Raw genomic sequence first — 72089 nt, forward strand, 5'->3', positions numbered from 1 at the left:
TTTTCCTGTGACTAGGAATTTCTGGGGGTAAAAACTGCTCTAGAGCTATTCATATTCATGGTAGTTTTCCTGAGAGCCTCAAAAACTCCAACTCATCATCCTGCTTTGGGTTTTATGTCTTTCTCTGTTTTACCTCATCTCTCTCTCTCTCTCTCTCTCTCTCTCTCCTTTCCTCCTTCCCTCCCTCCCTCTCTCTCTTTATAGTGGATTTCTTCTACCCACTATCAGTAGAAAATCTACCTTCCAGACCTCCATTTTCCAATGGTAGGTCACCAGCAGGGAGAGAAACTAGCTATTCTCTCTAGCCAGGCTCATCTAGGCTATTGATGGACTTCAGAATCAGGGTATGTACAGATGATCCTGCGTAACAGAGATGGGGCTTTATTTCCTGCAGTCACCACCACTACTTCTAGGGTTTGCTTGTGAATCAGGCCAGAGAATGTGGATGACTCTGCAAAGTCATCAACCTTACTGCAAAACTACTTGAATAGCTGTTCTGTTGTTGTGTGAGTCTGCACACTTAATAATAGCAATAATGATAATAATAATTATTCATTCATTCAATAGTATTTATTGAGTGCTTACTATGTGCATAGCACTGTACTAAGTGCTTGGAATGTACAAGTTGGCAACAGATAGAGACAGTCCCTGCCCTTTGATGGGCTTACAGTCTAATCGACGGGCTTACAGTCTAATCGATAATAATTACTATTTTGGTATTTATTAAGTGCTTAATATGTGCCAGGCACTGAACTAAGCACTAGGGTGGATAGAAGCAAAGGAGGTTGGAAACAATCCCTGCCCCAAATGGGACTCACAGTCTTAATTCCCATTCTACAGATGAAGTAACTGAGGACCAGAGAACTGAAGTGACTTGCCCAGGGTCAAACAACAGACAAGTGGCAGAGCTAGGATTAGAACCCAGGCCCTTCTGACTCCCAGGGCCATGCTCTGTCCACTAGGCCACCCTGCTTCTCTTGACTACTAGTGCCTGAGCAACCTGGACCAGAAGAGGGGCCAGACTATATTTTTGAAGGCCAAGGAGGCATCTCTGCTTTTCCTTTCAGAATCCTGAGGCAAGAGAGAATCTTCCCATCTGCGTGGGTGTTTAAGCAGCTTGCTTTTGTCTCTGATGCTTCCAGAGGCTAACACGTGGTTCACCTTGCTAGAAAATAGCAACAGAATGAATAGCCAGGGTAAATAACCTGGTAACACTATTTGGAAATTCATCACCCATTTCCCCGCACAGGCTCAAACTCCAAACTCTTAAGAAACCCAGTCGAGATCTGAGCTTGGAAAGAAAACAACACCCTAAAAGCCGGGTCCTGGCCCAGGAGCACCCGTGCTGAGGTGGTGAACATTCCAAGACAAACAGCCTGCGTTATCACGCTGGACTTTCTTGGCATGGAGGAACATTTAACAGCCTAAAAACATATTTTTATGGGGATAATGGACAAATAGTTACAAAATCAACCCAAGACATGTTTGCAGGTGCTACGTTCCATTGTGTTAGCCAACCAGATGGTCTGTTTTGGGATTTGCTCTTGGCTCTGGGGTCGGTGTGAGCTAAACTGAAATGTCACTGGTTTTATGAAATAAAGTGATGCTCTGTTGGGATAACTCCTAAAGCGAGCTGTAGTTTTTCATTTGCAGACTATTAATCTATTTGTATCTTTTTTTTTTTTGGATCAGGCAAGCTCCCAGTTAAAATAAACATGTAAATCTTGACCTTTTAAAAATGAAATACTGCAGCAGGGCCATAAAAACTGGGACATGCAAGTTGTGCTATAAAACACACACACACACACACACACACACACACACACACACGTCATACCCGGAGGCAGTTGGTGTATGCTGTGCATACACTAGTTCAAACCCACAGGAATTACATAGACTTAGTGTATTCAGCTCGACCTGGGAAATGCTCAAAGCATTTCCACAGTCCTGTTCAAGTTCAATGTCCTGAGTTGCTTGGTGCTGTTTTGACAGCGTTCCCTGGTCTGACAGCCAAAGAAGTTGCAATTCTCAACGGGTAAGATTAAAGAGCTGTGAGGGTTGCTAGAAAACATGGCAGATTGGGAGACCGACTCAGGAGAGAGGAAAACAGTCTTGGGTTTAGAAATCACGGCTATTTGAATAACTTGCTCATGTTCAGTCCTTCCTTCTTCTGAATGAAATATTTGAGATTTGTTTGCTTATATACCAATAGCCAAGAAAATGATTGAAGTAGTTCTCATTAAATGGGTTCCTCCTGAAATATTTCTTCCAGATTTTTCCTTAAAAGCAGCTATTGATGTCAGTGAATTTCTCCAGATACTGTCATTTTCAGCTTCTGTGCCTTGAGATTTGGACTACAATCCTTGGAGTTATTCCCCTCTAGACTGTAAGCTCACTGTGGATAGGGAATGTTTCCATCGACTGTGTTACATTATATTCTCCAAAGTGCTTAATAATAATAATAATAATAATGTTGGTATTGGTTAAGTGCTTACTATGTGCAGAGCACTGTTCTCAGTGCTGGGGTAGATACAGGGTAATCAGGTTGTCCCACGTGAGGCTCACAGTCTTAATCCCCATTTTACAGATGAGGGAACTGAGGCCCAGAGAAGTGAAGTGACTTGCCCATAGTCACACAGCTGACAAGTGGCAGAGCTGGGATTCGAACCCATGACCTCTGACTCCCAAGCCCGGGCTCTTTCCACTGAGCTATGCTGTGTTCTCCCCACAGTAAGCACTCAATAAATATGATTCATTGATTGGAGTTGATTCTGGCCTCAAATGTCCTAAAAAGTGAAAAGGTAGGTCAAGGAAGACACAGACAAATGGAGAAATAATATAAAAAGCCACAATAGGGAGAGGACAGGAGGGAACTTTTTAAAGAAGACTTGAAGACTTGGGGTATAAGGAAAGGTTGGGGAGGGGTAGAGGAGAAGAGGAAGTCAGTTTACAAACTGGCCATCAGTGTAACAACAAGCTTCAACAATATAGGGTGTCTACCAACACTATTGTATTCTTGTCTTTCAGGCATTTAGAACAGTCCTCTTCACACAGTTAGCCCTCAATAACTGGTACTGATTACAGCCACTTGTTCTTAAAAGCTTACCAAACAAATGGAAAAGTCAGAACACCTAAATTGACAAATATATTCCTAAAGCTGTTCTATAAATAGCCTACCTAATTATTATTTGGCTGAAAGTATCATATTGCTTAGATTGGGAGCCCAGTGCAAGACAGGGATTGTGTCCAACTCGAAATCTAGAGAAGCAGCATGGACTAGTGGATAGAGAATGAGCCTGGGAGTCCAAAGGACCTGGGTTCTAATCCCTGCTTCACCACGTGTCTGCTGTATGATCTTGGGCAAGTCACTTCACTTCTCTGTACCTCCGTTACTCACTTCACTTCTCTGTACCTCAGTTACCTCATCTAATAATAGTAATAGTAATATTGGTATTTGTTAAGCGCTTACTATGTGCAGAGCACTGTTCTAAGCGCTGGGGTAGATACAGGGTAATCCGGTTGTCCCACGTGAGGCTCACAGTTAATCCCCATTTTACAGATGAGGTAACTGAGGCACAGAGAAGTTAAGTGACTTGCCCACAGTCACACAGCGGACAAGTGGCAGAGCTGGGAGTCGAACCCATGACCCCTGACTCCCAAGCCCAGGCTCTTTGCACTGAGCCACACTGCTTCCAAATGCCAAATGGAGATTAAGACTGAAAGCCAAGTGGGACAGGGACTGTGTCCAGTAGTTTATATCTATCCCGGTGCTTAGCTCAGTTCCTGGCACAAAGTAAACACTTAAATGGCATTTTATAAAAAAAGCAATACCAGCAGTTAGAACAGTGCTTGACACAGAGTAAGCACTTAAATAAAATAATACTAATTCCTATCAATTTGGGTATTATTTTGTTTTAACATTATAAAAAATAATGTGCTCAAAAACCTATATGATTATATGGGGTGTGTCTTTGGCAACAGGTCAGGAAATCAGGATTTTCTCTTTAGTTTTGTCATTGATTTACTAACTTGAATTTGAGTAAATCATATGATTTCTTTGTGATTCAGTTTTGCTATTTCCAGAGAGAATGATATCTGCCTTGGGATACCTTAGGATGTGGCTGAGATTAAATGGGAAAACTAAGGATGGATTTTAAACTTCCTGCTCAAATGGTGCTATTTGATGTCCAGTGATTATTTCTAAACATGTCTTTGGATTGCTGACATGCTAGATGCTCCAAAATAGATTAGATTGTAAAGCTCCTCTTTACTCTTCCTTTCATTGCTTTTGCTTACTTCCCTTTGCTTAGGACAGGCAAAGAATCAATTCTCACAGTCAGTTTCCCTTTCAGTTGTACCTACTCTAATTTCACACTTAAAGCTGTCAATTAAAAAAAAAAATCCAATACCATGTGCCTTGTTGATATGAGAGATACTATAAAAAACCTTTTTAAAGAAAAAAAGTAAAATTTGTGAGGTCTAAGCCCCACGACTGTGTCTTTCACACAAGGGAAATGAAAATCCCTGCTGATACATATCACCTGGATTAAAAATTTGGGGTTAAACATTCAGCCAGACAAGCAGTCTGCCCTACCATATATGTAAGATTTAGGGCCCCTTTTGGTATTAACCTTAATAGCCTCATCTCTAGGAAAAAATGTTCTCGTTTTCAACTGATCCTTCTAGAAAGAGTCCGAGCTCCGGGGAGCCAAGTCAAAGATAAGCATCTGGGCAGGAGGGTATTTTCATCAGGTTTTAATCCTGGCAGCCTAGGCTGTCTTCAGGTATCTCTCCTCTCTTGAGCCTGACATTCCTCCAGCTCCCAGCAGGCTGTATAGTCTTGTTAAAATGATGAAAACGTTGATGGGCTCTTTAATTGATTGAAGGATTTCAGGGTGAGGAAACAAGCCTCAGAGAGCCGCCCTTTGCTTTGAAAGGTGCCATTGCTGAGGAGGTGAGAGCTAACCCCCATGTGAAGACGATCTTGAGTGTTTGACATGCTGGAAAAGTACAAGCTTTCAATTTCTCCATGTAACCATATCTGCAATCAATACTACACAGTGCAAAACAATGCAGAGACACTTAGTCCTCACTGTGACCTGCAGTCTCCCTCTAGACATCTTAGTCTTCAGCTTGCATGTAATTGCCCGATTCAAACAAAATGACATTGGAGAAGGAAAACCCTTCTCTACAGCTGGTCCCCATCTACAGTTGTGAGAGGTGGGAGGAGGCAGAAGCTTTGAGATTTAAACTTTGAGATAGAGCTCCCTCTAGACTGTAAGCTCGTTATTATTATTATTATTATTGAGATATTATTAAGGTATTTGTTAAGTGCTTACTATGTGCCAGGCACTCTACTAAATGCTGGGATAGATACAAAATAATCGGGTAAGACACAGTCCCCGTCTCACATAGGGCTCACAGTCTTAATCCCTATTTTATGGATGGGGTAACTGAGGCACAGAGAAGTGAAGTATCATGCCCAAGACCACACAGCAGACAAGTGGCAGAGTCAGGATTAGAACCCATAACCTTCAGACTCCCTACCGTGTGCTCTACCCGCTATATGATACTGCTTAATAGTGGGCAGGGAACGTGTCTACCAACTCTGTTACATTGTACTCTTCCAAGTGCTTAGTACAGTGCTCTGCACAGTAAGCACTCAGTAAATATAATTGATTGATCCTGGCTTTCAAGCCAAAATTTCCAGTGAAGGACTTCACAAAGCAGTCCATGACTTTGATCCAATGCCAGGATTTACTGGGAGGTGCTGTATTCATTTATTCAAGTTTTAGGTTGACAGAGATTCCGCTGGGCAGGTAAAGAGACAGAAAATCTCATGGATCATCAGTTAGTTGTTTTCTACAGCCTGATGAGAAAGTAGGGGTGATGTCTACTGGAAAGAAATAAATGATGCATTTAAAAATTACAAATAGTTAATGAAATTAAGTACATATGGATTGCCAAGTGGCTTTAATAAGATAACCTCAGCAGTCATCCTCTGCAGAAGAGAAATAAGCTCATTTTGGAGAATATAGTCATCTTCAGTGGGCCCATCAGACTCATTTATTTCATCAAGAGGTTCTTCTCTCTCATCAGCATGGAGATGAGTTTAGTCATGGGGCATATGCACATTGGAGGATAGGCACATTTGAGAGCCTGCTAATTTGATGCTGCTGAGAAATTAGTAATGAGAAATATCTATTGTGTTCTCATTGCTGGCATTGAGCATACCCTGAGCATCGATAAAGAGTTGGGCCTGTGTCAGGGTGACACAAATGTGACCTTAGTGAATCCATTCAAACTCTGGCCAGGCACAGTGGAAATTCTTGGGTATGACCATCTGTGGAAAGCACACATGATCATTTGGAACTTGGAAGTTCTGTGTCATCCCACATAGTATATAGATTTAGCAATTAGAATTTAGCAATGGAGTAACTTTAGAAATTGAACCCAAATAAAATAACCTTGCACACATTCCTTGTTTTAGTTTTGCAGTCAGTATTTCAGTTCCTGAAAGGCTCTGGAGAACCACTATCGTAGTGTCATAACCACAGGAATTAAGCCTGAGGTGGTTCTGACAGATTTTTCTATATCCAGAGAGACTTTCTTTTAATGGTACTTGTTAAGAGCTTACCATGTAACAAGCACCATACTAAGTTCTGGGGTCTCTACAAGATAATCAGGTGGGATAGAGCCCTTGTCTCACATGGGGCTCACCGTCTAAGTAGGAAGGAGAACAGCAGCATGGCTTAGTGGAAAGAGCACGGGCTTGGGAGTCACAGGTCATGGGTTCTAATTCCTGCTCCACCTCTAATCAGCTGTGTGACTTTGGGCAAGTCATTTAACTTCTCTGTGCCTCAGTTACCTCATCTAGAAAAGGGGGATTAAGACTGTGAGCCCCACCTGGGCCAACCTGATTACCTTGTATCCATCCCAGTGATTAGAACAGTGCTTGGCACATAGTAGGTGCTTAACAAATACCATCATCATTATTATTAAGAGGAATTGAATCTCCACTTTACAGGGGAGGAAACTGAGGCACATAGAAGTGACTTGTCTAAGGTCACACAGCAGAAAAGTGGTGGAACCAGAATTAGAACCCAGGTCCTTTGACTCCCAGGCCCTCTGTTGTTTCCACTAAGCCATGTTGCATTAAATATGCCTCCAATCAGGCCAATGAGTCCTTGACTCCTTGGATATCACAGAAGTCAGACATTTTAGGTCAAAAGTGACTGCAGACAGCTTGGCCTAGTGAAAAGAGCATGGGATTGGGACTCAGGAGTTGTGGATTCTAATCTAGCTCCACCACTTTCCTCCTCTATAACCTTGGGCAAGCCACTCAACTCAAAATTAATGAAGTGCTTTAATTTTCTCATCTGTAAGATGGGAATGAAATACCCATTTTTCCCTCCCTTTTTAAACAGTGAGACCCAAGTGAAACAGGGACTATTTCTGATCTGATTGAATTGCTTCTACTCCAGTGCATAGTAAACACTTAACTCACACCATACTGAACTAGCCCAATAATGACTATTCTAGAATGGTAGTGGCCAAAACTCTCCTATGAATCGATGTGTTATCATGCCAGGAGAGTTTGCATACGCTAATGAAGGTTAGAGCTGTGCCACCTAGGGCTACCCATAATGGAGAGGTCCAAGCCAAAGCATCAGACAAAGTCAGTTTGCCTGTTCTGGGCAGCAGTGGCATGGGAAAGAGTCAATGGTGGATGATCAAATGATCAAAACATTGATCAAAGTCAACTCATAGACTCTTGCGCCGAAGGCAGCACTGGTAAACCACTTCTGTATCTCTACCAAGAAAACTCTTTGGATACACATACCAGAACGACTTTATGACAAAGATGGGGTTTTCTAAAGAGGGTGTGTCCATGGAGTCGCTATGGTTTGGAAACTATTCGATGGCATTTGAATAAGAAGTGGCTGAAAAAGTTCCCGATCAGGGATTTTCAGTGGTTACAACTTCAGCTTGGGAGTTAAATTTGAACTAGAAGCATTACAGCAGAATTACTACAGAACACATGCCCTGACTCAACTTCTCCGACTCCCACCTCTACTGTAGGCGTGCCATCCACCAGGGTCTGTCGGCCCAGAAATTTTCAGTCAGTGGGTAGCGTTCCCAAAAGCTCCTTATGTGAAGTTACATTTTTCTTTCTCCTCTTCCCAGTGCTTTTCCATTTCAGGGGAGAAATCAAACTTAATAGCTTAATAATATGACATTTCAGTATTATCTCTTTGTATCCTTCCACCCAATAAACAGGATTACAGGAGGAATCCAGCCTGGATGCATCTCTGACCACATACAGAATTAATAGGTTTGGACTTTGAGGGTCTTTCCCTGGTTTTGTTCTGATTCGAAAACCTGATGTGTTGAATCAGTGCCGCACATCATTTCCTTGTTGGGTTATCGACTATCTCTCTATCTCTGATTCCAAAAGTCATGGTCCTGGGCAAGGCTAGAGGAATGATGAAGAGAGGCCTGATAACTATCTCCCATCACTTTTAAAAATATCTTTTATTAGCCATACAGTCTGGAAAAAGATATCACCCGATAAACTCAACTTAACACTAAGTCAATGAAGAGAACCAAGAGATAGGAGTAGAAGATTTTACTGGTATTGTCAGGACAATAGTAGTCTTTTTATGAAAAGAGAATTATTTATTTGTGTAATAGATTGATTCCTCCTCGTGTCATTTTGAAAAATGATGGTTACATTCAAAAGGCCCAGAACATTGGATTAATTAACAGTTGGCTTTTACTATTCCAAATCCCCATTTATTCTTGCATGATCAGAATTCAGGACTACGTAAGTAGCCTTCAAATAATTGATGTGTGATAACTTTAGGCCCAATTTTGCTCCTCTTCATCCAAACATTCTCCTGTTTTCATTTACTGGACTCCCAGGACTACTAAATAGCAGTTGTTGCTTTTAGAAAAGAGAAGTTAGGAATAATAAAATACGTGGGGTTTTTTTCCCCTTTAAAAACACTTCTTTCTCCAGACTGACATGAAAATTCTGTATACCGAACAGGAAAGGTAGACATTTGAAAGGCAGCATGTCCTGGTGGAACAAGCATGGGCCTGGGAGTCAGGAAACCAGGGCTCCAAACCCAGCTCAGTCACTTGCTTCTTGGATAACCTCTGGCAAGTCACTTAACTTCTCTGTCTCAGTTTCCTCATCTGTAAAATTGGAATTTAATACCTGTTTCCCTTCCTTCTTAGACTGTGAATACCTTAGGGACAGGGACTGTGTCCAATCTGCTTCTAATATCTATCCCAGTACTTAGTTCAGTGCTTGGCACACAGTAAGTGCTTAATGAATACCACAATTATTATGTTTTGAGCACCGTTTTTCTGAAAAGAGCACTATTGAACATTTCTCCTTAGACTAAGCTAAGATCCCTATTCATCGTTACATTCCCAGCTCACAAGTTCATTCATTGGATCGTATTTATTGAGCGCGTACTGTGTGCAGAGCACTGTACTAAGTGCTTGGGAGAGTACACTACACAATAAGCAGACCCAGTAGAACATAGTTTTAACCAAGTTCATACCAAGGTGTCTCATCTTTAATCAAATCCAGGTATGGATAGAACTACCTTTGTTTCCATTAATAATTTTTTTAAGAAATGTTCCTACATGCTGAGCTAGCATATTTAGGGGTTTAGTGTTTGGCTGTAGCTTATGTAAATCCTGAAAAAGACAGGAAACTGCAAAAGGACTGAGTTTCCTGTGAGATTTACTACTTCTGAGCTCAGCTAGAAATACTGCCAAGCCTGCCTTTCTCATTCAATCTCAGCTCTGCTAGTGTTCAAAAACGCTAGAAAACTTAGCTCCACCTGTCTGGCCCCTGGAAGGGGTTGAATTCTGGAAGAGAGCTGACAATTTCAAATGCTTTTGGTATTCCTGGTGCTATCTGCACTGCTTATTTATCTCAATCATGTGACCCAGGTGTATGGAAGGCGAATTCACAGGCAGTAGATTATATAGCAGGGTGAATCTTGAGATAATCGGTGGTTTGGATTCCTGAATCTACCCCTCAAATCCACAGGTTGATTCATAAAAGGGAAAGGTCTGAAGACTTCATTTGAAATAGCAGTAATAATGGTATTTGTTAAGTGCTTACTATGTGCCAATCACTGTTCTCAGGACTGGGTTAGATACAGTAGAAGAAAATTGGAAACAGTCCCTGGCCCAGATAGGGCTCAAAATCTAAGATGGAGGGAGAACAGGTATTTCAACCCCATTTTCCAGATGTAGAAACTGAGGCACAGGGAAAGAAAATGACTTGCTCAAAGTCACACAGAATGAAATGGTGGAGCCAGATTTGATACATTCAGATCTCCTGACTCCCAAGCCTGTGCTATCTCCAATAGGCCACTGTGCTTCTCTTGGACAACAAATGTAAAGCTGATTTCTTCCTGTTGACATTTTGACCCACATGTATTGAAAGACCAGTTTTATTATGCGCTTGACTACTTTCTTTCTGAATTTTGTATAGAAGCTTTTAGACTGGGAGAAGACGTTTTTATGCCTCTCATCTTTTGGAGTGTGGGATCCATTTGAAAATGGATGATATAGGATCGATGTGCCTGCTGAAAAGTGGCAGAATGGTCATCCCTCATTCCTTCCCTAGGTTAACATCTCCATTTCCAAGAATTATTCCTAGGCTCATGATAGTCATTAACATGTAAATACAAGGCATAAAGCACAGAAATGAATCTTTGATTATTGCCTTTTAGCCCTTAACATGGGCCTTGGTTACATTTGATTAGGGAACTGACTTCTGGCATTAATTGGTAATTCAGATCAATGACTGTCTTATTTCAGTGTATCTGCTGGGACCAACTCATACTTATAGTAGATAGTATTAGCAAACCTTTATTGTTTTAATGAATTAAATAGATAGTTAAAATAATTTTCCCTTTCCTTAAAAGGAAGATAGTGTTGGATGTGGGTAGCACTCAATCACCTTGACCCCTTCTACTTCACCTAGCTACTCTCGTCCTACAACCAAGGCCACACACTTTGCTCCTCTAATGCCAACCTACTCATAGTAGTTCGATCTCATCTCTTTCACTGCTGACCTATTGCCCACGTCCCACCTCTGGCTAGGAATGCCCTCCCTTTTTATAATCTGACAAACAATTTCAATCTCCATCTTCAAAGCCTTATTGAAGGTACTTCTCTTTCAAGAGGCTTCCCTGACTAAGGCCTCATTTCCTCTTTTCCTACTCCCTTCTGCATCGCCCAGCCCCACAACCCTTATGTATATATCCTTAATGTATTTATTTTATATTAATGTCTGTCCCTCTCTCTAGACTGTGAGCTTGTTGTGGGCAGGGAATGTGTCTGGTGTATGTTGGGTTGTACTCTCCCAAATGCTTAGTACAGTGCCCTGCACCCAGTAAGCGCTCAATAAATAGGATTGATTGCTAAAAAGCAGACATTCCTTTCAGTGGCACACATGTGCTTAAGATCAGATTTATCAAACCTGGAAAAGTGTGCCTGGCTGTTAGCCCCATTAGACAGCAACTCAAATTTGATGGGTAGATGTCTGCATTTCAGTAGCAGACATAGTATTGTTTTTCAAATCCTAGAGAGCGAATTGCAGAAATTAATTTGACTTAGATGACAGTTGGTTCCTTTCAAAAATTCAAATGCTCATTTCCAGGAATTGTCCTTCATTTTGGACATCAGAGTCTCCCAACTGTATGTACTGGTGTTCATATGAAGAAGGGAGAAATTTTTTCACCACTGTTCACTTCCGTTTCTGGCTAATATCAACACTAATGATGTCATCAACATTGCCTGCAGCTTGGAGATATCTTCTTTGGTGACAGACCCAAAGACTTGGTTAATAGAAACACATATGAGGTGGTTTCTTTCAAGGATTTATAATTTCATGTCTTCAGTAGAAAATAATGGGGGACGGGTGTTACTTAATGGGCTTGATGTAGAAAATAATGGAGTTTTATTGTATTTTAAAGGTAAAGAGAAATGACAAGGAATGATGAATAATGATCACTATGCATCAGGTTGGAAAATCATCCTCAAACTGAAGGTAATTACTCAGTGGCCCTTGTTAGAATATTGTTTTCTTGACAGAATAAGAGTTTATTCATTTTATTTCAGGGACCCTCCTGTAGAAGCCATGGTAGAAAACTTTTGTCTATTGGAGGGGAATGTAGACTACTTCTGCTTGACCTGTATTTTGAGACAGGTACTTTTCTTTATTTAGGTACAGTACAGACATAAGAGTAGATTTGACCGTTGAGCAATCAGCCTGGGAGTGGGTTTGGTGGTGCTGTCAATGGTGGTATTGATCCATACCAACAGTGATGGATAGATTGAGGATAATGCTGAAAAAGAGCATACTTCAAAAAAAGCTAAAGCTTGCATATTTAAAAAATGAAAAAAGGAGGATTCCTAAGTGAATTTAGCATTTCCTAAACTTCTAACTTACAATCCAGACTATTAGAACCATTGATCTCTCTTTCTGTCTCTCCACTCCTCCCAAATGAATTTCAGAATCTCCCATCTATCAGAAATGCCAATATTCTACCCAGACTCGAGGAAAAATGGTTTAAATTTTCATTTTCATTAAAATAAGATCATTATCTCTGTTCTTTCTCTCCCTATGAACCTTTCTCTTTGCTTTTTCTTTCTCATCCTCTCCACTTTTCTTTCATGTACAACTGGAAATGGCATCTAAAAATGCTACATGGATTTATTTCAACCCAGACCTCTTGTGGGGCTGCAGTCTCACAAAATTTGGGCTATAATATGAGACTTAAATTATACACAAGACAGTCCATACACAATGTGGGGACAGCCACTTTGAAGAATGTTCTTCTTTTTTGGGAAGGGGCTGTTAAGTTTCCAGGTATCTTTGCTCATCGCATCTTGTGTCATTATCCTCTTCTGGCCTGGACATTTAATGTTTTTTTTATGGTATTTTTTAAGTGCTTACTATGTGTCCAGCATAGCTCTAAGCCCTGGGGTAAATGAAAGGTAATCAGGCCTGTTAAAGTCCCTGCCCCACATGGGATTTGCAGTCTAAGCAGGAGGGAGAACTGAGATTGAATTCCCATTTTGCAGTTGAAACTGAAGCACAGAGAAGTTAAATGACTTGCCCAAGGTCACTCAGCAGTCAAGTGATGGAGTCAGGATTAGAACCCAGGTCCTCTGATTCTAAGGCCTGTGCTTTATCCCCTAGACCATGCTGCTTCCCATTTGCTTTGGAAACAGCCAGGTGGTTTTAACACCCATTGTCTAGTGACAACAAAGACCCAACCTACAGAGAGGTGATAATCCAGGTGATGTGGCTCCCTTTTGTCTAGGCACATGTGGAAAGGTGTCTTTGCCCCAGTGATGGAGAGGTTTTCCCAACCAAACTTCATCAGGACAATGCAAAGGACTTTGACTTTGAAGCCCAGGTGATTATCACCAGGGCAGGACATAATCCAGTTTTCTTTTTGTTTTTCTGAAAATCAAAGAAAATCCCTCAATTATGTATTAATTCATTCATTTATTGATTCATTCAATAATATTTATTAGGCACCTACCATGTGCAAAGCACTGTACCAGTTTTTGAGGAAAATTACAGAATGAGAAATAGTTGTGGTATCTGTCCCTCAAGGGGCTCACACTCTAAGAATGAGTGCTTCTGACCCTTGAGGAAATCAATCAGTGGTATTTAATGAGCACTTACTATGAGCAGAGCACTGTACTAAATAAGCATTTGGGAAAGTACAATATGATAGAATTGGTAGGCATGATCCCTGCCCACAGAGAGCTTACAGTCTACAGGGAAGAATGAAATAACAAAAGAAGAAAGAGTAACATAAAAACGCAAGGACAACCAAAAATCCACTTACAGCTGCAGAACATTTCAAATTAAGGAGGAAAGTTTAAGGGTCCTCAGCACACAGACAGAGTGGCTCAGAAGTCATCAATCGTAACAGCCACAACAGTCCCTGCCATGGTTATAGCCACAGCTACAGTCATCCCAATATTTTAAAATTTGAGGAGGCCTCATGCTGCTGCTTTAGCTTTACTCTTCCCTGTTGCAAGAGTGCAGAATGAAACCCCCAGATGGAGAGGAAAGTGGGCTCCTCTGGCATTTATGCAAAGCAGCGAGCTTTGGGACTCCTACCTTTCTACAGGCACCATCTTTCGAATTATATGCCCTAAAGCTATCATCCTCCAGCTGCTTCTAAGGTAGAAAATCTAAAAATCAATCATTGGAGCTCATTGACATACAGAATTTGAATACAATTTTCAAGTCCCTTCAGGATAGCAGTTACCAGATTTAGATATTCCCTATGAAACTCCCACCGCCTTCACAGCCGAAAGACTACCACTCTCCCTGTCATCTGAAATCACATCTCCTCCAGAAGGCTTTTCCCAGTTTATTTGTATTCTCCTCACCTTTCATCCGCCATATTGCCACTTCAATCTCTCTGTGCGACCTAAGCACTTGGTTACCCCCCGACCCCTGTAGGTGGGAAGCAGCGTGGCTCAGTGGAAAGAGCAAGGGCTTTGGAGTCAGAGGTCATGGGTTCAAATCCTGGCTCGGCCATTTGTCAGCTGTGTGACTTTGGGCAAGTCACTTAACTTCTCGGTGCCTCAGTTACCTCATCTGTAAAATGGGGATTAAGACTGTGAGCCCCACGTGGGGACAACCTGATTCCCTTGTGTCTACCCCAGCGCTTAGAACAGTGCTCGGCACATAGTAAGCGCTTAACAAATACCAACATTATTATTATTATTATTATATATCTTTCTGTTCTATTACTTCCTCTATCTGTAACTTTTTTTAAGGTCTTTCTTGTAAACTCCTGAAGTCAGGAATAGTGTCTATGGTTCTGGACATTGTTGTAACCATAGCTGGGATGGTTGTGGCTGTTGCAACTGATGAACTCTGAGCAATAATAATAATGATGATGATTGGGATATTTTTAAGGGCTTACTCTATGTCAGGCACTATACTAAGCATTGGGGGTGGATACAGAAAATCGAATTGACATAGTCCCTTACCCACATAGAGCTCACAGTCTTAATCCCCATTTTACAGTTGAGGGAATTGAGGCACAAAGAACTGAAGTGACTTGCAGTAGGACATACAGCAGACAAGTGGCAGAGCCGGGTTTAGAACCCATGACCCTCTGACTTCCATGCCCAAGCTCTATCCACCGTGCCAGGGTGCTTCTGCTGCCCGAGGGCTAGGGACCCAGAAACTTTGCTCCTTTATTTGAAATGTTCTGCAGCGATAATTGGATTTTTGATTGCCCTCGCATTTTTTATGTTACTTTTTCTGCCCTTTGTAGGCAAGGATCACATCTATCCATTCTTTTGGTACAAATTCTATCACAACCTCCTAATTCTTTTGTAGGCTATTGTATTCTGTACTCACTCTATGGTACAGTGCTCCACGGACAGTAGATGCTCAATAAAAACTGAGTATCTTTGTTGGATCAATCGACAGTCAGCATTTCAGTTTAGTCCAATAGTTAACACTGTTAGTTTCCTCATATATCCACTTTCCTCACATATCCACTTCTTAAGATATGCCTTGAGGGAGGAAAGAGTGATGAATTTGTAGAGGAATGATTTATTTATTTATTTATTTTAATTTTAAGAAGATTCTCTCATGAGTTCATGGAAAGACTGTGATCCTCTCTGAGGCCAAGGGAAATGCAGGATTGCCAAATCTGCCACTGAATACATTGTAACAACCTTAGAGATGGATATGTTCCCACCTCCTGCCTCTGTTTCCCAGTGGAGTTTGCAGGCAAGTAAGCTCTCCTCTCACAGTCTTCCTTTGGGGACCTGTAATACAGACAGACATTGCCTCAGCGAAAATTTTTTGGCTGTCCCGGCCATATGCCTTGTCATCCCTGGCACTTTGATGGCTTTCTGTAATATATGTGGTGTTTCTTTTATTATGCAAAGTAGAGATCATGCAGGATTGGGTCATGGGAGAAAACACCCGTGCATCTTTGAGACTCCCTGTAAGCTTGTATCAGGTTCCCCAGATACTCTATTCCACCCTCATTGTCCAGAACTAATTCTCCTCTGACTTCAGCATCCAGGAACTGGGAAAAGAATCACACGGTTTCTCTGTCTTGGCCTTTGGAAGGGTGCCTGGCTCTTTAAGACCCAGTCAGAAAGGTTTTATGATTCATCCTCTGTCCTTTAACCCAGTTCCATTTGCTCATGGCCATTTCCTGCCAAAGTAACTAGTTCACCAAAAGGGGTGGAGAGGGGGAATTAGATCCAGAATGTTTCATTAATTTCTGCACGTGGAATGACTGAAGAATAGATAGCAGGGTCCAGTGAGAATTAGTCCAGAGAATCAGGGACCTAAATGCAAATTATCTCAACTAACAATTATAATAAAATTGAACCCAGTAACATTATATGTCTAAATCAATCAACCCAAGCCTAAGGATTTTCGATGGTCAAGGGAAAAGGTCAGTTTGTTAAAATAGAATACTATTTTCCAGTTAAATTATTCACCCCTTCCTGATGTTGGAGAGAATGCAGGTTTAGGGACTCACCTCTGTCCTGGTTACAAGTACCATGTGAACAGTCTAGAAATATATTGTATCAAGGGTTTTCAACCTTTTGAAAGAAATTGTATCCTCCACCTCTACCCCCAACCACAATCCCCAAATCCTCTCACATATCCCTTGCTCAAATAATATCTCCCTCACACTGGGGAGAAGATTTACTGGGGCTGGGACTGAGGGAACAGAGCTGCTGTAGCTGGAACAGGTGAGAAGAGAAACTGCTCCTTTGACTAACATCCCTGCTGGCTCCTTGGGCTTTATATCTTTATGACTGTTAGCCTGCTTCTTGCTGTGCCTTTGCAGAAGCTTAAATGGTGAGGAAGTGGTGGAGTCTGCTCCGTGGGAGCAGATTCTTTTCTCTCCAGCAGCTCTTGCTCTTCTTGCTGGACTTCCTGGAGTCAAAAATAGTATGTCTGTTAAATGTGTACTCTGTGCCAAGCACTGTACTAGGAGATGAAGTAGATAGAAGGTAATCGGGATGGATACAGTCTCTGTCCCACGTGGGGCTCACAGTTTAAATAGGAGGGAGAATGGATGTTGAATCCCCATTTTCAGGTGAAGGACCTGAGGCAAAGAGAGGTTAGGTGACTTATCCAAGATCACAAAGCGGAAAAGCAGAGGGGCTGGGATTGAAAGAGAAGAACAGAGAGAAGAAGAAGAGAGAAGCAGCGTGGCTCAGTGGAAAGAACTGGGCTTGGGAGTCAGAGGTCATGGGTTCAAATCCCGACTCTGCCACTTGTCAGCTATGTGACTGTGGGCAAATCACTTAACTTCTCTGTGCCTCAGTGACCTCATCTGTAAAATGGGGATTAAGACTGTGAGCCCCACGTGGGACAACCTGATTCCCCTGTGTCTACCCCAGCACTTAGAACAGTGCTCTGCACATAGTAAGCGCTTAAATACCAACATTATTATTAGTAAGCACTTAACAAATACAACATTATTATTATTAAAACCCCGGTCTTCTGGCTCCCAGGTCCATGCTCTTTCCACTGAGCCATGCTCCTTTTTAAGGAGTTATCCCCTCAGAAATAAAACAAACAACAAGAAGCTGATCAGGAGTGGTAAGAACCACTGTTGTTGCCAGTACCCAGCTGGCCATACTTTCTAATTTAAGGCACTCTAGTGGCTACCTGTACCCTCTGGCTGAAAACCCGTCAATTACCATGACAATATATCTGCCTTTAGATTCCTTGTCTCCCTCTCTAAGCCACAAAATCAGTTCCTAGTTTGGGATTGTGTCTACATGAGACAAGTGTATCCAAACATCAATCTATGTTATGTGCCCCAAGATGATTTTTCCAAATTGATCATCTTCAGAACACCTTGCCATGTAACAGAAGGAGAAAGGAAAAACAAATAGTGAGGCAAGTCTGCAAAGCTGCTAGAGAAGGTTGGAAGAAGGGCTGTCACTGCAAATGGAAAAGTGGTGTGGTCTAGCAGCTAGAGCACAGGCCTGGGAATCAGAGGGACCTGGGTTCTAATGCCAGATCTACCACTTGTCTACTATGTGACCTTGGGCAAGTCACTTCACTTACCTCATCTGTCAAATGGGGATTAAGACTGTGAGCCCCTTGTGGGATGTGAACTGTATCCAACCTGATTAGCTGTCATCTACTCCATTGCTTAATACAGTGCCTGGAACATAGTAAGCGCTAAATAAATACCATGAAAAAAGTTGGAATTTTATCATCTTGGACTCTAAACATTAGGAAAAGTAAGAGGATTAAAGGATTTGGGAAATAGTACCTGGCATAGGACAGGGAACAAACCTGGATCCAGTGGGGTAGCTAAAATAATCTGATTTGTGTTTTGGATAGTTTCCCCACAACCCTATAAATTCTCCCCATTCCTTTTCTCTGCACTTTTCTCTCGCTATGTATTTCCAAGCCACACTGCTGCTGACAATGGGCTATTGTGTCTATCTTGATTGATGAGATTGTTTGAGGGGAGTCTTTGGGGAAAAAAAAAATGGTTTTCTGAAAACCAGTCACATGAAAGAAAGAAAAGCCTTCTCCGATTATCCAGCCATCTGCCCCCGTCAATGGAAGACTACCTTTGTCAGGCTGACTGTGACAAACCAGAGTACTGTGTTCTAAAAAGATCATCAATGAGCTATCTATTTTTCCTGTTTTTAAAATAGTTGCTGATTTTGTAGTTCTGGTGGGGAATTTTTCACCTGGTAAGGAAGAGAAAGCCTAGAAAGTATTCTTGCTGGCTATTTTTCTACTTCTTCCTTGACTGAACTCAAAGTCTGAGGTGCTCTAGGTGCTCTCTGCCTGGTAACAAATTGTCTCAAACTATTCATTCATTCATTCAATAGTATTTATTGAGCGCTTACTATGTGCAGAGCACTGTACTAAGCGCTTGGAATGTACAAATCGGCAACAGATAGAGACAGTCCCTGCCCATTGAAGGCTTACAGTCTAAACGGGGGAGACAGACAGACAAAAACAATAGCAATAAATAGAGTCAAGGGGATGAACATCTCATTAAAACAATAGCAATAAATAGAATCAAGGTAATGTACATCTCATTAACAAAACTACATGGCTGTTAGTTGGCAACAATGAATACATTTCATCAACTCTATCGGCAATTGAATTTCCATCATGGATAAGACTCAATCCTTGGGAAATTGCTGCTTGACTAGGACAAGCTTCATATCCCATCCCCACACCTCAAAGACTTTACTACAGAAATTAAAATTTCAACTCAGGTCCAGGTCAATAGGAAGTTAGTAGGAAGAGATAATGAGGTTTGTGAAGAGGAGATAAGTAGAATCCTAGGAAATTAAACCAAAAGGTCTCTTCTGTTCAGGGTAAACATAATGGCAAGTGGAAAACATTTCACAGAATTCGCCTTCTTTTTAATGACCCAGATGATATCTCAAATGGTCTTGAGCTTACATTAGGAGGATTTAATATGAGCACTCTTTGTTGCAATTAGTTGATGCTGCTGTACTTCGGGTCTGTACCCTTCAAGCACTTGGTAGTCACCACAGTGTCAGCCCTACAGCACTTGTGTACACATCTGTAATTTACTTTAATGTCTGTCTCGGCCTCTAAACTGTAAGCCCCTTGTGGGAAGGAAACTTATCTACCAACTTTATTGTATTGCACTCTCCCAAGTGCTTAGTACTGTGCTCTACATACAGTAAGCCCTCATTAAGTACCATTGATTGATACCTAAGTCATTTTCCTGGGTGAGGGCATCTTGCACATGGTTCTTCCTGGAGTCTGTGAGATTGACAGCTGAGACCTGAGGGTACTGGAAATTCTGGGATCTCCCAACTCCACACCTTATTATTAGCTGGTCTGAATTTTGGGGATAGCTACGAAGGGAACACTGGAGTAGAGAGAACAAAAATGGTGGTGAAATAATTGAAATCCTCCCTGCTAATCAGGTGGACATACTAATGGAGGGTTCCCAGGGTATGTCAGAAGGTGGGACTAGTGGTAAAAGGAACTGCAAAATTGTCAGTTCAACCTGCATAGTGCACTTCCCAACAACATTAAGATTGGCATCTTGATGACCCCTGTGAGATTTAGGGCACAGGTGGAATTTTTGTAAGAAATATGCCCATCAATCATTGGGAGTCCATTTCCAAATGCATGTTTACTTGCTAGCTAGTTATCAAATTGATCAGAAAAAATGACGAAAAACAGATGTGCAGAAAATACTTTTTCAGCTGGGCACATAGTACATTGGGAATGTTTTCCCAGTAGGAAAGATCCTCTAGAAATATATTGAAAATCAGAAGCATGCAACAACTCTCTCCTAACAGGGGGGAAAAGAAAGCAACAAAACAAAGCATAATGAATAGTTGAGTGAATGTTTACAGTCATAAAACACTGTAACCCTATAATCTGACTGGCAGAGACCACAGCACCACATTCTTCTCTTAAACAGAAGCTGTGGGTCAATTAGCTCGTTTGGCTTTCTCCTCCTTATTGAGAGGGAGTCTGTGCCAATTCTGAACGAAAGAAAGGGTTTCCCTCTCTGGCACGAGCTAGCTACAATTATGGAGTCATATCATTCTGGTGCTGAAAACAGTATCCCTGAGGGAATTCACAAAAGGAGCCTGCATAGCTGCTATTCTACCCACACATGGCAGTACGTTTCCTGAGACCATTCACTTTTTAGAAATCGTGTCATGTAGCAACACAGAGGACTGAAGACCTTAGGAGGCTTTGTATTTTTTCACCTACATTTGCTCCTAGGGGGATATCCTCTGCCCACATGATGCTGACATATGTGGGGGAACACACAAATATGCACTTCCTCTCCTGTTTTCTCTCCCTCCCTCCAGGCTCATATCTCCTCCTGCCTTCAGGACATCTCCACCTGGATGGCCGCCTGCCACCTAAAACTCAACATGTCTAAGACTGAGCTCCTTATCTTCCTCCCAAACCCTGTCCTCTCCCTGACTTTCCTGTCACTGTGGATGGCACTACCATTCTTCCTGTCTCACAGTCTGCAAACTTGGTGTCATCCTTGACTCTGCTCTTTCATTCACCTCACACATCCAATCCATCACCAAAACCTACTGGTCTCACTTTCACAACATCGCCAAGATCCTCAGATTGATGCAGATGGATTGAACCATTGTTTGATGGGTTGATGAGTTGCAGTCCATGGAATAGCTGCAGTGTAGGGAAATGTTTTTTGACCCCCTCACTTCCTGCTCAAGGTCCTGCTTTCACTTTTTTTCCAGACTTTCAGGACAGAAAAAAGCCTTCTTTCCGTTTACCCTCTCCACTTCCTTCCCATAGTAGTAATAGTAGTAGAAGAAGAATTGATTGACTACCCACCTCGTGCAGTACACTGTACTAAATGCTTGGGGAAGTACAAAATAAGGGACGTGACATTTAAATAGTTTAAAATAGCTTCAATGAACAATTAAAATGAATGTTTATGTAGAATGCTGAAGATGGAACTGGATAAATTCAAAAGGACAAAATTCAGTTAAGCCAAGCAATCATCGGTATTTTTTGAGTGCTTAAAATGTGCAGAGCACTGTACTAAGCTCTTGGGAGAGTACAATATAACAGAGATGGTAGATACATTCTCTGCCCATAACAAGCTATTCCCAGTTCAGTGATGCAAGGGAGAGCCTATATTCTTTCTCTGTGCCTTCATTAAGCCACAACTTCTGATCATTCTAAACATTGATGAAAAATAGATAAATGGCATATGTTTACTTATGTTGGGGTGTAAAGTCCTCGAGGGCAGGGAGTGTGTGTTTCATACATCCTGTACAACCTGCCTCATGTCTCACATTAGAAACAGATTCCACAAACAGACCCGGGGCTGAGATAGGAAACTAAGGAGTTAATGCTAAGGGGAATTGGAATCAGGATTGGAAACACTCCCAAGTTGATTTTGGAATTTAGGATTTGTAATCTGGGTGCTGAGGTTTTTCCTAGCAATGACCACCGTTGCACCATCTCATGGTTTCAAGATAAAATAACTTGAGCAGAGATTTCTTTTCCAGAGGGAAGAAGCTAGTTTCATTTGATCCCCTTAAGTTAGAAACAACTTCCCCAAAAGCAAAACTGAATGATAAACTTGGATTTTGTGCCATCTCTGCCATAGGAGAATCAATGGCTGGTTCCTTTGAGCCACTGCTGCTATGATTTCAAAGACAATATTGATTTGATTTTAAGTGCAGACAACGCCCTTCTTTGGCTGCAAATTAGGGAAGCGGACTGACCTAATGGAAAAAGCATGGACTTGGAAGTCAGAAGACCTGGGTTTTAGTCTCAGCTCTGCCACTTGCTTGCTTTGTGATCTTGGCTAAATCACTTGACTTCTTTGTGCCTCGGTTATTTCATGTGTAAAATGGAGATTAAGATTGCAAGCTCCATGCAGGACGTGCACTGTTTCCAACCTGATTAGCGTATATCTACCCCACTGCTTAGTTCAGTGACTGGCACTTTGTAAGTGCTTAAGAAATACCATCAAAAGGGAGGCTTTATGAGCAAGACAAGGGACTTTTGCAGAGAAAATTATCATAAATAATCGGTCAGATTATGCGAGGGATTAATTTAAATCTACTAAGAAAATACATGTATGCTAACTGAAAAAAGCCATTCTCTGCTCACTGAAGATGGTGAACAAGACGACTCATCTTTTGTATTCATTTCTTGGGCACACAGACTTATAATTCTCTAAGGACTGGTACTTCACAAGGATAGGGAAGAGAGCTTAACTTCTAAATCAGTCACTTTTGACACAGAACTGAAGGAGTAGAGTGTTGTGTCTGTGTTTTCTGTCACCTATCTCTTCCCTGATTGGACATAGGACAGGAGTGGTAGCTGGACTCTTCCTATCTGCTGGAGAGGTTGCTTCAACTTGGCCACCAGGATGGAGTGGAGAAGAGAAATTTCTAGCCTTATCCTGAACCTTCCTCCCAGAAATCTCGTCAAAAGCATCAAATGAACACTTACGGCAGATGAAACTAACACACCTCCTGCTGTTGTGGTGGTTACAATCTCATAGTAAACTGTAAACTCATTGTGGGCAGGAATGTGTCTGCTTATTGTTATTTTGTAATAATAATAATAATGATGATGGTATTTGTTAAGTCCTTACTATATGCCAAACACTGTTCTAAGCACTGGGGTACATACAGGTAATCAGTTTGTCCCACGTAGGGCTCACAATCTTAATCCCCATTTTACAGATTAGGTAACTGAGGCACAGAGAAGTTAAGTGGCTTGCCCAAGGTCACACAACAGACAAGTGGAGGAGCTGGGATTAGAACCCATGTCCTCTGACTCCCAAGCCTGTGCTCTTTCCACTGTCATGCTGCTTCCCCCCAGCACTTAGTAGAGTGCTCTGCACACAGTACACGCTCAATAAATACAGTTGAATGAATGAATGAATGAATAGTAGGGAAAAGTGGATAAAAATCACCAAATATACAATAAGTAAAAAGAGTAAGGGTGATGATCAAATTATTCAAAACAGAGTAGTTAGACATCTGGATAATGTATAGATAAACTGAATTGAGTGATGAATAGAAATGAAAAGGGTTCCTTCTCTACATAGCAATGGATTAGAAGGAAATTAATTTCTTCATTTTGCAGCTCCTTTTCTGGGTTTTTATGCCTTCATGTTCACAAAGCACTTTTCAGTCCTCTCATGAAAGGTTGATAAAGTTACCTAAGTGCCAAGAACTATAATTAGAGGTAGGTTAGCACTGGAGCTAATTGCCCACATATCAAAATCAACCTTAAACGAAGGAACATTTTTAGGATAGGGTGAATGCATGCTAAGACCCAACACCATCTGGGTTGAAACAGCATTGGCTTGTCAATACTGTACACTGCTTCCTCATGCTCTCAGAGCATCAGAGAGATTTACTAGTGATTCAACCTGGAATGTCAACAAAGAGAAAGCACTGTGGATAACTCAATATCTTTCTTTTTATGGTATTTGTTGATATTTATAATAATAACTGGTGTTCATTAAGTGCCTAGTATGTGCCAGGAGCTGTACTAAGTGCTAGGGTAGATACAAGCTAATCAGTTTGGACGCAGTCCATATCCCACAGGGGCCCTCCCCCCATTTTACTTTGGAGTTAACCGAAGCATAGAAAAGTTAAGTGACTTGACCAAAGCCACACAGCAAATAAGTGGCAGGAAGCCAGTTCCTCCTAACTCCTAGATCTCTGTTGCTATGCCATGCTGCTTCTCTGGACCAAAATCCAGATAAATAATAAAAGTGACACATTGCAGGTGTTTGGATTTGAAGATGAGCACAGGTAGAGGATATCTCCAGGCAGTGTGGTCTAGTGGGAAGGGAGTGGGACCTCAGGACAAAGGACTTGGATATTACTTTCAGAGCTGCCACTTGCCGGTTCTCTGACTTTTGGTAAACCACTTAGCCTTGCTGGGCCTCAGATTGCTCAGTGGTAAGATGGGGCTTTTCCTACTGTACAAGGATTTTTTGAGAGTTTGTATCTATCTCCTCAATGCACAACAGAGCTGTTCACTGAAGCCTATTTGAGAAGGAGAGTAAATTTTTTACCTGGGATTACTGGAGATAAGAAAATGTTGCTTTAATTCGAAAATGGTGCAGCAATCGATGGTAAGATTAATCTTGATATGTTTCCAATTGAAGAGAAAAGCCTCGGGCCTGAGGTATATATTTCTTATTGCAAAAAGTCTGACACACCTCTCTATGGGCCTCTTCTTTGATCCTTCAGTGGTCTCTCATTTTAAAGTGCTTCCTTTTGATTTCACAGAATTTTGCTTACATATTTCATTTCAAATTCCCCCTCTCCCCCACCTGTTGGCAGCATTCTCTAATCTCAAGGGATAGGTTCTTCTTGAAACCTTCGGCTATAGTTGGTTCTTCAGGATTTGCCATTGAGGCAGAACTCCTGGCATTTCAGATAACATTTGAACCTTGGCCCGAAATAAAGAACACTGACTTCTGATTTTTGTTTCTTTCTCTGATTCTCATGTCAGACTAGGCCAGATCACTGTGAGAGACCCTGTTCTCCCAGCATGCATCATCTGGCCAAAGTACAGATATGATGAAAATCCCAGTGGGAAACAAGTTCTTGTAAGAAATTCAACTCACTTTTTGGAGCCGGGAGTACAGATTATTGGTATAAACAAATGAACCTTGAGTTGCTCTCAGAAATAAACTGAACCATCTGTGCTTTGGAGTGTCTCCCCTAACTAGGGAATGAGTCGGGCCAATTAAGATGGCCATTTAATGTTGTAAAGTAACAAAGCATATAGTAGATAATTCCCTAGGGTGGTCTTGTCTGGGAATGAAAGTCAGAGAGGTAATAAAAGGGGTGTATTGCAGGGTTTTAAGATTGGTATTGAAAATGAGTTTGATTAGAGGATTTCAACACAGAATATACGTACACTTTCCTATAGCACTATAGGAAATTTCTGGATGAGTTGTGTTGGGTATATGTGGGACATCCAGGTAGCTGGGGTTACCGCAGGCTGCAGAAATGGTGGCCTTATTTGGTCCTAGTGGCACCAAATAGGTCCTTCAGTCCCTTGGTCCTTCAGTACTATTGGAGTGCTGAAGTTCACTGATAGAGTAATTATCATAGTAATTATGGTTCTTGTTAAATGCTTACTCTGTGCCAAGCACTCTACTAAGTGCTGGGGTAAATACAAGACAATGAGGTCCGACATGAGGCTTACAGTCTAGTAGGAGGGGGAATAGGTATTTTGCAGAGGAGGGAACTGAGGCCCAGAGAAATGGAGAGACTTGCCCAGGTCATGCATTCAGTCATATTTATTGAGTGCTTACTGTGTGCAGAACACCGTACTCAGTGCTTACACAGCAGGAAATTGGACAAGCTGGGATTAGAACCCAGGTCCTCTGACTCCCAGGTACATGCTCTTTCCACTAGGCCTCCCTGTTTCAGAAGAGGAAGAAAGGTGGCCTTCCTCTACTCCAGGGTGTCCTGATTGGTCCTTGTAATGAGAGAAGCAGATGACTGTTTTAGCTGTTGGGCTCTGATCTGTCTGGGGGGAAAAGCCTCAGAAGGGTTCTGTGTGCGGTCATGTACTAATACTTTTATTCTTCAAGCTTTATTCTTGTCCTTGCTTGCTTTTCTTGCTTTGTTGTTTTTATTACTGTACTCTTTCCCTGGTTGCTTATCACCATGATCCCATCCCCCATTCTTAGGTGTTGAATTTCCATGAAGATTGGGATCCTGGACAAATTAGCTCCTCTGTACTACTCAGCCCTTTGGTAGAGTCCTTTTCACACGGTAATAATAATGAATAATAATAATAATGGTAATACTATTTATTAAGTGCTCACTCCCCTCTCAGGGTTGCACCTGGAGAGCTTCCAGTACTCCACCAGTCTCGACTACAGGAGGAAGAGTCAAGCAGAGGCATATCCATTCCATTCTTAACTTGGGCAGTGGCTAGCGAGTGGAGGGCAATCTGCTACAAGTCAAAACTCACCTGTGACAGGCAGCAGTGGTCCGAGAGGGAGTTGAGGGTGGAGACTCAAGTTTACTGTGTGGAAGAAGGCAATGGTAAACCATTTTGTATTTTTACCAAGAAAACTCTATGGATACACTACCAGAACAATTGCAGTTGGAGGTGGGGGGTTCTGGGAGAGATGTGTCCATGGTTTCACTGTGATTTAGAGGCAACTCAACGGCATAAGACAAGTGCTCACTGTGTGCCAAGCAAAAACACCTTGGCCTAGTGGAAAGAGCATGGGCCTGGGAGTCAGAGAATCTGGGTTCTATTCCCAGCTCCACCACTTATCTGCTGTGTGACTTTGGGCAAATCACTTAACTTCTCAATACTTTGGCTTCCTTATCTGTAAAAATGGGGGATTAAATTCTACTCCCTTCTACCTAGACCATGAGCCCCATGTGGGACCTCCAAACTGATAACTTTGCATCTACCCCAGTGCTTAGAACACTGCTTGGCACATAATAAGTGCTTAACAAATACCATTATTATAGTACCCTGTCCCACAAGGACTCGCATTCTAAGAGAAAGGGAGAACAGGGATTTTATCCCCATTTTACCAAGGAGGAAACTGAGGCAGAGAGAAGTTATGAGACCTGCCCAAGGTCCTAAAGCAGGGAAGTATCAAGCTTGGACTATAATCCAGGTGTCTGGACTATCAGATTCCTTCTCTGTACAGTAGGCCATGATGCTTTTGAATAGGTACTCAGTTAAATACTATTACATGACAGAATGAATAAACAACTATTAGAATACAGGGTTCTGCAAATAAGAACACAGCCACCCCTACAAGTGGTCAAATTCCAACACTGATTTCTGACCACTGCCCAGGCTTGCTGGCAGTCTGGGTAGATTCAGAGAAGAATATGCTCTAGCCTTGCTAACAAATCCAAAACATATTTAAGTCCCAAAGCTAGCGTCAAGCAGACAAGAGAGGAAATTCAATCAGGTCATGTTTTAAAATCAGTCCCTTAATGTGAGTACAGACTGACTGCTATTCCTTCCAAAGTGTAGGGTTAGCATCCAGATCCCACTCAGTGCATCCAGAGCTTAGTACAGTGCTCAAACAGTACAGTGCTCAGAATACAGTAAGTGCTCAGTAAATACCATTGTTGATGAGGATCAGGAAAAACAGCCAATGGGTTTTTTCAGGTGATACATTCTGCTGATATTGGTGATGAACCTCTTGGTTGAGCTCTGATGTAGGTGATCACAGTATGTTACCCTGATTAATCGATCAATGGTTTTCTTGAACAGCTACTCTGTGCACAGCACCTTTCTAAGTGCTTGGGAAGCAATGTGGCTTAGTGAAAAGAGCATGGGCCTGAGAGTTAGAGGACCTGGTTTCTTATGCCAGCTCTGCCACTGGTTTGCTGTTTGACTTTGTTCAAGTCACTTCACTTCTCTGTGTCTCAGTTCCTTCATCTGTAAAATTTGGATTAAATCCCACTCTCCCCTATTTAGACTGTGAGCCCTGTGTGGGACAGAGACTATTTCCAACCTGATTATCACCTCAGAGAGTGATTTATGCTTTATGGGCATGGGAGAGTAGAATTTTGTGTGTTTTTTATCTCTGATTTCCAATCTCTTCCTATTATCTAGTTGGGACTTGTGGTTGAACAGTATTTTATCTTCCCAGGCTGAGCCTTATACAATTCCAGCCTTCTGTTAAGAAAGCCAGTATTTGGGAGTAAAATGTTCCTTTAACTCTATTTCTCTGAAATTATATCTTGGCCACTGAAGTAATAATGACCTTCAAGGGATAGTTTAGATTCTGATGAACACTTATAAACCTGAAAACTAACTCTCAGGGGTATAGAATTTCCAGATGGACATATTTACAAGTCTGATTCCTGGCATGTTGTACAAATGTCCCTTCCGGGGAAATAAAAATACCTTGAATTTGTGTTTTGTTTATTTTCCAAAGTGCTTTCACTTCCATTCATATTTTTTTCCTTAAAATACTCCAGTGGCCAAGGCAGAGGGAAACCTTCATCCCCATTTTACATATAGAGAAACTGAGGCATGGAGAGGCTAAGTGCTTGCTGAAGCAAGTGGTAGAACTGGAACTGAAACTCAAAACTGGTTCTTCTGATTTCTTGACCCATTACTCTAAACTCCTTTTAGGCAGTGAATGTGTCCCCCAACTCTGTTGTACTTTCCCAAGCACTTAGTACAGTGCTCTGCCTACACTGATGATGATAATTACTCTTTCTATTAAGCTACACTATCTTTCATGAAAAAGTATGTTGTTTGGGGGATGAAGGGAAGAGAAAAGCGCCCTTTTAATTTACTATCAATGCAGCAATACCCAAGACAGTTGTAGTTTTTAATGGCAAATTCAATGCATTCTCATTATCATCATGTTCATCAAAATGCAATTACTAAGTACTGACCTGGGTCTGAGGTTCTCTACAGTGAAAAGCAAGTAAAGTAGGTATGATTCCTGCCAGTCAGTAGTTTACTGTCTGAGATACACAACAAAGATGAAAGAATTATGTATTTGAAAGGTCACACAAAAGCACAGACCATTGTAAAAATAAAAAATATTGACTATGTAACCTAAGTCAAGTCCAAGGTTGATAGTTCATGTTGGACAGAATTTAGTAATATTAATGAGACTTCCTTGTTTTGATGGAGCATAGTTGGGACACCAGAAAGATCTGTTATGGTTTAAAATAGTCCCTGAGGTAGGTGTATAGCTGATGAAATGAAATCACTTACCACTTCTTTTCTCCATCATTTATGAAGAAATCATTTCTAAAAGTGCTCAGAATGAGAAATGGGAAGAGGCAGAAATGAAGGACGGGCAGAAAAAGGAAGAATAAAAATATAAGTGCCTTCTATTGACAAGGCAAATGGATCTTTAATTTTTCATAAATCAAGAATGATGTTTGCAATAAAGATTGTAGTTTTAATTTATATGTAAGGTGATAGTGGATGAGAGGATTGGAAGAAATTTATAGGGCAAGTCTGATGAATGAACCAAAAGGACTGATCCTGGAAAGATCACCAGGACCTGGAAAGTCAAAATCATCAGGCATTAATGGATTCAGTTTCAAGTTTCAGATATGCATCCATGAGTAGAGATGTGAATTTTTTTCCTTAAATGAAGATCCAGTGATGTCACAATTGAGTGACTGCACCAATTAGAGGCTTAGGTTTCTTTTTATTTTCCAAACTTCTATGGATTCATCCCAACTACTCACCACTAAATGCCAACTAACTTTCTCAAGGAACTGAAAATCCATTGGAACATCAATTTCATTAAAGCCCAGTGTGGGCAGGGATTGTCTGTCTTTATTGTTGAATTGTACTTTCCAAGAACTTAGTACAGTGCTCTGCACACAGGAAGCACTCAATAAATATGATTGAATGAATGAACTCTGTTACCTTGGAAGCCTTACTGAAGGCTCATTTTCTCCAAGAGGCCTTACATGATTAAGCCTATTCATTTCCCCTTTTCCCACTCCCTTCTGCATCACCCTGATATTCTCCCTTAATTTACCCCTCCCTCAGCCCATCACCTTTGTCCATATCTGTAATTAGTTTATATTAATATCTGTCTCACTGAATTGACTGTGAGCTTGTTTTGGGCAGAGAATAATTCTACCAACCCTGTTAGGTTATACGCTCCCAAGCATTGAATTCAGTGCTCTGCACAAAGTAAGCACTCAATAAATATGATTGATTTATTGGTTAATTGAACTATAGTTCAAGGCCCAGCAGGAGACTGTGCTTTGCACACAGTAAGCACTCAGTAAATGTGATTGAATGTATGAATGAATATGCACAGTTGAAACTATGGAATCTAGTTCTAGGAATGTCTACTTTTGTGTAAGTCATTTCGTTAATTTTAGTCATGTCTGAATCTTCTCTTTCATTACAAACCCAGTTCTCTCTAATCACCTGGTAGTCTTAGATCTCTTCCTTGTCATATTTTTCTTCGATTAAATGGTTATTGCAAATTCGTATTATTCTGCTCTTGTTTAGGTCTTGTATCACTGTCACTTATGTAGCTTTCCAGGTTTATGTTGTAACTTATCTTAATCAAGTGAGAAGAAACCAGAGTGATCAGCCAAAGAGATTGATATCAGCTTTGTAATTAAATGAGAAAGACAGAATAGATGGGACATACTTCCTTGAGATGCTGTTGTAGACTGTCCTAGGGACCTGAAAAGAATAAGGATGACTATTTCCCTTAGCCTAGTAATGTACTACACTGACAAAGCTTTCCAATTAAAGAAAGCTATTCCAAAGCAACAATTAAGAACTGTTAGTAATGCTCTCCTGGAACAAGCTAAATATCAAGGATTAGAAGAAATACCTGGCATGTCCTTGCTTCTACCCTGCCTCTGACCTCTCTCCCCGTCTCACTACCTCTCGGTAAGCGATTCAGCTCCTGCAGGAGATAGTAGCCCTGCACTCTCCATAGTTAGACTCCTTCCCAATGGTCAAGTCTGACACTATTAATAATGTTGGTATTTGTTAAGCGCTTACTATGTGCAGAGCACTGTTCTATGTGCTGGGGTAGATACAGGGTAATCAGGTCATCCCACGTGAGGCTCACAGTTAATCCCCATTTTACAGATGAGGTAACTGAGGCACAGAGAAGTGAAGTGACTTGCCCACAGTCACACAGCTGACAAGCGGCAGAGCTGGGAGTCGAACCCATGACCTCTGACTCCCAAGCCCAGACTTTTTCCACTGAGCCACGCTGCTTCTCTATCAGCTGACTATAAGTCTCTGACCCCTCAGCTTCAGCTTTCCAACCTATTTGTCTCTCTCTACATCTTCCCTAATGTTTTTCCTCCTTCCTTCCTTCTCTCTCTCCTTTTGTCTTTCCCTTCCTGCCTTACTTTCTCCCTCCTCTGTTCCTCCCTTCACCCTTTGCTTCTTGTTCAGAAAGAGCATGGGTTTTGGAGTCAGAGGTCATGGGTTTGAATCCCGGTTCAGTCACTTGTCAGCTGTGTGACTTTGGGCAAGTCACTTAACTTCTCGGTGCCTCAGTTACCTCATCTGTAAAATGGGGATGAAGACTGTGAGCCCCATGTGGGACAACCTGATTCCCCTATGTCTACCCCAGCGCTTAGAACAGTGGTTGGCACATAGTAAGCGCTTAACAAATACCAACATTATTATTATTATTATTATTCTCTCCAGGGTCCAACACCCCTGACCAATCCCCACCTGCAAGCATCCTTGAGCAAATCAGAGTGCTCAGTAAGAAAAAGACAACTTCAATTTTAGACATAGCTATTGGCAAATCAAGCAGTGTTTTCTAATAGACTGTCCATTATCCATCTCTCTTTCATCCCCTTACAAGGAAAGAGTGAGCTCAGCTAAAAAGCTTGTTGTGGACAGGGAATGTGTTAGTATATTTTACTCTCCCTAGCTTTCAGTACAGTGCTCTGCACACAATAAACATTCAATAAATATGATTGATTGATTGGTCTAAAATACTCCCTAACCCCCACACAAAGCAACCAGGGAAAAATACCAAATTAACAAATATAGAAAAATTACCCTAAAAAAATAGACTGTAAAAGCAAGTGCTTGGCATTTATGTTGAGTTCAACAGGATATGTGCAGCCTCAAAATATTTTTTTTTGGACAGAATTATCCAATTTGGTTCCTTGTGTGGGGCAAATTAAACCAATAATTTACCTGATTCTTCTACACATGGAACTGTGTAGACCCAGTTAGGATGCCTCCTTATACAACCCATTTAATGACCTAGTATAAACAGTGTGGCCTAGGAGAAGCAGCATGGCCTAGTGGTTAGAGCATGGGCCTAGGAGTCAGAGGACCTGGGTTCTAATCTTGGCTCTGCCACTTGTCTGCTGTGTGACCTTGGCAAATCACTTAACTTCTCTGTGCCTCAATTACCTCATCTGTAAAATGGGAATTAATACTGTGAGCCCCATAGATGTTAGGGATTGCATCCAACCTGATTAGCTTATATCTACCCCAGTGCTTAGTACAGTGCCTGGCACATAGTAAGTGCCCAACAATTAAACAAGAAAAAAATGGAGGATTCAGTCTCAATTATGCATAAACCCTAATGGGTTATAGAAAACTTTGATGGAATGAGAGAGCAAGATTTTTGTGATGCTGCCAATAGTACAAAATCTTGACAGTCCAAATCCCTTGCTCCCAGACTTTAATTAATTGGTTATTTTATAATCCACACTGAGGTCATTTACCAGTTGTGGAACAGGGAGGGCCCAAAAGGCTTAAGCCAGTTGTGTCCAGAGTGAATTACTGGAAGTAAGATTTCTCCAGGGAAATGTACTGCGACCTTGAATAATTTTCCACATTGGTACATGTTGCAATATATTTTAGGGATTTTTCAGGTGCCAAAGACCCTGGTTTTAACTGTTATTGGCAATAAGAGATAGCTTAGGTAGTTCCCAAGTTAGCTTCAGTATGCTGTTTAATTTGTCTTTCACATTAGAACTGGCGGAATACATTTGTTCCTGAGTATAAGAAAAAAAGGAAATTTGAAATATTTCTTACACCTCCCACCATCAGTAACTATTCTGATGGACATTTTCCCAGTGTACGTGGTACCGCCTATAGAGAAGAATGTTCTCTAACAATGCCAGCTAAGGGTACAATACTTCAGTTGTGGAAAATAGCACCCTAAGTCAACTGCTGGTTTTGGCATCAGTCCAGGTGTTAGCTGTCCCTCGGGTCACCTTAATTGACAGTGAGGAGACCACAAACCAATCAGAAGGCCTACAGAGGGTCCTCTCAACTAGACAGAAATCCTTGCCTATAAGGGAGAGTGATCCTGAGTGATTGTAACACTGTGCACTATTTTCTATTCTCACTGATTTGAGTCAGTCATAATTATTAAGCATAAGTGTTTAGTACAAGTGCTTGAGTGCAAGTGAAGCATAATCCAGTTGCAACATTAAAGGACCTGTATTCTAGATGTTGGAGTGAATTTAGCAGTGTTTATGCCCTCTATAAACATGGCTTAGGCACGTGGACAGCCCAAACATAGGTTGAAGAATTGTCTAGTTGATAGAATTCATGGAGACAGCCTAACCAGAACTCCTCATTGTCCCACTGAAACGCTGTCCTCCTCCTGTCTTTCCCATCACTGTAGGCAGTACCACAATCTTCCCTATCTCACAAGCCTATAGCCTTGGTATTGTCCTCAACTCACCTCATACTGTTGTCTTGCCCAAATTCTCCCTCTGGCCTGGAACTTCCTCCACCTTATATCTGAAAGACTGTCACTCTTGGCTCCTTCAAAGCCCAACTAAAATCATATCTTCACCATGAGGTCTTCTCTGACTAAGACCTCATTTCTTCTACTTTCCTGTCAGGGTCACCTATGCAGTTGGATCTGTACCCTTTGAACACTTTGATATTCACCCCACCTTCAGCTGCACAGCAGTTATGTGTACGTTCATTCACTCATTCAGTCATATTTATTGAGTGTTCATTGTGTTCAGGTCACTGTGCTAAGTTCTTGGAGAGTACAATACAGCAATAAAGAGAGACAATCCCTTGCCACAATGGGCTTCCAGTCTAGAGGGGGGAGACATACATCAAAACAAGTAAACAGGCATCCATATAAATAAATAGAATTATAATAATAATAATAATGTTGGTATTTGTTAAGCGCTTATTATGTGCAGAGCACTGTTCTAAGCACTGGGGTAAACACAGGGGAATCAGGTTGTCCCACGTGGGGCTCACAGTCTTAATCCCCATTTTACAGATGAGGGAACTGAGGCACAGAGAAGTTAAGTGACTTGCCCACAGTCACACAGCTGACAAGTGGCAGAGCTGGGATTCAAACTCATGAGCCCTGACTCCAAAGCCCGTGCTCTTTCCACTGCGCCACGTATACATATATACATAAGGGCTGTGGAGCGGGAGGAGAGGAGAAAAAAGCAAAGAGAGTGAGTCAAGATGACATGGGAGGGAGGGAGAGCTGAGGAAAATTTGGCTGAGTCTGGGAAGGCCTCTTAGTGAAAGTACACCTTTATTAGGGCTTTGAAGGGGGAAGAGTGATTGTTTGGCACATTTGAAGAGGGAGGGCATTCTAGGCCAAAGCTAGAACTTGGGCCAGGGGTCAGTGATGAAACTAGCAAAATCAAGGCACAGTGAGAAGGTTAGCACCAGAGGAGTGGAATGTGCAGGTTGCAATGTAGAAGGAGAACAGGGAGGTAAGGTAAGAAGGGGCAAGGTGATGGAGAGCTTTTAAGTCAATAGTGAGGAGTATTTGTTTGATACGCAGGTTGATAGGCAACCACTGGAGATTTTTGAGGCAGGGGTTGTCATGTCCTGAACGTTTCTGAATAAAGATATTCCAGACAGTGGAGTGAAATATAGATTGAAGTGGGGAGAGGCAGGAGGTGGGGAGGTCAGAAAGGAGGCTGATGCAGTAATCCAGTTGGGATAGGATGAGTACTAATGTGGTAGCAGTTTGAATGGAGAGGAATGGGTGGATCTTGTAGATGTTGTGAAGGTGAGACTGGCAAGATTTGGTGACCGATTGGATATGAGGGGTGAATGGGAGAGCAGAGAAGCATGGTTGTGCTGTCTGCACTGACAGCAAAGTTCGGGAGAGGACAGGGTTTGGGAGGGAAGATAAGGAACTCTGTTTTGGACATGTTGAGTTTGAGGTGGTGGAAGGACATCCAGGTAGATATGTCCTGAAAGCAGGAGGAGATGAGAGCCTGGAGGGAGGGAGAGAAAACAGGGGAGGAGATATAGATTTGGTGTCTTCCCCATAGAGTTGGTAGTTGAAGCCATGGGAACAAATGAGTTCTCCAAAGGAGTGAGTGCATATGCAGAATAGAAGGGGACCAAGAACTGAACCTTGAGGGACCTCTACATTTAGGGGATAGGAGGGGGAGGAGGACCCCGCAAAGGAGACTGAGAATGAATGGCCAGAGCGATAAGAGGAGAACCAGGAGAGGATGGAGTTAGTGAAGTTGAGGTTGGATAACGTATTGAGGAGAAGGGGATGGTCCACAGAGTCAAAGGCAGTTTAGTGGTCGAGGAGGATTAGATGGATTAGGAGCCATTGGATTTAGCAAGATGGAGGTCATTGGTGACCCTTGAGAGGGCAGTTTCAGTGGAGTGAAGGGGGAGGAAGCCAGATTGGAGGGGGTCCAGGAGATAGTTGGAAGAGAGGAATTCAAGGCAGCAAGTGTAGATGACTCACTCAAGGAGTTTGGAGAGGAAGGGTTTTTACACTCTGCCATTTCCCCTGTCAGTATCTATTTTAAGGTCTGTTTCCTTCACTAGAATTTAAGCTCCCTTTGGGCAGAGATCTTGTCTACCAATGCTAATGCATTGTACTCTCTCAGCTGCTTTGGACAGTTCTCTGCACACAGTTAATGAACAGTAAATACCACTGGTCAATTAACTGAGTCAACAGACTAATAAACCACTGCTCTCCCCATCCTCAAGAAATTGTATCTCTTCCAGGAGGTCTTCTCAGATCTCATCTCCCCACTTTATTTCCCCTCCCACTGCCACTTTAGCACTTGTGTCTCACCCATATAGTTGGACACACACCATCACTTGCACCTTCCACGACTGCATTTACATACCAATCTTTAACTCTCTTGCTTCTCCATCCTTGTCAGGTTTCTAATCCTGACTCTGCCACTTGTCTACTGTATGATCTTGGGCAAGTCATTTAACTTGTCTATTCCTCACTTACCTCGTCTCTAAAATGGGAATTAAAACTATGATGCCCATGGAGGACATGGGCTGCATCCAACCTGATGATCTTGTATTCATTCATTCATTCACTCAATCATATTTATTAAGCACTCACTGTGTGCAGAGCACTGTACTAAGTGCTTGGAAAGTACAATTTGGCAACAGATAGAGACAATCCCTTCCCAACAATGGGCTCAAAGTCTAGAAGTGGGAGACAGACAACAAAACAAAACAAGTAGATAGACATCAATAGCATCAAAATAGATAAATAGAATTATAGATATATACATATCATTAATAAAATAAATAGAGTAATAAATATGTACGAATATACACAAGTGCTGTGGGGTGGGGAAGGGGGTAGAGCAGAGGGAGGGAGTAGGGGCAGTGAGGAGGGAAGAAGGAGCAGAGGAAAAGGGGTCTCAGTCTGGGAAGGCCTCCTGGAGGAGGTGAGCTCTCACTAGGGCTTTGAAGAGGAAAAGTGTGATTGTTTGGCAGATTTGAGGAGGGAGGGCATTCCAGGCCAGAGGTAGGACGTGGACCAGGGGTTGACGGCAGAACAGGCAAGAATGAGGCACAGTGAGGAGGTTAGTGGCAGAGGAGCGGAGTGTGTGGGCTGGGCTTTAGAAGGAGAGAAGGAAAGTGAGGTAGGAGGGGGAAAGGTGATGGAGAGCTTTGAAGCCAATAGTGAGGAGTTTTTGCTTCATACAAAGGTTGATAGGCAACCACTGAAGATTTATGAGGAGAGGGGTGACGTCCTGAATGTTTCTGAATAAAGATATTCCAGGCAGCAGAGTGAAATATAGATTGAAGTGGGGAGAGGCAGGAGGTTGGGAGGTCAGAAACCCAGCACTTAGTTCAGTGCCAAGCCCATAGTAAGCATTTAACATATACCAGTTTAAATAAAAAAGAGAAAGGGCTCAATGAATACCACTAATGGATTGACCTATATATTGTTCTTTGAAGGGGAAAAGAGAGGTTATGATTACATGGTGCAGTATTTGCAAAGGTTATTATAAATCTTACGTGCAAATCCTTTAAGAATATCTCTGGGAAGTGGGTGTCTTGCTTTCTTGCCTCTGCCTGAGCGTGAAATGATCCTGTGTACTGATGTTCAAATTCATCCACTTTGTTTCTACTTTGTGCACCTTAGATGTTGAATGTGGGCTGGTATTGGAATACATTACTGAGAGGACTAGATTGGTCTGTGGACAAGTGTAAGCAGCTGTGGATTTTACTGGGAATTGGGAAATTAATTTTCTTAGAACAGTCCAACACCCCAAAAAATGAACCAGAGAAAGCCATATTAGTCCTGGGAACAGTCCTTGCATTTTATTTTACTCATTTTGTTTAGCCACACAGCGTGGTTTAAAACATCTGAATGATTGATGGATCTTAATATGTGATTGACATATATGAGAAGGAATAACTCACCCCATTGTATGGTATGGTATGTAGCTAGTGATTTGCAGAAATTCCATTCTGCAAATCAAGTTACTACATGCATTCTCATGGCCTCATTTGATAATCATTTGGCTGGAGTTCCCTTCTTTCCCTCCAACTCCAGGGCCTCCTTATGGAAAATGGGGAGTAAAAGGGGGAGAAGGAAGCAAAAATCATTTCACCCGTCTTACGGACTGCCCTATTGTACAGTATACTTATTAGCCTCCACCCTCCCTGACTAGCCTGCCTCACAAGGGGGCATCATCAGAGAGCATGTGTGGGGGCAAAACAGACCAATGACCTGGCTCATTTCAGAACACTGCTCACCTCCAGGTGGGAAAGTCTATTCTCTTTTGACACCCCTGTGGTTACTGGCTCCTTGGTACCTCTGTCAAGTTGTAGCCTTTTGGAAAGTGCACAGAGCAGGGAGTCAGGAGCTTGGGGTTCCAGTCTCAGCTCTGCCACTTGCCTGCTGTGGGTTCTTGGGTAAGGCCTTTAAATTTACCTTGTCTCAGTTTCCTCATCTGTAGATTGTGAGCCCTGTGTAGGACAGGGACTGTGCCCAATCTGATTATGATGTACCTATTAGTGGTTGCCACACAGTAAGTGCTTAATGAATACTATCATTATTGCTGACTGGAGGGAAAGCTATGGGGGTGGAGTCTCATCTCCATTGAACAAACGAACATTTTTAATGTGCAACCTCATTGAAATGCAAGTAATGTAATCACCCTGCACATGTCAGGGTCCCTGATTGCCTTTTGGGGTATAGCATGTGTATCAAGAGGAATTGCTTGAGAATTTGATCTTGGACGGGATGTGTTCAGGAGGACTGATGGGTGGTAAAAGGTCAACTGGGCTGGGCCTGTTACTCAGTGCAGTCCTTTTATGATGGAAGTCTCTTAAACATCTCCAGGAGCTAATATAACCATGTACTGGGTGTCAGAACTAATCTTATCACACAGGATATTACATGGCTCTTATCTTTCTTATGTAGTAGGACAGTTTTTTCTCTGTCCCAGAGAGAAATCTTGTTCTGAAGAGGCCTGGCTCCTCCCCATTAGATTCGGCAGGAAAGAGAGTATCTGGAGTCTCATAAATCATTCCAGAACTGAGTTTCTAGTACCAGCACTGGGGCTCCAGGGATAGAATTTCAAGTGCAGTTCACAAGCGATTTTGGGGATTGAATACCCGAGCCGAGGGGATGGGTTTCAGATTCTCCTGTAACATTAGATTCCTGCTGGACTGTACAAGGGCCTAATATAGGGCTGCTTATGTCTGATGAAAGGCTTGTTTGCTTCCCAGAGCATTTCATTTCATTTGAGACCTATACACTGGTAACCAGAGGGGGCAAAGAAAGGAGGGAGAAGGTTACTGTGTATGTATTTGTTGCATTGAAGTTGGAGGAATGCATACATTCCCCGTCTAGGGCATCTTTCTGTACATATCCATTCCTTGTCGCTCACCGAAACTGCTTGTTGATTTTGTGCATGAGCCGGTGAGGAGCTCTGTAAAGCTGGTTTTCCATCTCTCATTAAACATAAATGGGCATCTTTGAGAATACACCCTCAGTAAGGAAGAAGACTTCATTCTGTGCTCCTTTCTGAATGGGTTCCAGGCCCAGATGTGATTGTTACCCGGGCAGCTGATTACTTTAGCTTTTCAGAATTCATTAGAATGAGGATCATTTTCTCTGCTGTCCAGTCACTAACTTGACAGACTCCAACAGATGTCGTTAGGTGAAGCCGCTGCAATTAGTCGCGTATTACATGCCCTCTGGAGATGCATCACTCTATGCGAGGACTGGTTGTTTTGCCAGTGATTAAATGAATCAGTACCAGGCCTAGTTAATGGAGTATAGTTAGAGAAGAGGCCAAATTAGGAAATATAGCCAGACCATGAATTCATCCATTTTCTCAGACTGAGAAATCAGGTTCAAGGACAGTGACTACATCTTCTAAGAAGGATTGGTGCTTTAAATCTTGCAACTCCATTTCATCACCCTTAGAAACCCATCTTGAAGATATTAAATGGAGGACATGTCTATACACTTGGAACAGAAGAGTAGATTAAAAATCAATCTGTTTCCTTTTCCATCTGTAATGCTTTGTTAAATGGCTCAGTACATTTAATTAGACTAAAAAAACAAGGCTGTCCCTTAATGGTCACTTCACCTCCTTGTGCTGGAACCTGCAGTTATAACAGTGAATCTCCTAACCTGAGAATTATTTGAGTTATCAAGTCTGGGGATGAAATTCTAGAAATCTTAGCAAAACATAGTTTCTGGGCTTGGAAGGGGAATGCTGACAAGAGAGGCAAAGTGATTCATTTTGACCACAGACTTTCTTGCTTCCTCACCCAGTTTCTCAATTAGTCTCAACTTTTCTCCTTACACTAGGATGAACTGGGGATGCCATCAAATCAATCAATTAATCAATCAGTGGCATTTATCGAGCACTTACCGTGTACAGACCATTATACTAAGTGCTTGGGAGAGTACAGTAGGTTCAGTAGACATGATCCCTCTCCTCAAGGAGCTCACAATGTAATGGAGGAGGCAGACTTTAAAATACATTACAAGTAATGGAAGCAACTGAGTATTATAATAATAATAACAATGTTGGTATTTGTTAAGCGCTTACTATGTGCCAAGCACTATTCTAAGAGCTGGGGTAGATACAAGGTAATCAGTTTGTCCCACTTGGGGCTCACAGTCTTAATCCCCATTTTACAGATGAGGTAACTGAGGCAGAGGAAAGTTAAATGACTTGCCCATGGTCACACAGCTGACAAGTGGCAGAGTCAGGATTAGAACCCATGTCCTCTGACTTCCAAGCCTGGGCTCTTTCCACTAATCCACGCTGCTTCTCTATGTACCTATTGGTTTAGGGGGTACAAACTTAAGTGCATGGGTGAGGGAAAATAGGTGAGGAGATGAGAGGCTAGTCAGGGAAGGCTGCCTGGAGGAAATGTGATTTTAGTAAAGCTTTGAAGATCCGGAGAGTGATGATCTGTTTAGCATAAAGGGAGGGGAGGGAGTTCCAGGCAGGTTAGAGGGGTGTGAGCAATGAGTCAACAGTGAGAGACAAAAACATGAGGGCTAGTTGTAGCAAGAGAGGAGTTAGGATGGGGAGCAGGGAGGAGTAATGCCTCAAGGGAGAGCCCTTTCCTGCTCCTTCCAAAATATGTGTCTCCCCTGATCTGGAAATGATTGCTCTGAAGTTACTCACAATAACATCCTGTCAAAGCCAACCTACACGCAGCTTCTGGCTCCTCAAGGAAAAGACCAGATGATTGGACTAAAAGGTCTGAGAGAGATTTGTTTTCTATGCCATCTGGTAGTTCCACTCTGGAACCAATCAGACTCTGGGAGACCCTCATCCACTGGAAGCACAGTTCATGTGCCCAGCAGGCAGACCTCCATAGCAGGTATTTTAAGGTGAGGGATTCAGTCATTTAATCATATTTATTAAGTGCTCACTGTGTGCAGAGCACTGTACTAAGTGCATGGGAGAGTACAGTGAAGCAGATAGATCAGAAGAGCTCCAGTAAGGATCAGCCACAGTGTTGCTCAACCACTTCCAGCAGCAGGAGAGACTTCTTGGCCTCTCCGTATTCAATTTTTTGGAGAGCACCTTTATGATCACCCCTGCTTCCAGCTTTCTGATACATGACTGATATCTTCATGTAACTGTCAAATAACTTACACTTCCTCATCTGTAAAACTGGGATGAAATACCTGTTCTCCCTCCCCCTTAGACAGTGAGCCGCTTATGGGACAGGGCTTGCGTTTGACTTAGTTATCTTGCATCTATCCCATGCTTAGTATGGTGATTGGCACATAGTAAGTCCTTAAAAAATGCCACAATGGTTATTATTAAACACCAGCAACCAGCTGATGTTGCTCATCATTTTCTTCTCCCTGGATCAGTCACAGGCTGCAAATATTAATATACTGCTGGCATTCACCGCTGAGTATTTTGCTACTAATTTAATCTGTCAAATGGAGATTAAATCCTACTCCCTTCTACTTGGACTGTGATCCCTATGTGAACAGGGACTGCTTCCAGCCTACCTACTTTATACCTCTCCCAGTACTCAGTACAATACTTAGCACATAGTAAGTGATTAACAAGTACCCTAATTATAATTATTACCCAACTTTGAAGTAATGTGGCTGACCAGTGCTTAAGCATGTGAAAGTAAAATCAAAGAAATCAAAAGACCCAGGCCATTCCACCCACCCACTCTTCATGACAATTATAACCCTCCATTTTCATTCCTGGCTCTTCTCAGTAGAATTTTCTGATCCCTGGAACTGATATTTCAGATTTCAGACTCCAGGCCAAACTTCACTCAGCTGCCCAGACCATTTTTTTCAACAAAACCATTTAGTACATGCTTTCCCACTCCTCAAGACACTCTGATGATTGCTCATCCACCCCTGCATCAAACAAAAACTCCTTACCACTGACTTTAAGCCACTCAATCACCTGGCCCCCTCTTATTTTACCTCTCTGCTTACCTATGACAACCCAGCCCACACACTTCACTTCTCTAATGCCAACCTATTCACTGTACTTTGATCTTGTCAATTTCATCATCACCCCTTTGCCCACAGGGCTTTCCTGTGTCCTGGAACTCCCTCTCTCTTCATATCGAAAGACCACTACTCTCCCCATCTTCAAAGCCTTATTAAAATCATATCTCCTCCAAGAGGCTTTCCCCAGCCAAACCCTCATTTCCCATACTTGCTCTCCATTGTGCTTGGAATTTTACTCTCTGAACATTTGATATTCATCCCACCCTCAGCTCCCCAGCACTTATATCTGTAATTCATTTTAATGTCTGTCTCCCCTCTAGACGGTATGCTCCTTGTGGGCAGCGAACATGTCTACCAATTCTGTTGTACTCTCCCAAGTGCTTAGTACAGTGTTCTGCACACAGTAAGCACTAAATAAATATGATTGATTAGAGTCTAGTGAGGTATTACTTGGGGAAGATCACTGTTATGATTACAGTAGGAAACAGTTCAGGCTGATTGAATTCTCTCTGAATCTAAAGAAGTCTCACCTCAACTTGCTAAAGAGTGCTTATTCCTTGAGAACTGGAATCTACTTCATCAGTTTAAGCTCCCAATGGTATGGTATCATTATGATCAGAGGCTGTGAAAATGGAATAAATCCAAACGTAACTGGTGGTTTCCCAAAGGGTTTACCCAGGGTTTTTCTAAAATAATTTGTCTTGAATTTTGGGAGGGAAGGTTCTCTTGGTAGTGGATCCTTGTCCTCACCTCTGCTCTCCCCTGCTTTCATTCTATCCATAGAGAATAGACACTCTATAAACCTGAGCCTCCAAAATAATCTTTGGATAGCTGGGCAGGATAAGAAATGACTTTCTGTAGAATAAAATCTCTGCTAATTATGCCTAATCCATAGACCATAGGAGCCATTATAGCATCTGCCAATGCTAATTTGTTTCTTAACATACAGTACATAATTTCCAGTGCAGTCTAACCAGAGATACACACACCTGCTAAAGGAAGCAACTACTTCAGTTCTAAGGCAGTGAATGTTGTGAGAGTCCCATACAGCATTGGGATACATAGTTACAGTACTGGAAGAAGTTGTCCATGACCAAGAGGAGAATTCCTGAGTCATTTTAAATAGATCTCTGTATAAACAGTGAGGCTGTGAGCTCCATGTGGGACAGAGACTGTGTCCATACTGATTAATTTATGTCTACCCTACCACTTAGAACAGTCCTCAACACATAGTAAGTGTTTAACAAATACCATAGTTATTATAAAAATACAGGCAGCAGAATGGCTGAATGGCTTCATAGGCTGGAATTAGTATCCTGTTCACTGAAGCAAAGATTTCCTCTCTTTCCTTTCCTTTGAAGCCCATATCATCCACCTCTACCACACACTTCACTTACTAGTCACAGTCATCTACCATCCACCTTCCCCTCGAGGTCCTTCCTTCAGTTTTCTGAACCATTTTGATCCCTTTCTCACTCTCCATCTCTACATTGATCCCTGGGGACTTCCATATCCATATGGATGTTCCTGAAGACCCTTCCACTATCCATCTCCCTTCACTCCTCTACTCTAATGACCTCCTGCTCCACCCCACTTCACACAATCACCAACTTGGACACACACTTGATTTTAAAATCTCTAGTACAATCTGAGCAATTCTGAAATTCTTTTATTGGACCACAACCTCCTCAGCTGCTCTCTTTCCCTCACACCCAATTCCCATAAAAATCTGTCCTTTTCTCCCACAGAGACCTCCATTCTTTTGACCTCCTCCAATATTCTACAGCCATCCTACCCCATTTAGTTAAAACTACCTTATCTTGATGCAAAAATTGATGCCCTCAACACTACCTTCTCCATTGAACTCAACTCCCTTGCTCCCCTAACCCTCCACCTGTCTCCTACCACTAATCCACAACACTGGATTACCTCCAGAAATGCTTCCTCTGTTCCTGTGCCTGAACTGTGGAGCACTTCTGGAGGAAATCCAGACATCTCTTTGACCTTATCTATCTGAAATTCATTTTACCTGCTTCAATTTGGCCCCTTCCTCTGCCTGACAACAATAGTTCTATTTCCTTATTCACTCCCATAGTCACTGTCCCCATCAGTTGTTCTAGACATTTAACTCCCTCCTCAAACCTCCTGTCCTGCCTCCACCATCTCTTTCCCCTAATGACCTGGCCACATACTTCATCAACAAAATTTACACCAACAGGCGTGGTCTTTGTAAAATCTCCCCTGCTCCTCTTCAATCTCTCCCCACTCCATCCTCCTCCACTCTCTTCAACTCTCTATATTTCCTGTAGTAACTCAAGATGAGATCTCTCACCTCCTCTCTAAATCTATCCCTGCCACTTATGCTTCTGACACCATCTCTTCATACCTTTTTAAAATACTCACCACCACCCCCTTTTTTTCCTTCTTGATGGCCATCTTCAATTGTTAACATTCCAAGGGCCTCTTCCCACTGCTTTCAAGAATGCTTACATATCTCCTATCCTAAAAAAAACCCTCCCTTGACCTCATGACTCTCTCCAGTTATTGCTCTATTTCTCTCCTACCATTCTTCTCCAAACTTCTTGAAAGAGTTTTTTACACCCACTGTCTCCACTTCCTTTCCTCCAGTTCTCTCCATGGTCTCTTCCAATCTGGCTTCCACTCCCTTCACTCCATGGAAACAGCCCTCTCTTGGTAACCAATGATGTTCTTCTCACCAAATCTGACAGCCTTCACTCTATCCTAAACCTCCTAGACCTCTTAGCTGTTTTTGACACTGTAGACCACCCACTTCTCCTTGAAATTTTACCGAACCTTGGCTTCGCTGACACTGTCCTCTCTCTGTTCTCCTCCTATCTCTCTGACCACTCCCTCTCAGTTTCTCTGCCTCCCACCTACTTAAAGTGGGGGTCCCTCGAAGCTCAGTTCTAGCTCTCCATCTATTCTCCATCTTCACCGATGTCCTTGGAGAAGTCATTTGCTCCCTTGGCTTCAACTAATCTGTTACCGATTTGTACATTCCAAGAGCTTAGTGCAGTGCTCTGCACATAGTAAGTGCTCAATAAATACTATTGAATGAATGAATGAACTACCATCTCTATGTGGATGATTCCCAATTCTACATTTCCAGCCCTGACCTCTCTCCTTCCCTGCAAACCCACATTTCCTTCTGCCTTTAGGACACCTGTACCTGGATGTCCTGTTGACACTTCAAACTAAACATGCCCAAAGGAGAACTTCTTATCTTCCCACCCAAACCCTGTCCTCCCCATACCTTCCCATCACTGGAGCCAATTCCACTATTCTCCCTTCCTCACAAGTCCACAACCTTCATGTTGTCCTTGACTCGTCTCTTTAATTCCATGCACATATTCAGTCTGTCACCAAATTCTGTCAGTTCTACCTTCCACAACATTGCTAAAATCCACCCTTTCCTCTCTATCCAAACTGCTACCACACTGATCCTGCCTTGTCTACTGCATCTACCATCTCACTGATCTCCCTGCCTCCTGTCTCTCTCAGCATGACTTAGTGGATAGAGCATGGGTTCTAAACCCACCTCTGCCACATGTCTACTGTGTGACCTTGGGCAAGTCACTTCACTTCTCTGGGCTTCAGTTACCTCATCTATAAAATGGGGATTAAAAGTGTGAGCCCCACGTGGGACAGGGACTGCGTAAAACCTGATTAACTTATATCTACCCCAGTGTTTAGAACATTGCTTGGCACATAGTAAGCACTCAATAAATACCATTATTATTAACACCAGTCCATACTTCATTCTATTTCAAGGATCATTTTTGTAAAATAAAAATAAAAACATTGAGTCCATGTCTCCCCACTCCTCAAGAATCTCTGATGGCTGCCCATACACCACTGCATCAAATAGAAGGTCCTTACCATTGGCTTTAAAACACTCAATCAGCTCACCCCTTCCTACCTCACCTCACTCATCTCTTACTACAGCCCAGCCTACACACTCCATTCCTCTATCACCAACTTACTCACTGTGCTCAGTCTCATCTGTCTCACTACCAATCCTTTTCCATCTCCTCCCCATAGCCTTTAACTTCATCCCTCTCCATATACCCCAGACCACCATTCTCCCCACTTTCAAAGCATTATTCAGGTCACATCTCCTCCAAGAGACCTTCTCCTGTTAAACCCTCTTTTCCCTTGCTCTCTATCCCTTCTGCATCATCTAGGAACTCAGTTCTATAATCTTTGGACATTTGCTATTCACTCCAACCTCAACCCCACAGCACTTAATGTACATATATTTAAATTATATATTTAAAAAATTGTACATTATTATATCAATGTCTGTCTTCCCCTCTAGACAATAAGCTCACTGTTAGCAAGGAAGGGACCTGCTAACTCTGTTGCATTGTTCTCACCCAAGCACTCAGGACAGTGCTGTGCACATTGTAAGCACTCAAATACCATTGATTGATTTATTAATTGATTGTTATACATTTTCAGGTGATATTTTTTGGACTTTCTGGTGGGGAAGAAGAAGAGGAAAGGGGTTTCTAGTCCTGGAGTAAAGGAGTTCTCTTCGTTCTTGGAAGCAGGAAAAAGCGAGCACTACTCACATCTCATCTGATAGAATCAAAGACTGGGTCTGTGTGACCCAAATGAGCACTGATCACATCTCTTGGGAGACTCAAACACTGGGTTTGTATGCCCCCAGTGAATACGGCTCACATCTTTTCTGGGAGAATCAAAGTGTGGGTTTGTATGGCTCAAGTGAAGTGGAGAATTGAGTGTAGAGCCTGTTAATTTGGGCTTTGAATGATCAGGTTGGGCTGTCTACACATAGCAGATCAATTGAGCAGTTGATCAATTGGCCATGCAACTTGGGCTATGCAACTTTAACCATAAAATATTTGTACTATCAAAGATCTCAAGTTGTAGTTTAACCTATCACAACTTTCTCTCCCTTCCTCCTTGGCCCCTCCCTACATTACCTTCCCTAAACCTAACCTAATAAGATAGCCATTCATCATTGTCTTCAAAATTCCCAGGGCAATACAAAATTTCATGACATAAATTTTGTTTTTGACCAAACCATAGATCAAACCATCAGTGCTCTTTGAAATCAAAGTAAAATTTATTTCAAGAGTTTCTTCTTTTTGTGTCACAGACTTCCTAGCATGTGTAGCAGGCTGTTTGCTTATATAATGATGGTATTTGATAAGCACTTACTATGTGCAAAGCACTGTTCTAAGCACTGGGGGAATACAAGATGATCAGGTTGTCCCACATTGGGCTCACAGTCTTAATTCCCATTTTACAGATGAGGTAACTGAGGCACAGAGAAGTTAAGTGACTTGACCAAAGTAACAGAGCTGACAAGTGACGGAACTGCGATTAGAATCCATGACCTCTGACTCCCAAGTCCATGCTCTTTCCACTGAGCCACGCTGCTTCTTTATCTCCCTTCTACCCTTCCTTTCCAAACTCCTAGAACAAGTCATCTACACTCGATTCTTAAATTCCCCAACTCCAACTCTCTCCTGGACCCCCTCCAATTTGGCTTCCATCCCCTCCACTCTACCAAGACTGCTCTCTCTAAGGTCACCCATGACCTCCTTCTTGCCAAATCCAATGGCTCCTGCTCTATCCTAATCCTCCTCGACCTCTCAACTGCCTTTGACACTGTCGACCATCCCCTTCTCCTCCACACCTTATCTCACCTTGGCTTCACGGACTCTGTCCTCTCCTGGTTCTCCTCTTATCTTTCTGGCCATTCATTCTCAGTCTCCTTCACGGACTCCTCCTCCCCCTCCCATCCTCTAACTGTAGGGGTTCCTCAAGGGTCACTTCTTGTCCCTCTTCTGTTCTCCATCTATACTCACTCCCTTGGTGAACTCATTCGCTCCCACGGCTTGAACTATCATCTCTACGCAGATGACACCCAAATCTTCATCTCCTCCCCTGTTCTCTCCCCCTCCCTCCAGGCTCGTATCTCCTCCTGCCTCCAGGACGTCTCCACCTGGATGGCTGCCCACCACCTAAAACCCAACATGTCTAAAACTGAGCTCCTTAACTTCCCTCCCAAGCCCTGTCCTCTCCCTGACTTCCCTATCACTGTGGACGACACAACCATCCTTCCCATCTCTCAAGTCCGCAACCTTGGTGTCATCCTTGACTCAGCTCTCTCATTCACTCCACACATCCAATCCGTCACCAATACCTGGTGGTCTCACCTTTACAGTATCGCCAAGATCCTCCCTTTCCTCTCCATCCAAATGGCTATCATGCTGATACAAGCTCTCATAATATCCCGACTGGATTACTGTGTCAGCCTTCTCTCTAATCTCCCTTCCTCCTGTCTCTCCCCACTCCAGTCTGCTGCCCGGATCATCTTCCTACAGAAACGCTCCTCCTCCTCAAAAACCTCCAGTGGTTGCTGTCCTGGAATGTCCTCCCTCCTCACGGCCACCAAACTAACTCTCTTCCCCTCTTCAAAGCCCTACTGAGAGCTCGCCTCCTCCAAGAAGCCTTCCCAAACTGAGCTCCCCCTTTCCCTTTGCTCCCCCTCCCCTCCCCACAACTCCCTGCTCCTCCCCTTCCTCTCCCCTCAGCACTGTGCTCATTTGTATATATTATTTATTTTGTTAATGAGATGTACATCCCCTTGCTTCTATTTATCTTGATAATGTTGTTTTTGTTTTGTTCTGTTTTGCTCTGCTCTCTGTCTCCCACGTTTAGACTGTGAGCACGTCATTGGGCAGGGATTATCTCTATCTGTTGCTGAATTGTACATTCCAAGCTATTAGCACAGTGCACTGCACATAGTAAGCGCTCAATAAATACTGTTGAATGAATGAATAATGGGTTTCACTGACTTTGGCAAGCCTGTTCCTTTAAAGCAAATAGTCCTAGAGTTTTTAATAGTAGTCTCTTCAGAGCATTGCCTAGTACACAGTGGGGAAGAGGGGAATTTAGGAAGGATATAGAGTTTCAGCTGTAGATAAGTGATTGGAAAAGAGAAGCAAAATGACCTAGTGAACAGAACACAAGCCTGGGAATCAGAAGGACTGGGGTATTAATCCTAGCTCTTCCACTTGCCTGTTGTGTGACATTAGGCAAATAACTTCACTTCTCTGTGCCTCAGTTACCTCATCTCTAAAATGGGGATTAAGATTGTGAGCCACATGTGGGACATTAACTGTATACAATCTGAATAATTCGGATCTTCCCCAGCACTTAGTACAGTATCTGGTAATAATAATAATAATGTTGGTATTTGTTAAGCGCTTACTATGTGCCGAGCACTGTTCTAAGCGCTGGGGTAGACACAGGGGAATCAGGTTATCCCACGTGGGGCTCACAGTCTTAATCCCCATTTTACAGATGAGGGAACTGAGGCACCGAGAAGTTAAGTGACTTGCCCAAAGTCACACAGCATAGTAAGTGCTTAAAATATACCATTTAAAAAATCACATGACTTCTGGCCTGCTGAAGACAACTTATTTCCATGTGAACATCTTTGTTTTCCTGCTACATTCTTGATACTCATTGCTACTTCCTCTTCCTTGCAGGAAGATATGCACGATATCAGATTGTTAGGCCCAGGCATTCCGAATTACTTAGTCACATGGTTTCCCTTAGCTCAAATCCATCCCCAAAGTAGTTCTTAAGTTCCACTTGTCCATTTTCCAGCAGTCTTTGTTTGGATACTCTCTAGTTAGGTCTCAGATTGCCTCTGGGTCTTCTTTGGATAGGTGGTCTTTGTAGAAGGATTTAATGTTCTCTTCCACATGGCAGAAGTAGAGACAGCAAAGTACCTGTGGTGATGGTTGATAAACAGGAACCAGCCGAGGCTGAGCCAAACTGGATGATCAGTGTCCAATCCTGGAGATTGCACCAACTAGAAAAGTTCGGTTTTTAGCTAAAGACTAGTCTAGTGAAACTGACTTCCCATTTCCACTCTAAAATGAAACTGAAATATTGTGAAGACAGATGAGAGGGAATTTCATCCCATTTGTCTTTCCCCCGGGTTGGCTCTTCTTACATAAGGTAACTGGGTAATGGACTTCAACTCTGACTAGACCTGAGAGAGTGACAGAACTGGAACTTTTGATTCTTCTATTGCTCTTGGTCTACAGATGTTCAACAACAAAGAGGGAGAGACACTGAGATTCCAGATGTCTTGGGAAGGAAAATATTTCTTCCATGGACTGATGAACACTGAGGATCAGTGACTCAGTCAATTAGGTTTGGGAAGCCAGGCTATTGCTGAATCATAATAGGAATGAATCTCCCCAGTCCTTCCTGGTGAAAAATCACAAGCAATAAGGTAATAGTTTAAAAGTTCTAAGGAGCCTAATTAGGAGAATGATGTAGGCATTGATGAGCACAGTGCTCAGAATTTATAGAGATTCTTTCTGCTTTGTTGCCAAATTGTTTTACAATCACTAAGTAATAATAATATCTATCAAGCAGTTATTCTGTGCAAAGCAATGTGTTAAATATGGAGGTTGGTAGAAGTTACTCAAATCAGACCCAATCCCTGTCCTTCACAAGTATTCCAGTCTAAGAGCTGGGAAAAGCAGCTATCTTATCCCCATTTTTCAGATGAGGCAACCATTTCAGACAGTATGAGCCGTTTGCCCAGACTCACATAGATCAGAAGAAGAAGTGAGATTAATAATAATAATAATAATGTTGGTATTTGTTAAGCACTTACTATGTGCAGAGCACTGTTCTCAGCATTGGGGTCGGTACAGGGTAATCAGGTTGTCCCACATCAGGCTCACAGTCTTAATCCCCATTTTACAGATGAGGTAACCGAGGCACAGAGAAGTTAAGTGACTTGCCCACAGTTACACAGCTGCCAAGTGGCAGAGCTGGGATTTGAACCCATGACCTCTGACTCCCAAGCCCGTGCTCTTTGCACTGAGCCACGCTGCTTAGAACCTATGTCTCCCAGCTTCCAGCCCCCGGCTTTTCCACTAAGCCCTACTTCCTCCATTCATTTCAGTATGTCTCATCCAATCACTAGGAAACATAATGTGGATGACTTGTGACATTTATTTATTGAAGAAGGAGAAAATGAGAACCTTGGTGCTCATATTAGCCCACAGGTTTGTGGTAGGGCAAATTCTAAAACTCCTGATTTCTATTCCAAGCTAAAAGGGAGACATCAAAGCTGATATCTAACATCTGCTACTCAGGGGGGTTTCAAAACAAAGATTGAGAAGCACTGTGGTCTAGTGGATAGAGCACCAGTCTGGGAGTCAGAAAGACCTGGGTTCAAATCCTGGTATCCCCACTTGTCTGATTTGTGACCTTAGGCAAGTCACTTAACTTCTCTGTGCCTCAGTTACCTCATCTGTAAAATGGGGATTAAAATGGTGATCCCCATTTGGGACTTGCACAATGTTCAACCTGACTAGTTTGTATCTACCCCAGCACTTAGTACAGTGCCTGGCACGTAGTAAATGTTTAACAAATACCACAAAAAAAAAGAATTCTTGATCACTCAAGAACACAATTTTCAGAATGGAGCTTCCTACACCTTTTGCCTCTCCTATGAGTCAACACCTTATAGTGGCAGGAAAGTTCGCATAAGTTAATGAAGCTTAGATCTGTGCAAGATAAGACTACCCATAATGGAAAGGTCTAAGCTGAAGCGTCAAAGTTGATTCACCCAAGCTAGGTAGCAGCAGCATGGGAAAGAGTCAAAGGCAAGTGATCAAAACATTGATCAAAGACAATGCCAGAAACTCAAGTTTTTACTGTGTAGAAGAAGGCAGTGCTAAACCACTAACATATCTTTATCAAGAAAATTCTATGGATACACACACCAGAATGACTTTATAACAGAAGATGGAATGTTCTGAAAAGGGTGTGTCTATGGAGTCGGAAATGACTCTTTGGCATTTAAAGAAGACACCTTTAGGATTTCATTTGTACAATCATTTGCAAAAATGTATGACTGCGGTCTTATATCCACCTGGAAGAAATAATTTAATTTAGAATTATTTGTTACTGTTCTCTCTCTCAATCAGTTAATCAATAGTATTCATCAGGTGCTTCCTATGTGCAGAGCGCTTTACTAGGCACTTGTGAGAGTACAATATAGCAGAATTAACAGACACATTCCTTGGCCATAACAAGCTTACAGTCTATTTTTCTGGATACCAAGAATAAGCAGCATCCAACTTCTACAGCAAAGAGTGGTTGCTTCAGTTCCACCTGAGGCCACCTGGAGGGCCCAACCATTAGCCACTCTTGGCCATTGCCTGGATTCAGACTGGGTAGGAGGTCCTAGAAAAGTCGAAATTATGTTCTAGTGTAGCCCCAAGTTGGTACCTGGATCATTCTGGTCTCCCTATCTCCTCCTTTGGGAGAAAGCATTCTCTAGCTAAAGATTAGCCTGCCAAGTAGACTGTACTCATTTTTGTTAAAATGAGGCTTTTCTTGAAAGGATATGGAAATAAAATTGTTGGAAATTCTGGGAATTTTAGCTGCTACAAAATGTTGAGGCACAGATTCAGTGCTCAGAATATCCAGTCTTGGAAATCCTGTCACATAGCTTTATGGAGGTCAGATATTTAAGTTTAATCATTATGTGTTGATTCTATGTTATGTTTAATTATGTCTCCACTAAGCCAGTTTGGCAATCCACTAAGTGATGATTAGGATGTTAACTAAAATATTCTCCCAGTATTTAAATTGTTCAGTGGTGTCTTCTTTGAGTATGAAAGGCTACCTACCTCTGTAATAGAGATGTTCTAGGAGTTAAACTTTTGTCTGTCTTCTGGTTGTTTCACTGCCTATCAGCTGCTCCAAGGAGTTTTGCTTCCTGTGAGCTGTTCTTAAAAAAAAGTCTGAAGTGGAAGAGGTAGAAGCAAAAAACAAATCTGAGATTTTTGGATCATCTGTGGATTTCCTTTATCCTTCCTTCCTCACCCTCCTCTTTATCAGCATGGATAATATAAAGTTGACTGTAATTGTACTTGTACTGGATTCCTTTTTCATCCAGAGATATTTTAATTTTAAAAATCAATAGTCTCTTGAAATGAAGCCTGGTAGAGTTGTTTTCAGTCTTCAATTAACCCAATGGGTTTATTATTTGTTGTCTCTTGTAACTCTCAGTTTGGGCTTCCCTGCCAATTGAATTCTCATAGCATCTGTTTGGGGAGAGAAAATAAATCTTAGCTGATCTCTAAAAATAAAATACAGATGTAAACATTTGGGTCTTAGCCAAATTCTAGGTCAGGTAACAAACATGTTTGCTTAATTAATTTCCACTGACTTGGCTTTATTTCTCATTTCCTCTTCTAAACTGTGGAGTAGAATTGCTCTTCCCCTTGCTCCAGAGGGGACTATATTTTAGTAGGGAGGAATAAAATTAGTATTTTTGCCTACTTAACTTGGTGAGAGTTCTCGTTCAGTACTAGGATAACAGAGCCAACAGTGAGACTGTATGCTCACTTTTGAGAAAGAATATCTTATTAATAGTAATCATAAATAATAGCAATAGTATTGTGATACTGGTTAAGTGCTGCTTACTATGTACCAAGTACCAGAGTAGAAACAAAGCAATCAGATAATAGTATCAATTAAGGCATTTGTTAAGCACTTACTATGTGCCAAGCACTGTTCTAAGTGCTGGGGTAGATACAAGGTAAACAGGTTGGACAAAGTCCCTGGCCCATGTAGGGCTCACACTCTTAATCCCCAATTTACAAATGAGGTAACTGAGTCCCAGATAAATTTAAATGAGTTGCTCAAGGTCACAGGACAGACAAGTGGTGGATTCAAGATTAGAATCCACATTCCCTGACTCCCAAGCCTATGCTCTACCCAGTAGGCCATGCTGCATCACAGGCTTAGCAAGGCTCGCTGGGTTCTTTTACACTTTGTGGCAGAAACCAGGGGAAAGCAAAACAAATAAACAAAATGCAAAACCAGGGACAGTACCAAAAAAATTATATTCAGTTTTCCTCCACAAAATTAGACAGGCCAGAGATGGAAAACAGGAACCTCAGAGCAGGGTATATGTCTATGATGATGTTGATGGAATCTCCCTTGGAGAATGATGGACAAACCTCAGTCTGGGACCACAGGACCAAGAACCTGCCTGAAGAAATTTGTTGCAGGAAATTCTTGACAGGAAGACCTATGCATTACAATAAATGACATTTCTGAAGTCTCTGAGTTTGCATCCTTGTTTCTCTGAGTTTACACCCTGGTTTGGGCTTACACCATTGAATCCAACTTCCCAAGACCAGACTTGTAATATAATGATGGTCTTCCATCAGGAATGATGGATCAGCCTGTCCTGAGCTTTCAGAATGGAGAACCTGCCCTGATAAATTGAATACAGTGCTAGTGTCTTGCACAGCACCACTCCTTCTCTCATCTCTTCCAGTCAGGTTCCCATTGGGACATTGAAACTCAAAGATAAGTATTGAATAACGCTGTCTCCTCCCTTCTTATAATTTTCATGATGATGATGGTGGTATTTGTTAAGTGCTTACTATGTGCCAAGCACTGTTCTAAGCTCTGGGGTAGATGCAAGGTTTTCAGGTTGTCTCATGTGGGCCTAACAGTCTTAATTCTCATTTTACAGATGAGATAACTAAGGCATAGAGAAGTTAAGTGACTGCCCAAAGTCACATAGCTGATAAGTGGCAGAACCAGGATTAGAACCTACAACCTCTGATTCCCAAGTCTGTGGTCTCTTCACTAAACTACGCTGCTTCTTCTTGTTCCCCCAAGTTTCATGTTCTCCCACCACTCTACTCCGCTCCATGTCACTCCAGCCACATCCCCTGATGACCTCTGCAGCTTGCCATTTCCTGTCTTCTGGGAAATTCAAGACCAGGTGGGACAAGGGAGGGAACTAGCAGGAGCAATCCCTTCAATTCTCTCCTTTCCTTCCCAGCTATCACTACTGGGGCAGCAATAACAGCAGCCGCTGTGGAGGCTACCACACAGTCCCTTCTCCATACCCCCCATCTACCAGTCCCCCTGTCATCTGTCCCTCCTAGACCAGGCCCACTGGGAAATGAATGAATCAAGTTTAATAGTTGTGTCCAAAACAACCATCAGCTTGTAGGCTATTTTAAATAGATTCTTCAGGTGCTCAAAACAATGTAACAGTAGCTAGAAATACCCTGAAGAAGTTCTCTACCAATTTTTTTTTCTCTGACATCTATCCTCCATGATGTGTTCTATTTCCACTGTTTGTGTCCATAAACTGGATTAAACCACTGTCCCCCCAGAAAACCTTGATATCTCTAGGTATGAGACTGTCTCCATTAAAATGATGATGATGATGATGGTATTTGTTAAGCGCTTACTATGTGCCGAGCAATGTTCTAAGCGCTGGGGTAGACACAGGGGAATCAGGATGTCCCACGTGGGGCTCACAGTCTTCATCCCCATTTTACAGATGAGGTAACTGAGGCACCGAGAAGTTAAGCGACTTGCCCACAGTCACACAGCGGACAAAGAAAGTACACATCGTTTCTATTACAAATTAGGAGGTTAGTCCTCTGCACACTTTATGTCCCCAAATAAATGCCACCGATTGATTGAATCCCAACCATCAGTCAGTCGTATTAACTGAGTGCTTAACTGTGTGCTGAACATTGTAGTATGTGCTTTGGATAATACAATATAATAATATAGCAGACACATTCCTTGCCCACAATGAACTTACAGTCTACCTCCGTGAAGTTCATTTTGTAGGGCATGGGAATTACAAGGAACTGTACCCTCTATCACTGGAGCGGTCATCATTAACAGTAGACATGCTGAGATCTATGCTTGAGCCTAACCTCTGACAGGGGAGCAGCTGAATCAGTTCATCATTCCAAGCAGAGTCCATCTCTGGAATGGTGAGGAAAAAGCCAACCTAAAGCTATGCAACATTCCAGGCATGAAATGAGTGTTGAATTTCAAGAAGATCACATCTGTGGTGTGTGGAGACTGGCCTCTACTGTGAGTCCCCTGGTGTGTGGGACAGGGACTGTGTCCAACCTGAGTCCAACCTGATTAACTTGTATTTATCCCAGTGCTTAGAACAGTGCTTGACGCATGGTAAGCTCTTTACAAATATTTAAAAAAGGTAACTCCCTAGAAAATACTCTAATGCCACTAACAACATCCATTATTTCTGGGGCTTATTAAGCATATACACAAGTCAAAGGTACTAAAAAGAATCTTAAGCAAATCTGCTCCATCAGCAACTGTGATGCCAATTCCCAGTTTATATACCCTACTGTAGATCAGAAAAAAGCAACCGCCCCCAGTTAAACTAACAAAGGTGTTTGAAAGGCATTTTCATCCATTATTATCATGTCCCTCAGCTGCCCTTAAGTCTCTGGTGACTAAAATAGGCGTTACCCGCTAGCAGGTATTATGTGTATCTGGGAAAGCTGCCTTGTTCTTGCTAGGCTATGGCCCATAAGGAATGTTTGAGTCATGAATCCTAAGGAAAGAAGAAAAAGAGAGTCTGGTAATTAAAGCTTTTAACCGCAGAATTGGACAGGGAGGAGGGATGGGAAAGCTTAGAAAGTTTGAAGAAAAACCTTGACAAGTTAGGCATTTTGATTGCCTTGTTAATTTCAGGGCTGGTCAGTATATTCTTTTGCCCTTCCTCTCCCCCATGCCCCACGCCATTCCAATATTTTGGGCCCAATGGAGTCGCCACTTACAGCTCTTTATGTTTAACCTTTTATGGGGAAAGGCTGGAAGGGCTAGCCAAGGAAATGAGGGGCTTGCTAGAAGCCCAGAAGTTGTTCAAAAGTCAGATTTGAGAGGCCCAAATATAATTTATCCAGCAGAAAAAGAAACCAAAATGGGAATCAGATAGATATCCTGTAATGCTAACTAGCGCAGGGTAAGAGAGTTCATCGAGGGAAAAAGTCACATTTGAAAAAAAATGGAAAACTGGCTTAAGCAAGGAGAATAGAAAATGTTCACAAAGGGTGGTAGGTGAAGGGCAAGAAAAGATGTATTTTAGTTTGTCTCCTTTACTAGACTATAAACTCCCTGAGGGCCGGTATCTATTATAATTATGGTATTTTTAAGTACATTCTATATGCAAAGCACTGTACTAAACCCTGGGGTAGATTCAAAATAATCAGGTTGGATCCAGTCTCTGTCCCTCAGGAAAAGATGTCCTGACTCCCTATTTTACAGATGGGGAAACTGAGGCACAGAGAAGCTAAGTGACATATCTAAGGTCACCAGTAGGCAGAGGTGGGATTAGAACCCAGATTTTCTGACTCCCAGGCTTGTGGTCTCTTGAGAATTTAGTAATTTAAACTATGCAGACTGATGACTAGGAGTCACTCTGATCCATGTCTTAATGGGACAACCTTGAAAGATTTCATCCTATTAAGTTCTGCAGTCAAAGTGAGCCAAAATGAGTAGAACTGTCCTGTTTGTTCAGCGTGTCCTTCAGGAAAAAGCTTTTTGGATGACTTCTGAATATTTGTCTACTCTGTCTAAACAGAAGCTGGGAAACACAATGCATAAACGGTTTAGGCATAATAATAATAATAATAATGTCATTTGTTAAGCACTTACCCTGTGCAAAGCATGTTCTAAGTGCTAGGGGGTGGATACAAGGTGATCAGGTTGGCCCACATGGGGCTCACAGTCTTAATCCCCATTTTACAGATGAGGTAACTGAGGCACAGAGAAGTTAAATGACTTGCCCAAAGTCACACAGCTGACAAGCAGCGGATCTGGGATTAGAACCCATGACCTCTGACTTCCAAGCTCATGCTCTTTCCACTGAGCCATGCTGCTTCTGTAAACTCTAGATCTTCTAGATTGTAATCTCATTATGTGTAGGGAACCTGTCTGCTAATTCTGTTGTATTCTCCCAAATTCTTAGTATAGTGCTCTGCATGCAGTAAGCGCTCGATATATACAATTGATTGACCGTTGTGCCAACATTCTCCAATATTTGATCTTGTCCTGGTACATTTTTCTAGACTGCAAAGTTTGTCCTGCATATCTCCACTTTCTTCTGTTTGATTCAATTTAGAAAGCTTCCACCATTTTACATGATAAGACATGGTTATTTTCAAACTCTGCACTTGGATTGACTAATAGAAACAGCAGTAAGGGAGAACAAAATTCAATAATTGGATTTATACAGTGCCCTCTCTCTCTGCTATCCTAGTCTTTAATTCAATTCTTACTGAAATGTACAAGGCGTTATAGTGAACATAAAAGATAATTCATCTTCCCTGCACCATGTCAAAGTCTAAGTTTTTTTCCAAGTGCACTTTTTCATTTTAAGGGCTAACCAGTAAAAAGAAATAGTTAAAACACTGTAAATGTTTAGTGAAGTTTTAGGGTCCTGGTGACATTGTGGCTGAAACTATAGCTGTCATTTTAAGAATCAATTTTGCTTCAAAGTCCTGTGTTAAGCTTGAGGCATGGCCATGAAACCAGATCCTTTTAGCAGTAGAAAATTCCTTGAGGCTTTTCCTCAATGGACCAAAATTTTCACCCAAAAGAAGTATCTTGGTTATTCTGCTTTGGCATCTTCTTGTCATTTCTGTGAGGCATTGTGTTTAACAAATATGCCAGGGCAGAAAGGGGCTATTGTTTACACACACAAGTAGATGGGCATATCTCCTACTTAGACCTGATGTGTCCCGATTATCTTGTATCTTCCCCAGCACTTAGTTCATTGCTTGTCACATAGTAAATGTTCAATAAAGTCCAAGTTATTATTTTTATTACTATTAATAATTATAATTGCTCTTTTTGGTTACACTCATCAATGTACCAATAAAATTCTAACCCTTGTTAGCCTCGTCTCTGACCCCTAAGAGCAGCTATATATCTGCTGTCTCATTCATAGCACTTATCCTATCGCACCTTGATTACTGCATCTGTCTACCAACTCGGTGATATTGTACTCTCCCAGAACTTAGTACAGTGTTCTATTCACAGTATGTACTCAATAATTATGATTGATCAACCTCCTTACTGACTTCCCTGTCTCCTGCCTTTCCCCACTCCAGTCCATACTTCATCATTCTGCTCCCTGTATCATTTTTCTACACTTTTCAGGCCATGTCTCCTCTCTCCTCAAGAACTTCCAGTGGTTGTCCATCCACTTCCGCATCAAGCACAAACTCCTTACCACTGGCTTTAAAGCCCTCAGTTTCCTTGTCCCCTCCTACCTTACCTGCCTGATTTCCTGTTACAGCCCAGCCCACACACTTGGCTCTTCTAATACCAACTTAGTCACTGTACCTAAATCTTGTCTATCTTCCTGCCCAACCCTTGCCCATGTCCTACCTCTGGCCCAGAATGCCCTCCCTCTTAATATCCAATAGACAGTCACTCTCTACATCTTCATTAAGCCTTATTAAAAGCACATCTGCCCCAGGAGGCCTTTTCACACTAAGTCCTCATTTCCTTTTATACCACTCCCTCCTGCCCTTGCACTTGGATTTGTACTCTATATCACCGCTCTCTCAGCCCCAAAGTACTTGCATATATCTGTTTATTTATATTGTCTTTCTCCCGATCTAGACTGTAAGCTCCTTGTATGTAGGGATCATATCTACCAACTTTATTATATTGTACTATCCAAAAAGCTCAGTTCAGCGCTCTCAATAAATACAATTGAATGATTGATTGATATCATCATCATCAATAACTGCACTTATTGAGCACCTGACATGTAAAATACTGTACACTCACTTCTGCTGTAATAGTTGCTTTAAGTGCATTTTTAGGCTTGAATGCAACTAGGAAACTTATGCCACATTACTGAAAAGATGACTTATGGACCTGTATATGGCATTCTACTGGGTGACTACTTCAAATTGAGTTGTCTTTTAAGGGTTTCCCAAGAATGCAATCTTTGTGTTATAGGAAAACTATATAGGTTAAGCATACCTCAGAAGTAAGGCCAAAGTCCCTTTCTTCAGGAAATTTATAGTCTAATGTTCATCCAACTGAATTTTCCCAAGGAAAGGTTGTTTTAGTTTTTAATTTTCAGTTCCCCTTACCCTCAAGGGTTTCTTGACATATTTCTGTTTGACCACTAACTCACTATATCATTTCAAAGCATGGTCTTTTGGCTAGCTCTACAATGAGAAATTTTATTATGGACAAATTATGCAAGCTTTTTAGTATATTGATGAAACATAAAGAATACTATGGAAACATCAATTTAAAATTGTAATAATCTTGAAATTCTATCAGTCAATTATCAGTATTTAATATCTGCACTAGATGCTTGAATACATTCATTAAGAGCAAAAGACACTGTGCTTGCTCTTGAGGAGACCGTTCTAATAGGGGGACAGAAATGGATGGAACACATACAATGGGAAGAGGAACTAATATAGTTATAGCTAGTAGACAGAAGTATGAAAAGATGAATCAGTACACAGATATATGCATAAGTACTAACAAAGGTTGATGGAATGAAATAGACAAAGGGGTAGTGATGTCAGGAAAAAACAAAAGGTGGCTTGTGTTCTATAAGCGATCATCATACTCAGTGGTATTTTTTTGCATTATCATCAATGGTATTTATTGAGCACTTACTATGTGCAGAGCACTGTACTGAGCACTTGAGGGAGTACAACACAACAGACTTGGTAGTCACATTTCCTGCCCACCATGAGCATACCATCAATTAAGTGATCAATAAATACCACTGATTGATTGAAGTCTTTAAAGGTACAGAGGGATGTGTTTGGCAGATTTGAATGGGGAGGGTGTTCCAGGAAGGGGAGTGGGTGTGAAAACTGCATCAGAAATGGGAGAGTTGAATATGTGGTAGAATTAGAATTTTAGCTTGGGAGGAGCTGAAAGGGGGCAAACTGAAGAGAATGTGGACATAGTGGTTAAATAAATCACATATTTAAGGAGAGGGTTGACAAAAAGCCTTGAAACCAATGGTAACTGATTTCTGTTTGAAAGGAAATAAAAACCACTGGAGGTTTGTAAGGAATAAAGCAATGAGTTCTGAATGATGTTTAGATTTTTAAGCCATATGCACAGAACTGAAGCCTGTTTAGTGATTTACTACCTTGCAAGAGTGAATGTAGAGGGAGGACAAAAATGTGGGTAGAAAAGGGCTTTGTCACAGCTGATAGCACAGTAACTTAAATGTTAGATTCACAGAGTCAGGGAAGGTGCCAGGCCTAATGCCTGTCTGGATGTAGAACTATTCAGGAATGATTGTTACAAAGGTTGGCCTGGAATGCCATAGGATTCAGGCAAGAGACCCAGCTACCCCTATTCTCTCCAGCCCTGGTTGATTCTATCCATCACTATTGTCATATTGTACTAATAATGATGGTATTTGTTAAGCGCTTTCTTTGGGCCAGACACTGTATTCAGAGCTGGTGTGTATACAAGCAAATCAGATTGGACTTAGGCCCTGTCCCAAATGGGACTCACAGTCTCAATCCCCATTTTACAGATGAGGGAACTGAGGCTCAGAGAAGTGAAGTGATTTGCCCAACGTCACACAGCAGACAAGTGGCGGAGCCAGGAGTAGACCCCATGACCTTCTGACTCCCAGGCCCGTGCTCTATCCATTATACCATGCTGCTTCTCTCCCAAGTGCTAAGTTCAGTGCTACACACACTAAAAGTGATCAATGAATACCACTGATTTATTGACTATCATCAGAAATATTATTTGAGCACCTGCCCTCCATGAGACTGGTCAGAGAGGAGCTTCTATGTTGGCACATTCTTTCTTCCTCACTGTCCCTCCACTCTCCCCACCCCATTTCAGATCTGGTCTTGTTGGGGGTTGGTGAAGGAAGAGCAAAGGGTACCCAGGCAAATAGACACTGGTCTCTGTCCATCCACAGGGTTACTCAGTGTGCTCCAGAAGGAGACCAAGACACTATTGGCAATTATTTTATAAACAGACCACTGAACGCAATTCACTTTCCTTCGACCATAAGCCTGATAGGATGAGCCAATTGACCCTGGAAAAGAATCACACAGAGACAGCCTCTCGTTCTGGGTGTTTTTTTGTTTGTTTTGTTTTGCTTTGCTTTTTTTATGTTGGAGTGTTTGGAAGAAAAGAGAGGACCACAAATGCTGGTTTTAGAACAATTGTGATGCCAAAGAAAAAGCCAAATCACAGCTGTCACATTTGAAAATGATTTTAATTGACTTATTTCTCATCACAGCCATTTGGGCTAGAAATTACATGTTGCCCAGCAGCTATAATCACAGAACGGTCTTGCTCTCTTCACAGCTTCATTAACTTCTAACTGTAAACAGTGGAGCTTTTCAGGATGAATCAAAGAGAGGGAGAACATGAGCTTGCCACTCCTTTTCTTCCAGAAGGTGGCTCTGCAGTGAGCGGAGAGTTAAGGCACAGGGTCACACCCAAAAAAGTCGAGGAGAGTGTTAGCTCTCATCTTTTCTAGCAGGGGAAGGAATCACTGCAGTAGGTGGTAACAAATTCAGAAGGATCAGGTTTCCCTTTCTCACCCTACTTTGTTCATAGAGTTTGAAACTTTGACCTCGTCTGGTCCTATTCGGATCCTGGGGCAAAAGGAAATGGGATTTCGGCCCGGAAGATTCGACCTGTGTGTTCTGCACAGGTTTTGACCGGTTCTTCTCGTGCCTTTAGAGGAGTCTTCTGTCCTCGATCAGTAAAATTCTCTTCTATCTTCCATTTCTGAAACTTGAATATTAAGGCCGGAATCCCTAATGTCATAGTTGGAAGAAAACGTGAGCGTAAATAATCTACCAGCACAGTGAAAGGCCCTAGAAGGTCGATATTAAGTAGTAAACAAATCATCTTGTGTACTAGAGGAAGATTTCCAAACAATGATTCCACATTTACTCCTTCCCCAGAGGACACTTGCAGAGCGGATCTTGGTGAACAACAAAGATTTTACCACCCTGAGGTGTCTGAGAGTCAGTAATGGAAATTGCTAGAAGATCAAGAACCTAGTATCAGAAAAATCAATCAATCAGTAATATTTATTGACTGTGCTAAAGAAAGCATCGATCACTAGAATTGATTGATCACCTACAATGGTCAGAGTTCATATGAAGCCCATGGGGCTGATATAGAAGAAGTATTAAGACCCAAGCCCCATTCTTTTAGGGGTTTTTGGTCTAACTGGGAAGATAACTTTTCTCTTGATCAGAGATGAACCACCGGATCATGGCTTGAAATAGTACAATATAGAAATTGCAAGGAGCTGTTTTGTCAGATACACCTCACTGTTCCTCTGAAGCTATATGACCTTGGTCGTCATTTAACCTATTGATGATTACTCAATAATAAGCCCTTAATAATAATAGTGGTATTTGCTAAGCACTTACTATGAATACAGCACCTACTCAAGGCAGGAGGCATGAATGCACAACTGTAACACATCAAAACAACTTGAAAATACCACAAATTCTAAGTAACATTCTCTCTCGTATGATTGGGGAAGCAGCGTGGCTTAGTGGAAAGAGCATGGGCTTGGAAGTCAGAGGTCATGGGTTCTAATCCCAGCTCCGCCATTTGTCAGCTGTGTGACTTTGGGCAAGTCACTTAACTTCTCTGTGCCTCAGTTCCCTCATCTGTAAAATGGGGATTAAGAGTGTGAGCCCCATGTGGGACAACCTGCTTACCTTGCATCTTCCCCAGCACTTAGAACAGTGCTTGGCACATAGTAAGCGCTTAACAAATACCACCATCATCACCATTATTGCTTTCCATATTCTGAATGTTGTAGCAGTTCCACATCTAAAATTAATAGGTTGTCTCAGCTTTCAAAAAATAGCTTCTAGCAGAGATAAATTATAGAGTTTCCTAAGGAGCACACCCTTCAGGATTGACCACTTAATCATCATTTTAGCACGGATGAAGTGCGTTTGAGTTTTCTTTTCTCCTTATGCTCATTCATAATGCTTGATGGAGGGCAATTTGATGGAGGGCAAGCTTGATGGAGGGCAATTTTTACAGCCACAGAAGTACTGCTGTATTTACTCGCTAATACGAATAATTTGAATTCAAGCATGCATGCAGACTGTTTTTGGCTTATTTAAATCTCTAGATGTTGAAAAAGATTAGCTTTAATGTGGAAGGTTCTCTTCTCATCAATTCTCAGTCACTTGTTTTCCAGGAAGGGATGCTGCCAAGGATGAAGATGAAACCCCAAAACAAACATTCAAGTGCAAAATGGAGACTTTGAAGTTTGAAATGGTGGGGCAGAATGAAGCTCCCAAAGGAAACTGCTCTAGCTGTGGTAGTAACTGTAATTAGGAAGCACCTACTATGTGCAAAGCACTGTACTAAGCCCTGGAAAAAATATATGGGCAAGAATTAGACACAGTCCCTTGCTGCCTTCAATCTCAAAGTAAAGGAGGGAGGACTGACAGAGACACACACATAAAGATGAAACACACAAACACAAAAACCATATGAGATGAGGAAAAATTGTAAGTGCAACAAGATCAATAAGATTAATATTAATAATTTTAATTATTAGTAATGGTGGTATTTAAGTGCTTACTAAATATCAAGTATTGTTCAAAGTGCTAGGATAGATAAGGGATAATAGAGTTGGTTGCAGGTGTAGACTCTCATGGGCTCACAACTAAGTAGGAGGGTGAACAGTTATTGAATCCCCATTTACAGAGAAAACTGAGGCACAGAGAAGTGAAGCAATTTGCCCCAGGTCACACTACAGGTAAGTAATGGAGCTGGGATTAGAACCCAGGTCCTCTGACTCCCATACCCTTGTGTATCCACTAAACCATTCGGCTACTTTATCATGGGTAGATGATCAAACTTTCAGGCTCTTAATGGCTCAGAATCCAACATTCAAAGGAGTCACAGACAGAACCTCATTAGCAGCTCAACCTTCCTGATGTTCTACATGTGCTGCTGCTGTTTGAGGCCTTCCCCACCTTGAAGGTACAAAGCATGTCGAGGTTGCAGCCCTCTGAAAGTACAACAAGAGGGTTGGTGGTGTTTTTTGGAGATGGGCCTCAGTCACTTAGCAACTGGTTAGTTAAATTTTCAAGTTTTGGAGCCCTTCCCCATACCAAGAGCAGTCCAAGATGGTGGATCCTAATGAAACCACCGAGAAGGATGAGGATCTAAAAGTAGCGATTGCCTGGACTGCGAATGTATTAGTGCATCAACTCAACCAATCCATCAGTGGTATTTATTGAGCATTTAGTTTGTGCATAGTACTGTTCTAAGGGATTGGGAATGGACAATATAACAGAGTTGGTATACATGTTCCCTGCCCACAAGGAACTTGCCCGTTGTTGGGCAGGGATTGTCTCTGTTGCCGAATTGTACATTCCAAGTGCTTAGTACAGTGCTCTGCACACAGTAAGCGCTCAATAAATACAATTGAATGAATAGAGAGAGCAAAGTGAAATATGGACTGGAGAGCAAATGAACTAGGCCAAGTCTTTCATTCGAAGTAAGATTTGCCACCCCTTCTTATGATAATCTTCTTTGATATATAAAAAAATGGTATTTATTAAGCACTATAAAGTACCAAGCACTGAACTACGCTCTCTATGAATTTTGTTCAGGTCTGAACTATGCGCTGAAGTAGATACAAGCTATTCAGCAGGGACTTAGTCCCTGTCCCTCAGGCTCACAGTCTATGTAAGAGGAAGAACAGATATTTAATCACCATTTTGCAGATGAAGAAGTCAAGTGACTTGCACAGAATCAAGCAGCAGGCAAGTGGCAGAGCTGGAATTTGAAAATTACTCCAAATTTTGAAGGATTTTATTTAACTTATCTGCTTGTGTTAGCCAGCATGACAATAAGGCAGCAGTTGTTCTGCACCTTGCAACGCTGATTTCAAGAAGATGAAGCAGCAAGTCCTAGTGCATAGAGCACAACACTTATGTACATACCTGTAATTTATTTATACTGTCTTCCCCTATAGACTGTAAGCCCGCTGTGGGCTGGGTTTGTGTTTGTTTATTGTTTATTGTACTCCCCCAAGTGCTTAGTACAGTAAACACTCAATAAATATGATTGAATGAATGAGTAGAGCTTGGGGCTAGGAGTCAGAAGACTTGGGTTCTAATTCTGCTTTTGCCACTTGTAAGCTGTGTGATCTTGGGCAATTCACTTCATTTCTCTGTGCCTCACTTTCCTCATTTATAAAATGAGGATTAAGACTAAGAGCCCTCTGAGGAACATAGACTATGTCCAACCTGACTAGCTTGTTTCTACCCCACTGCTTAATACAGCACCCAGCACATAGTAATAACTTAACAAATACCATTAAAAACACAAATACAAGTAACCAGGCTGTCTGACTTCTAGGCCCGTGCTCTATCCACTAGTTGAAGAAAATCCTTTGAAATTGTGGGAAATTTCAAACCTTTGGAAAATGAAGAGAAACTTTGTATGGACACATTTTTCTTCCTCTTCAAAAAAGTTTTAAAAATCATAAACCCTTTTGAGCATGACAACTGAGAGATGCTTGGTCCTGTCCAAGGTTTATAAGATGTCTTCTCCTGGAATTGTATCTCCCCATAGGATCTCAAGACTCTGAAACTGATTTCACAGAAAACAACATTTAAAGTAACATCAGAGAATCTCAAATAGGGCCAGAACCATTTATCTGGAAACTGGTCAGTGACACAGAGTCCTTCATTGTTCACGACCTGAGTGTAACTACAATAGCATAATTGACTTTATGTGGGTAATGCTTCACCTGAGCTCATGTTCTTCCTCCAGGAAATCATGCCAGAAATTAATTAATTTCAAAATTTAGCCTTTGCATGTGATTCTTGCGCAAGTCAACATTTATTTATGTGTCTGCCTGAGAGAGATAAATAATGTAGCTTAATTAATAAGCCAATGCAGCTAAATATGCATAACAAAATGCCTCTTTGAGAAAATGTATTTAATTTTAACCTGGTCTCCTGATCATTAATTTTGTGTGAATACAGTTCTGGTTGACTCTGCAGAAGAGCACCAGAAGCTATGGGGAGTCATATGTTTAATCTAAGGTGATATCAGATTTTAACTATGCCTCTAAAATTGTATAAATGTTCTCATCTTCCTGTGCAATCTCAGGACCAGGAAAATAATAATGTTCCTTTGGCATTTTCTTGCTCACTCCACCCAAGATTTTTTTACAAGAAAATGTATGATTTCCTCTTATCTCTCAGGAGTTTCCATATAATACCTCACTTAGGCCAATACAGTTCCAATTGAATGCTTTTATTATACTCCATTTCATTTCCATTAGCTTTAGCGAAAATGAAGAAATCACCATGGTGACTGGTCCAAGGAATATAGCATTATATCAGGTACCTTCGATACTCATTAAAGACCTAGAATTGAATTCCAATTGGTAAAGGTTTGCTTTAAGGGGAAAGAGTGGGATTAAACAGATAGCTCTTTACAGGGAGGGGATATGCAAAATTTTGTAACTAGGGGAGATCTGGTAGAGTGAGTTGAAGGAGTCTTATTTAATTCCATGACTTCTTTCAAGTGATAAAAACTGTAATATTAGAGTTTACCCACAACTCAGAATTTGGAAACATTCCTCCCCCTTCATCCATAGGCTGCTTCTATAATCTCACTTGCATTTCTCAATAAATACTATACTATACTATAAATAAGCGCTCAATAAATACTATTGAGTGAATGAATTTCTATTTAGCATAGCAAATCTCTAGGAGGTTAAGCCTGATTTAGTCATTTGGATTTGCATTAGGGAGAGGAAGAATGTTTCTTCAAAAGGAATTTAGTTCACCCGGTCCTCCTTTTGGGCAGTTTCAAGTGGAGGAAAGATTCTGTTTGTCTTTCTAGTTCTTTGAACCATCTAGGGTCATTGTCTTCATCAGCTACAGCATTTACTGCATCCTTTTGTATTCCTATACTAGGTACTTGGTAAAATATGATAGAAGGCAAAGACAGAATAGGGATCTCCAAGAGATAATAATCTAATAGAGGATAGTAGTGCATAGATTTCCAAATACACAATAGGAGAAAAAGGGAAGTACATAAGTATAAATGATGAAAACAGTAGGTAATTCAATAAGTGAATTAATGTTAGTCAGTTGTATTTACTGAGCACTTACTGTGTGCAGAGCACTGTAATAAGTGCTTGGAAGAGTACAATACAAGAATAAACAGAAACATTCCCTGTCCATAATGAGCTTTCAGTCCATTTGTTACAGTCTATATATTTATTATTAATGAATAACAATGATAATAATGAATAATAATAATGACTAATAGATATATACATGGCTGGGAAGGTGGGGATTAATCAGGGATTACTTGGAGGAAGTTTCTTTCGGGAGTAACCTTCTTTCCCATCCTATAGCAGAAATAAAATTCAGCCACAAAACGATAACACTGCAATTCTTTTATGGCAGTTCCTTAAGCTTAGAATTATAAAATTAATGAAAGAGATCACATTTCAGTTTCCTACATTTTAATATACTTCTTCTCCCCCATAATATTTAATATGCTGAGGAGATTTGGTTAATTTGGAATAACTCATCAGACACCCTGTTTTTAACTTCCAATTACTAATCATTTTTAACTTCCATTTTTGTTTAATAACTTGCCATATAAATAATTTATTCGTATTAATATCTCTCCCCCTCTGGACTGTAAGCTCGTTATGGGCAGTGAATGTATTTACTAATTCTGTTGTATTGTTCTCTCCCAAGCACTTAATACAGTGCTCTGCACATAGTAAGTGCTCAACAAATACCATTGTTTGGTTGATAATAGGAGAGAGGATATGGTGTTTGGGAAGTTCAGTCAAATAGTCTATCAATCGATATTATTTACTGATTACTTATTCTGGATAGAACACTGTACTAAGCACTTGGGAGATTGCAACAAAGTTGGTAGGCCCGATCTCTACCTTCACAGAGCTTACGATCTAGGGGAAGAGACAAACACTAAAAGGAATTTTAAATTGTGAGCTGTGGCAAAGTTTAAAGATGTACTGCTGGGGGAGGGGAAGGTGGGAGTTCCCAAGAGCCTAAGTAATGTGGAAGTTTTGAAGTGGCAGTAGTGGGGAAAACAGGGTGAGGAGTTGAGAGATGATTGAGGGAGGGCCCCCTGGAGGGAATGTGACTTTAGTAAGGCTTTGAAGATGAGGAGAACAGTGGTCTGCCAGATGTGAAGGGGGAGGGAGGCCTTGAACAAGAGGTCAGTGATGAGAGAGATGAGAATGAGGCAGAATGAGTTGGCTTGAGAGGAGCTAAGTGAGTGAGGAGAAGAGCGTGGATAAGTAGTGAGGAGAGAGCTGATTGACTGCCCTAAAGCCGGTGGTGAATTTCTGCTTCATTCAGAAGAAGTGGGGAAGGTGCTCAAACTGATGTTTTCAAAATCAGATCCAAGAAACAGTGTGAAGTTACAGGGTAAGTCCCTGCTGCAATGAGCTATTTAAACTTTTGTGTGAAACAGGAAGAAAATGGGGACCTCGAAGCACTCCAAAGGTAGAAGTGAATGCTGAGGGGGTTATGCATCTTTCAGTGAATGATACCTGCCTCTTAGTGATTAATTAAATATTCCATCTCCCCAACATTAGCCATTCATCTTTCAGGAAGGCAATCACTTTTTGTTATTCCAGCTCCCAGCTCAGCCATCTATATTCATTAAGTGTCCTGCAATACAGTCAGGCCAAGTTAAATGAATCCTGCTCATTTCACAAAGCCCTAGTATCAGAATCCCAATTTATCCAGCGAACCCAGGGTAACATCCTCATTCCTTCTTGTCTTCCTGAAAGATTGTTCAATATTGGCCTGTCATGCTGGGTTACGGAGAAGAGAGCTGTTGGAATACATCAGTGTAATCTATTTAGGTTCATTCCAAAGACTAATGCTGATCTATGGCACAGAAAATGTACTTGGTGAACATCTCTAGGGACCAATTTAACAATAACGTGAAGCAGTGTGGCCTAGTGGATAGTGCACAGGCCTGGAAGTTGGAAGGATCTGGGTTCTAATCCTGCCTCTGCCACTTGTCTGCTGTGTGACCTTGGGCAAGTCACGTAACTTCTCTGGACCTCAATTCCCTCATCTGTAAAATGGTGATATATTATGAGACCCATGTTGGACAGGAACTGTGTCCAACCTGATTAGCTTGTATCCACCCCAGCACTTAGAACAGTGCACGACACATAGTAAGTGCTTAACAGTTATCATCATCACCATCATCATCAAGAAAGGGGTGCTTTGCAAAGGGTGAGCATCTATTAAAAGCACGTCTTCATCAGCTTTTACCCTGGCTCCGGGATTTGAAATTCTTTAAAGCTACAGATAATGGACATTGATAATTGCACACCACTGTTTTCATCCCCCATGCATTCATTCATTCACTTATTCATTCAGTCGTATTTGTTATTACTCCCTCAGCTCTGTGAGGACTTCCAACTTCTCTGCTCAATCAGTCAATCAAATGGTATTTATTGAGTGCTTACTTTGTGCAAGGACACTGTACTAAATTCTTGAGAAAGTGCAATGTAATAGAGATGGTACACATGATCCCTGGCCACAAGGAGTTTTAAATCTACAGATTACTCAGACTACAAAACAGTCAAGGCCACTTCTCTGGCAGGACATTGATGAAAGTTCTTTTGAACTACTTACAGCTGCACCAGCTCTGCTGCTACTGCTACAATAGATTGTAAGCACCATAATAACTGTAATATTTGATAAGTTCTTACTCTACTAAGTGCTGGAGTAGGTATAAAATCATTAGTCCCTGTCACACAAGGGGCTCACAATCTAAGGCAGAGGTAGGAATGCATGAAATCCTAATTTTACAGATGAAAAGGAGGCACAGAGAAGTCAAGAGGCTTGCCTAAGGCCACACAGCAGGCAACTGTCATAACGTCATGGATTACATCTTGGGTCTTCTGACTCCTAGTCTTGAACCTGTACTTCTAGGCCAAGCTGCTGTTTGGAACAGGGATTATTTCTACCAACTGCATTGTACTGGACTCTCCCAAGTGCTTAGTACACTTCATTGCTCATAGTAGGTGCTCAATAAATACCACGGATCTATTGATTGATCTTCCACATGATGCATTTTGGAGGAGTACTTGCTTTATCAGCCTAATTCCTTAGCCATGATGATGACCACCTCCTTGTCTAATGAAGATTAGGGTAATTGTCTTTGCTCTGATTGACATTCTGTTTAGAAATCACCCAGTCCTGTATAGCTAGTTCCCCCCCATAGATTGTGAACTTGTAGTGAATCACATCAACCAACTCTATTGTACTGTACTTTACTTTGTCCTGCCCAGAGAAAGTGCTCAACAAATGACAATGATTCATTGATAGATAACAGCCTTGCAAATAAGCACAAAATATGTTACCATTCCCAATGAAGCACACAGGCAATAAACCTAATGTTACCATTTTGGTTTACTACCTACTTAGAATGACTTGTTGCATGCCTGGGCCAGTGTTCTATTTGCAAGCCTGATGTAAGATTGATGGAACCTATTGTGCAGTACTGGAACTTATCTGAATGCTGCTTTCCCATTGTGGGTCATTTTGATCTAGCTTTTTTTTTCTCAGCCCTTATATTACCGAAGAAAAAGAACTTTCCAGTAAGTGGAGGCATAACACTTGTCTAAGACTAAAGATGGCAAAGCCCCTAGATCCTATGGCAACTAGTTGAAATGTTCATGCACTGAGGGGCTATCCTGCTTAAACAGTTATGCATCCTCTTCATCAAAGGGTGGCACACTGAGGGAATTATCTCAGACTCTCAAAGATGCTACTCATCACCTTTCTCAAGAGGAAAAATAATAGCAGCCTCTATTGAGCCACATAGGTGCTAGTCAGAACACTTCTGCATCACCCACTG

This window comes from Ornithorhynchus anatinus, chromosome 5 (genome assembly GCF_004115215.2).
Source record: "Ornithorhynchus anatinus isolate Pmale09 chromosome 5, mOrnAna1.pri.v4, whole genome shotgun sequence".
In the NCBI taxonomy this organism is placed as follows: Eukaryota; Metazoa; Chordata; class Mammalia; order Monotremata; family Ornithorhynchidae; genus Ornithorhynchus; species Ornithorhynchus anatinus.